Source organism: Scardinius erythrophthalmus (assembly GCF_964197995.2).
Source record: "Scardinius erythrophthalmus genome assembly, chromosome: 11".
Taxonomy (NCBI): Eukaryota; Metazoa; Chordata; class Actinopteri; order Cypriniformes; family Leuciscidae; genus Scardinius; species Scardinius erythrophthalmus.
In genome coordinates, this window is record NC_138231.1 from 34,160,410 (window position 1) to 34,232,498 (window position 72,089).

Below are 72,089 nucleotides of genomic sequence, written 5' to 3' on the forward strand. Positions count from 1 at the left end.
TTGAAAGAACAGGGTGTGGAGTATATTGTGGATTGAATTGTCATCACATTAATCACTGTGGTTATACAGAGAAACCAACCACATGAGAAATAAAACATTTGGGTCTTTGTTTTTTGTGTCCTTATTTACAATATTTGTATGATTTCTTACTGGATAAGACAAAAAGGCCCAAGGATATTGCAGAACAAATGGGTAGAAGAATATTGCAAATACAATTATTTGCATTTAAATACATCTGATTGATGACAATTAATTGATACAGAACTAGAGCTGTTCTAATAGTAAAAATCTGATGTCAATTTCATTCTAAATACTTTGGATGAGACAATAATGCTGGATATAAAAATAGTATACATTATTCAGGAACTGCAAGCCAATTTCGTGCTCTTTATGTCTGTAACCTTGACCTAACAATCATATACTGTAGGTCCCTAGTGAATTCCTCAGTGTAATTAGCAATTTGCTCCACTTCTGCTGTCTCTGAAATCATGTCAAGCCATCAATAGACATATTCTCCACCTTTCGATGATGAACCGACTAGATGATGTCATCTATATGTGAAAGCTGTGATCACAGACATCTAAAGAACATTTTCACCATATGGGCACTTTCTGTTGTGAAAAAGATGGTGACTAACAAACATCATCTCTCACAATACAGTTTTATACACTTCTTATCATTACTGACTCTTGGATTTTACACTCAAAAAATATTTTTTGTTGCTTGTTCAAATTACTTTGTTAAAATGTGCTGAAGCAACTTTTTTTTTTAAATTTGTTCTCACAAATTAATATGATTAGGTTCAATCTACTTGAATCATTTTTGTTGACAACTAAGTGGACAGTGGATCTGTAGCTCCCAGCATGCTTTGCATGGGACTGCATTAGGAGAGTACATTTTGAAATTAACAGTTATTTTGTTTTTCAGTAAAGAGAAAGACTTGTTAGTGCTTAATGTTTAGAGAGTTTATGTTATGCTTTTGAGTTTCTTGTGCAGAAGAGTGGCGTTTGTGCTTGGGCTGTGGGTGGCATGATAAACATGTCTGTTGATGAACAAAAACTGTTCTAATTGGCAGTACTGAAACCAGTATCTTCTTATTTGTTCATCCTACAAGTTTTATAATAAACTAAATTGTATTTAGAATACTAACATGCGCTGTCGCATGTTAAATTTATTAAGTTGCTTCAACAACACATTATTTGTTTAAATAAACTTGTTTTATTCTTGTTGTACCGACCTAAACTAATTACATGGAAAAGTTCTCCTTAATTTATTTAAGTTCATAAAAAAAAGGACTATTGTGAGCCTACTTTCAGCTGTCCTTCCAAGAGTCACAAAACAGTTGTGAAACTTCAGCACTGGGACCACAAATACACCACCTTTTACTAGGACTCAACCATTGAAGATAAATAATTATAAGATGTTTCAAGAGAGGATAAGCTCTGTCAGCTGGTTTTGATGAGATGTAAGCAGAGGCATACAGTCAGTAAAAAAAAAAAAAAAACCTGCACCAATCATGAAACACACAGTTTACCTCTGCGATTCTTAAGGCATCCATGTCAAATGCTGCATTCTGTTTCAACTACATTGAAACCACATGTTTAGACATTCAGTGGTCACTGATGTTTTAAGGCCATCAGATAAGCAGAAAGATTTACTTTGCAGTAGTGGAGTGTTTGTGAGGGTAGGCTAAGAGAGAGAAAAATGAAGAACTGAACAAATGAATAGCCTACATTAGATGGAAAAGAAAAAATATGTTTGGAATGGAATTGGCCTACTGCTGCCTGTAGGCTAAAGAATGAAAATAAGACAGTATGCTACATTATTCACATGACCTGACTACATCCCATGATTAATTAAGAGAGTGTGATGATGACCAGTTATCATCTATCAGTTATCATGTGAAATAAAATTTCACATTTTTAATCCATTTTTTGTGTTAAAAAAAAAGATCCTTTAATTCGGCAGATAAATAAAATAAACGAATCAAGAAAGAGAAAAATATATATAATGTATATACACATGCATAATAAAATATAAATATTTTAAAAGAAATAAAACTAATATAAACAGTTTGGTGTTACTCACAATATAAGTTAGGCTATAAGCCAATTCAAAATCTTACTTGTTAAATTAGTTTTTCTACAAATACTAGGCTACTACCTTTTAATAATTATAATAATTCCACAACAAATACCTTAATTGTCCTGTTGAGGAAGGTGGTGGTGGTGGTGGTGGGGGGGGGGGTCAAATGAATCATTCAGGGATTTGGGCAGTGCACGTTTCTGCAAAGATTTACAGAAAATTGTTCAATACTTTTGGCGGTTTAAATTCTTTAAAGACTTTTGGCGGTTTATTTAGCGAATCACGCGCTCCCTGAAGTTGGCGATATGTGAGGTAATGCCAGCACGAGCCAAGCACACACACACACCTGAATGCGCGCGTTAGGCGCGCGCCCGGTAAAGGTCGAAAGGGAGGCGTGCTGAGGGGACAGAGTCCATTGTTTAACCTTAAAATAAAAATAAATGAACGAATGACCTTATCCACCCGCAACTATAGCTGACTGGAAGTTTTCTGCACCGCGTCCGCATAGTCATCCTCTCTACAGAACATTACTACAACGCAAAGACTAAACAGCGTTCTTTATTCTGCCCTTCACAGGCTTCCGTAGACATTTCCCCTCATTCTCCCGTAGTCTGCGGCTCTGCCATCTGTGGTGAGAAGTACCCGTGGGCAGCTATATCAAAGCCATGGAGCAGATCAATAATATTCAGGTGGTTCCGTGCACCAGCTCTAACTATCTGAGACCGTTTAGGGTGCATTACAACCAGGTGAGTTGCTATAGTTTAATCGCACGTTATCATCTGTCAGTGATGCGGTCACACCTCATCATTTTGCTGTCAGCAGCCCAACCCCCATTCATTCTGTCATTGCTTTTATCGACCAACATTGCGTCTAATATTTCACAATCAGCATAACATACATAGCGGCATTCAGAATGACAAACGGCGTATTTCAAATGTTGCTGATATCGTGTATTGTGATCTTAGGCTAACTAGCAAGACGCTATTAAGCTATAGACAGGAAAGCAGCCACTTTCCCTCGAGCACATGCTTTACATTACAAGCAGCACAGCTGCCTTAGTCTTTATTAAAAGCCTGATGCACATAATATTGTACAGTTGGTACTGAGGAATAAAACGAGATCCTGCACTGAACATGATGGAAACATGCTAGAACACAAGCTGTATTATCATTAATGTTATCCATACTGTTATCTATCTCTCTGTCATAACCAATAAAAAAAAAAAAAAAAAAATATATATATATATATATATATGTATATGTATATATATATATATATATATATATATATATATAAACAATAATGTGTTTTGAATATAGTCAGGGCAAATGCTATTGTTAGGACAACCCTCAGTGGAGGCCTTCTTGATTTTATAAATATTAAATATTATAAGGACTCGAGTTATTAAAACATTTTTAAGCAAATTAATTAAGCGACATCTGACTCACTAAAATATATATAAACTCAGCAAAAAAGAAACATCCTTTTTTTCAGAATACTCTATTTTAAAGATAATTTTGTAAAATCCAAAATTAGCTTTACAGATATGTTTTGTAATGGGTTTAAACAATGTAATGGGTAATGAGTTTTTCATGCTTAACCACCATAAATACTTAATTAACAATTATTACATGTGTACCTGTGGAACAGTCCTTAAAACACTAAGGCTAAATCTACATTAACCTGGATATTTGAAAACTGCGTTCACACTAGCGTTTTCAAGCATTTTCCAAAAGTTTCTCATCCTCAATAAAACGTCTAAAAACGATAAATTCACCTTACTGTGCATGTGTAAAACCCCCATAAAAGCTCAATTAGATGATACAGATGGAACAGACATAATCAAGTTCTCATGCTATTTTTCAAGCAGGATTATTTTATTAAGCAAAATATCTCACTATTCACCTATGCTTCCGGGTCGCACTCACTCACTCGCCTTTAAATGTTTGGTCTAAAACGCAACTGCTCTCATGTTTTGGCACAGGACAGCAATTGCTAGTACATTTTTGCAGGACTGCAATATGAGGAGTTTACAAAGTAACATATCATTAGCAACAGTGTGAAAGTTATAGCGCATAATAGCGGTATAAACGCATATCTAACAGTTCAATATGCGTCACATGACTAAAAATGCTTCTTCGTTTTCAAATACCTTTTCACAGTACACACAACAATGCGAAAACAACGTTTTCAAATTTATATACTTGGGAAAGCTCAGTTTTCACAGGACAAAAACGCCGTCTCAGTGTGGACGGAACGGAGAGAAAAAGATGCGTTTTCAAACGAAAACGTATTAGTGTGGAAAAGGCCTTAAAGTTTACTGGTGGTAGACAATTGAGGTCACATTTACAATAACTTAGAGACACTAACACTAAAGAAACCTTTCTACTGACTCTGAAAAACACCAGGAGATAGACAGGGAGACAGGAAGGGCAGCTGATCAACCTCGCATGGCAAACAACATGTAACCATATGTGCCCCCAGACATGTTTGAGAGCTTGCAAGTGCCTTGGTGGAAGACTGGGTTTATATATCGCAACAAGAACTGGCAAATCTGCTGCAGTCCGTGTGGATGAGATGCACTGTAGTACTTAAAGCAGCTGGTGCCACACCAAATGCTGACTGCTACTTTTGATATTGACTCCCTCTTTGTTCAGGGACTCATTCCATTTCTGTTTGTTAAATGTCTGTGAAATTTGTTTAGTTTATGTCTCAGTTGTTGAATCTCTTTATGTTCATACACATATTTACACATGTTAAGAAATTTGTTGGGGGAAAAAGCAGTTGAAAGTGAGAGGATGCTTCTTTTTTTTTTTGCTGAGTTTAGACATTGTAGTAGATTGTAGCTCGACATATAGTAGATCGCTGCGAGCAAAACAATATCCTCTATGGGTGCGTTGAAGTGGGGTGGTGAACAGGTGTTTTGTATCATACATATAACTGTTGATTTTAATTCTTGATTTTAGCATTAATGGAATGCTACAGTATTTACCAACCAGGAGACTGCAGATATTAGTTTAATAATTCATGTGTTTTCCCCCAGTTTGTTATGCATTAGCTAGTTGATACACATACTGAGACAGCAAATGCAATATACATTATAATATTAGCTTACATGGATAAAAAAAAAAAAAAAAAAAAAAAAACAGGACTTCATTACGAGGTCATTTTACGCACACATTTAATGTTAATAATCTTTTAGCCACTCTAAGTGGCTTTTTTTGCTCAAAGCCCTAAATTTAATTTGTGACCCTGACCATGCTTTTATCTTTTTTTAATCTGTGGTTTTGGCATTGCCTTCCTTTTCTTATTTCTGTGAAACTGTAGAGTAGTAGCTAAAGGCCCATGCCAACACATCTGTAGACCTTACTATCATATTCAAATAGCCTATATATGATTTAATCTTTTAACCTGTTGGTACTGACTGATTTTTGTCATGCATCCCAATCCTTTTCTTTGGAACTGTGGTACCAAATATGTCAACACATCCAGTGTTTTCCTGTGTTGACGTAATTTTTCCTTCTGTTGTACTGGTATACATTAAATCCTTTTTTTTTTTTTTTTGCGGGGCACCTGTGGGTGTTTCCTCTTTGATTGTTCTCCTCAAGCTGTGTGTTGCATTTTTCAGAGTGTGGTAATGCTTCCTCCTACTATAGTTTGACAAGCAGACCCTGGGTCCACATACACGGTTGCACATGAGGTGTCTTAGTCATCCACATCCTCTGCTCTGTGCGGGCATGGATTGAATGCATGGTGCTTTCTTTCCAGATTAAGTCCCTTAATGTGAGGGTAAGGGATTTCAAGATGTTTCATGTTTTACTTTGGGTCACACACAAACTAAATCTTGTAGTATGGATATAAAGTGCTGCGTATTAATCCTCAGGCCTCGCTCAGTGGCTTATTTGTTTTTAAAATGGTGGTCGGTCAGACTACTATTCGGACTACACCTACAACTAAATGCTATAGGGATGCCATGCTCCCAGTCCCTCATAGACTACTGGAATTAGCACATCAAAATATCATCATCTGAAAAAAATAAATAAAAAATAAATCTGCTTTTGTATAAACGAGACTGGTGACTCAGACGGTGGCCAGATTTTGTTTTCAGTAATGCCCTTCCTAAACAAGATGTTCCTAAACGTGAAACAGCACAAATGGTTACGGCATTTTAGCATGATTTCTATAGTGGAATTACCGAATACCACAAAGATTTGGTGATGTTTGGCAGGCTCTCATTCTTTTGCCTTTGCATATTAAGGCTTTTATTCTCAGTGTAATAATTATGTGTTGATTAAACACTTAAGCATATCTACACTGTAAAAAATAATCCTTGGTTAAATTATTTGTTTAAAGTAAGTAACCTGGTTGTAAGCTCAACTGCTTGATGCATGAAAACAAACCTCATTGGTTCTTGCGGAAGCTCAAATGAAGCTCAGATTGGTTGCTTTAAAATTTTGAGTTCACTCAAAACTAAAACAAACTAACTATTAGTTTATAATAACTAAAACATTTAGTTGATACAAAAAAGTGATTGGTTTAATCAACAGAAACTCAAAATATTCTATTATCTAAACAACATTAATGATCTAAGTTGATTTGACAAAATAATATGCAGTAAAATAATAGAAAATCATGAAATCATTTTTTATAGTGTATTTGTTGTAAAAAGGCAGGATTCTGCTTTAAAATTGATGCTGTGGTACTAGGTCATAGTAATGCAGGATATTTAAATAGATTTGCTTTGTGTTAGGAATATGTTCCATTAGAGAGAAAATAAATATGTTTAGGCCAGTCAGTTCATAGATATAATTTGTGCTAATAATTACAAAGTGCTGCATATGAAGTCCTGTTCAGGCTAGTAGAAAAGAATAATAAGGCCTTAATTGTCCTGCTTTTCCATCATGAATGATCATAGGAGGTCTTAAATGCATTACAAGTGAGCGCTTTAAAGTGCAGGTCAGAAAACATCCAGACACCTTTTCAGGTGCAACAGAAGATAAGTGCAGTCTATGCACCCACACCTACAACCTTTGCCTCTCTGAAAGAAGTTGAAATTTTCAGCACCAGCCGCATCACTGAGTCACAGGCGCTTTGCCACCCACACAGCCCTGCTGCCATGTACCAGTACACGGTTGCTGCCAATCCATTCCATCACCTGTATTTTCAAATTTTGCCACCCATCTCACCTTTGCACCCAAGCCTTTTGTAGATTCACCTCCAGGGTTTGGTATTATTCAATAAGTCAATGTGTTGTCTAGTAGGGCTGAGTAAAAATAATGCCTTTTCAGTTAGTCAGTAGGGGTTGTACAGAATAGTTGACTAGTTGACTTAAATGCTCTGCCATGACGCTTTAAGCTTGATGTCGACTAGTCACTGATCATAGCCTATAGAGGGCGCAATAGAATAAGAAATCTTTGAAGTCCATTTTTATGCTCTGTTTCCAACAGTTAAAATGACAAATAAATGCATACCGAGATCGCAAACAAGATATGTTTGATGATACTCAAAAATGTATCAGGTGAATGCACGTTTTAAACAGCTTTTTGTACACGCAAGTTAATCGCCGTTCTAAATTAATGCGCTGAAGCATTGTAACATACAGACAGTAGGTCGCACATCATGTTCGGAACGCGCGCACACGAAAACATTCAGTAGCGCAATGTATTGTCAACACTGTTTTGTGATTTATCAGTAAAATAGCTTAGAAACTGAAAAGTTCTACTATATATTTCTTATTTACTAAAACCCACAGCTTCACTATTAGTAGAGACACTGCCAGGTAGAATTAATCCACACGCAATGGATATTTACTATTAATATATAATTACTATTATAGGGATCTTTACTGTGCTACTTTATCTGTATCTGATTTAGAACAAGCAGAAATCTGTGAGAAATATAATGACCCAAAGACAAAAGAACTGATAAAGATAAGCTGTTATGTGGAAACAATAGTCTTGTGGGCAGCGCTGTGTATGCCATAGCTGTGCACAAGGCAACCCGTGTTTGAGTCTCGGCTCGAGGTTCAGGCTTATTTGTTCATTAAAGGGTTAGTTCACCCAAAAATGAAAATTCTGTCAGTAATTACTCACCCTCATGTTGTTCCAACCGCGTAAGACCTTCGTTCATCTTCGGAACACAAATTAAGATATTTTTGATGAAATCTGAGCCATGTCTCACTCCTCCATAGGCTGCTATGTGACCGAAACTTGCTGGCCCAGAAAAGTTATTAAAAAGATCGTTAATATAGTCCAAGTAACTCCAGTGGCTCAATCTTAAGTTTATCAAGCGACGATAATACTTTTTGTGCGCAAAAACAAACAAAAATAACGACTTTATTCCACTTTTCATTTCCTTCTCTCTGGGCCTCGTAGTGTTTTTGCGCTGCGCGTCTGTGTTGCACGTCATCACGCATCACACACATGACCGGCGTCGGCCAATAGTGAGCCTACGTGGTGACGTGTAACACAGACGCGCTGCGCAAAAACACTACGCAAACCAACTAGAGGTCCAGAGAGAAGGAAATGAATAGTGGAATAAAGTCGTTATTTTTGTTTGTTTTTGCGCACAAAAAGTATTCTCGGTCGAGTTACCGTCCAAATGAGGCAGCGGAGTCAGAGACACAGCAGACGGCCAGAGCATCGCCAGGCGTCTAACATCGTATGGCTGCATACTTTCCTGCACAACCGGTCGGCACCTTTTTTTCCATGTAGCCTAATTTTGTGATTGGCTATGCATTAGGGCTGGGCGATAAAACGATAACGATATGTATCGCGATAGACACGTAATCAATATCAATAAAAAATGCGTTCGATAAAACGTTCGATAATTTTTTTTTTTTTTTTCGTCGGAAGAAACCAGCAAGCAGGTTTGATTGCATGAACAAAGGCACTCACTCTCTAGTAACTAGATAAAACAGGAAAAGTCAGCTCGCCTGACTTGAAGTCTGACCGTAGTCAGACCAATGTCATCTGCAGATTATGCAAGACAGTCGTCAGTTTCTCTGTTATTCGCGTGCTGATGCGCTGTTCTAGCGTGTGTTTCTCAGCGTGTACATGTGAAGCTCACATGCACTAAAAGCCTGTCTACCAGCGCCTGAATACTAAGTAATCTTTCGAGTCTTATTTTGCTCATACTGTTATATACACACAAGGTTTACATAAACTAGTCGGATATGTCTAAAGTGAAAGCAAACTTGAGAAAATTGAGAGAAAATCTGCTTGACAAATGCGTGTATAATAGACGCGTCGCGCGCAGCTCTTAAAGAGACAGTAGTAATAGTAAACACATTGCCGCTTGTCCCTAAAGGGATAGTTCACCCAAAAAATAAAAATTATCTCATTATTTACGCACTCTACTGTTGTTCCAAACCTGTATTAATTGCCTTCTAATATTTTCTAATATTAATATTTTGAAGAATGTGGGTATCCAAACAGTAGCTGGTCCCCATTGACTTCCATAGGAGAAAAATATACTATGGAAGTCACTGGGGTACATCAACTGTTGGTCATTCTTCCAAATAACTTTTATTTTCAACAGAAGAAAGAAACTTATTCGAGTTTAAAACAACGTGAGAGAGTAAATTATGAAAATTAGAATTTTTAGGAGAACTATCCCTTTAATGTTAATAAAACAACAAAATGTAAAGAGAAAATCACTCACTGCTCTTGACTAATAACTTTATTAATAGCTTTAATAAGTATCAATGTATAATTTATAGAAAATAGAAAGAAATAGATTTATAGAATTTATAGAAAGAAGTTGTAATATTATATTTTTGCCATATCGCCCACCCCTTTATAAAGCATTTATTACGTATTCTTTAATTTTGCACCTTAATGTTAAGAGATAATTGTTAAGTGTTCATTGTGATTTTAGACTTTTGAGTTTTCCATGGTCGTGTTGACATTTCTGCCTTTATAACTGATGGGATTATAATCAGAGGTAGGTTAAGTTTAAAATAAAAAATCTTTAAATGTAATATATTTGTCTCCTGAACTGGTCCTTATTTTAAATATGTTATAAAAAAATTCAATAATTATCGATATCGGCCGATATAAAACACTTATATCGTGATACAGTTTTCAGCCATATCGCCCAGCCCTACTATGCATAGTGGCACTTCATATAGATTAAGTTGATAACCTGCTGTTTCAAACATTAATTCAAACTTTTTTTTTTTCAGACAGGCTATGGCTGTCAGGCTGTTAATAAATTTGTGATTGAATCTCCGTTACGGTGTTTTGTTTTTTTCCGTAGATATTCGAATATATTCAAATACATTGCTTGATATTTGATATCCGTTCGAATTTGAATTTTCTCAAAAGTGACAGCCCTAATCCATATGAATTGAGTGGTTTTAGTCTAAATTTTGTGAAGAGACATGATCACTTTATAATATGATGAACAAATTGAATTTAGATTTTTTTTCACATATAAACATGGATCAGATAGCATAAACAGAAGCTTAGCCGTACTTGCTTGACGCACGAGAACAAACCTCATAGGTTCTTGTGGAAGTTCAAACATGCCGCGTAACGCGAATGAACCTCATTGGTTCTTGTACATCAAGCAAGCATGCTTGAGCTTCTGTTTACCATAACTGATGTGTGCATTGATTAATGTTTATATGTGAATAAAAGCTTCAATTAAATCTGCTGCACTTTTCTACATCAAAGAGCTTTTTTATAAATATGACTGTTGGCGTGGATTAGAGTTGTCAAAAAGTGGCTTCGGTACCAAGTCGTTAATGAAATTTTAAATTGTGACGCTTTGAGTGCTGTTGAGCTGAATCGTAAACACATCTGATTGGCCATTGTGTTCACACACTCATCGGATATGTCTGTGATTGGTTACAATGATCAACGCACAGGAGTGTTTAAAAACAAGCAGAAGTCTATCAGCAGACCGCACGTTTTAAAAATGAGGCCCCAGGATTCTAGAAAATGTGTTGGAGGAATGCACAATGCATGCAGGAGTGTAGCATGTGTCCTCATATAGGCAAACAACGGCTTGAGCGTCACACGTGCTTCAGCGTGTGTGTGCTTGTGTGAGGTAAATGGTTTAATATTCACACACTTGTCTATATCGCGATTTTTTTTTTTTTTTTTTTTATATATATTTTTGTCATCCCCCTAACGTGAAAGAATGACAAATATATTCCCCCCCCCCAAAAGTTTCCAACTTTGAAAATTCTCTGAATTCTCTGAAATGAGTTTTTCAAAATTCACAACTTTCAAAATTGTTTTATGGAGTTTTTGACTTCTAAAAGTCTTTTGGGAAGATGTTTTATCACCCAAACAATAAATTTGTTGTTAAACAACAGTACAGTCCATTGAACACACTCTACTTCTATTCCTTACAGCCTCGTTTTCATTCCTGTCTAAAACTAAACATGTCGCTGCCCTGACAAAGGTTTATTAATCACAAATGGATTGACTAAAAAAAAAAACATCTGAATCAAGACCCATGACAAGACAAAGCCAACTCTAGAGTCCTACAACACTGGTGCAAATTATTTTACAGTGCACTGTCCCTTACACATGAAATCTGATATGACTGGTTCTTGTATCTCAGGTACAGTAATTATCCAATGCTCTCCCACTGGACAGCTCCTTAATTAATTAGTGGAGTGGTTGGATAATGAAATTTAGCCTGCAGCCAGTTCCCAGTGTTGTTCTCATGCAGAGCCGAGAGTCACTCGGGTCCCGAGAACCAGCAGCTGAGCCAACATGGTCAACTGCTCCAGCTGCCAGGCTACTGCTTTAGCAGCAGGGGTCTTGGCTAGGAAAGGGGGTTATCAAAGGAGAGTGTATTGGGGAGAGGAGGGGTGTTGGATTAAAGCAGGGGTTGGTGGGCAGACAACAGTGTTCACTGGGTGGGGAAGAACAGATGAGGAACAATAGGGGTAGGGACGCTGGAGTGAGCAGAAGGGTGAGGAGGCCATGGGAAACGTGTGGCGGCCATCGCCCCAGCACCAGGCCACTGGGCGCGCTCAATAGACAGGAAATGGGATTTACGTGAGGCAGATGTGCGCAAGAGAGGTAATGAATGCATTAGAGCCCAATGAGCACGAAAAAGGTGAGATCGAGATGTGCGCTTCCCATGAAAGCCGTTAACCCTACCCTCTATGTAGACCACCTCTCTTTAGACAGCTTTACAGAGACACTCTAAAACAATGAGAGCAAAAGGAGATGAAAAGAGAAAGAAAGGCTCTTGAGCCTCGAGTACTCTTTGTCGCCCAAGGCTGGCCTGTCATCTTGCATTGCGTGGTAAGTGTGTCGCAGTGTAACTTACTACTTATCGACTGTTTCCAAACCCATAACACAACTGATGAAAGGACTCTGTCACTTTCCCAAGACTGTGTGGCCCTATATCACCATTGACATCCTTTTTCTTACTGAAGTTGGTTTTGTATGGTGAGAATCTGGAAGCAACTGAACCCAAGAACATTTTCCCACTGCATAGCATAGCCTTAATCTTGTGGCAGGAGGTTTTCAGCCGCCATTCAAGGCATTGTATTTATGTCCTGTATATCATTTTCCTGTGAGATTGTGGATTGTTCGTAGGAACAATGATGTGTGGTTCTTTGAAAAGTTCATAAATCACTCGCATAGTGAAGAATATAATGTACACTGATGTCTCTCTTTACATGATAGAGTTGTTTTTTGATGCTTGTTTTTCCCTAGTGAAAGCAAAGTTACAAGGGTGTATACTGTATGATACCTCTCTGAATCTCTTATTTAAAATGCAATTCATACAGACAATGACTTGAATTCACGTCTTTTTTGATAAGCATGTTTATAATTTTGAAATTAAATTAAGTAAAAAATTCTGTGGCGCTTGCTAAAGTTAATAAAAACCTGTGATACAAGTTTGTTTTACCCTCCATAAACTGGCGGCGTAATCAAGGATCTTTAGTAGGAATTTGCTGTGATGGCTGCAAGAACTTGTAGCCCTAGGCTCACAGGCAAGAGCACTTAAGCTCAGTGTGGGGCTTGAAGGGGGGCGGGGGTACACGAAGGGGGTAATTTGGGGAGGTAAGCTCACACCTGTGGGATGGAGGGGCAGAAGGAGAGAGGGGTCGATGAGGGGTGGAGGGCGCGGAGAAAGCAGATGGAGACACAGAGGTTGAGCTCCCTCTGTTCTCCCATCTCTTTCATCCCTACCCCTGTGCTCTGAAGCGCAAGAGCAGAAAAAAGAAGCGACACAAAGCTTTTTCAATTAGGTTAAAGCTTACACTTACCCTTACACTTTCAAAATGTAAGTAAAAATTATTATGGATGAAGATGATTGTCGCATCTGAGAGGCTGACAGAACTCTTGCAGAAAAGAAACCTTCCGTTTATCTCTTGTTTTGTCACTTGTGTGTTTTTTTTTTACTTGTGCTTATTTATGGTCGTCCCAGCGAGCTTTGAGGGGAATCAGCATGTGTCTGCGTCAGAGGGTTGGATTTGGTTGTTTACACAGAAAGTGTTTTGTTTAGGTGGTTGGTTGGTTCAGTGTAATGACGTCTTGTTGTTTACCTTTGAGATCTGAAGTATGGTTGAGGACTCAATTAACCTTTGTACCCTTTGCGGGGTGACAGTACATAATTGCATAAAAACAACTCTCATTGTGAGATTCATATTGGGCTGATGTTAAGGTTTTTAAACTAGAAGACAATTAATGGGTAGGTACAGTAAACAAGCATGTGATTTCAAAATAATGAATCCTTTTGCTCATTATCCCTTGTATTTCACACTAACACACCCTACCAGATCCAGATTCCAGACAGCATCTTTCTTACTATGAATATCAGCAAGGCTTGGCACATGATAGCCTGGTGGGAATAATGTGTGATAAGGGCTTTAAATCTTAGGAAGTTGAACAGCACATGGTGCGAATTAAAGGCCTTGATTGTAAATGGCAGCGTGACGGCAATTGAATTCTCAGCAGCTGTCGGGGTCACAGCATTATATACTGCAAGCTGATGATAATTAGACTTTAAGCATGCAAAAGAACAAGGCCTGTCGCTCCGTCCCTATTCACTCATACGCTTTTATTGCGAGTAGGATGGAGGGGGCACAATAATTTCAAGTCTTGTGTCTCCTTCCACTCCCTGTAATCTGTGTTGTAATCCACGTCGCTTGTGATTCCCAGGGTCCCAAAAGGCTTTTCTTGTTGACCTAGAGAGTGGCCCTGATAATGAGGGACCCCCACCATCTGTGTGCAAGGCCAGGGACCCTGAACACTCTTGGCCACACAGAATAGTCCTTTAGGGGGCAAAACAATAAAAGGAGCTAGGACCTCACCAGGGGTTTTGGAGGCAATATAACCTGGGCTTCAATTGGTTTCAGAATGATGGATCATATAAAAAATTTAGTGGACACTTGTTAAAGGGATAGTTCACTTTGAAATTAAATTTTGGTATGTTTTAGCTTACCTCAAGGGCATCCAAGATGTAGGTGTCTTTTTTTCCGCAGTAGTTTCAATTTTGATATTTTTAGGTCAAACCGTTCTTGTCTGACAGTCATATCATGCAGGTCTGTGGTCACTGTCTCATAGAGCATGCACAGAGTCCAAATTAAAACAATTCCCCATCGTCCAAATTAAACAATTCCCCATCGTAAGTACACATTGATGGCCTAAGACACGAAACGAGCGGTTTGTGTGAGAAAATGAACAGTATTTATATCGTTTTTACCTCTTGTAACACAGCCACATCCAAGTGATCTGAGGGCGCGGGCGCTTCCTGCTGTGTGACGTGTGCGCAGACTGGTGCATAGATATATACACTAGATGTCGCCTTGGCTACGGCAGTTCATTGGAACAAATGTCTTTAATGTAGGGCTGGGTATTGGCAAGGGCCTCACGATACGATACATATCACGATACATGGGTCACGATACGATATATCACGATACGATACAATACAATACATATTGCGATATATTGCAATACTTTTTTTTTTTTTTAAATCAAAAATGTAAAAATAAAATAAAACTGAGCTGAATATACAACTTGTTATGTACCACCTGGGGTATTCTGGTATGTGTATCACATTATATTGATAACTCAGCAGACAAAAACTTAAATTCCAATTTATTCGCAAAGGTATTTGCATTGTGTCGAGTGTGTCTGCGTGCGCGAGCGACAGTACGCGAGAGACGGAGTGTGCATGCGTGCGAGAGAGACTGAGAGTGCCCCAGCATTAGTAGCCTAATTGGTACATAATATTATATACTATAAGAGGCATGGAAGTTCGATTAATGGACAGCAATAATCAGTACCACAAACGTCTTGTTTTGAACTATTGTTTATAATAATTTAATTGTTGTTTTTATTTATATTGTTGTCCATTAATCGGACATCCATACCTCTTATATAATAATATTACTATGTACCAAATAAGCCTACTAATGCTCGGACACCATGACTTGCACTGACAACATCCCGATGTTGGTTGTGGTACAGTGTCAGTGATTAGTTATGGAATCTTACTACATACATTCAATCTTATTTAATCCTCCATATGGAAGTTTATGTGCTCGAATTATTTATATTTATTAAACAATAGTTCAAAACAAGACGTTTGTACTGATTATTGTTGTCCATTAATCGAACTTCCATGCCTCTTATATAGTAATTATATTACTATGTATGTACCAATACTAATGCTCGGACACCCCCGGTCTCTCTCGCACGCAGACACACTCGGTTTCTCTCGCGCGCTCACACACTCAGTCTCTCTTGCGCGCTCACACACTCGGTCTCTCTAGTAGTCAGCGACAACTACAGCAGCGGCGGAGGAGGTCGTTTGACGCACACAGAGGGATTTGATGAAAAAAAAAAAAAAATATATATATATATATATATATATATATATCAATACTAGAGGTTGAAATATCGATACACTATCGTGAAAAAAAAATATCGCGATAGTTAGCTGTATCGATATTTTTGCACAGCCCTACTTTAATGCGACATCTAGTGTATATATATCTATGCACCAGTCTGCGCACTAGGGCTGTTGGAACGAATTCCGAAATTCGAATATAATTCGAATATTAAAAAAATCAATACTATTCGAATGCTGAAGTTCCTATTCGAATATTGCTTTTTTATGTATATTTTTAAAAGAAAATGCAATCTTGCCTTTCTCGCCGCCTTGGCACACACATGTGAAAATTAAATGCTTTTGTTTCGTCTGATAAACAATAAAGTTTTTGAATCATAACACAATTGTGCACGTTATCCACGCTGTATCATCATAACAACTGTCAAAAGTCGCGGAGAGGAATGTCTCCACGGTAACGGAGATCAACAATTTGATTCTCAGTCCACACTACAACGTGAAAACGGCGTCTTCAAATAATATACACTTTGGAGTGCGTTTTCATTAATAAAAACGCCGTCTCATTGCTGACGGAAGGCCAAAACGGAGAGGAAAATATACGTTATTTTTTTTATGACAACTTACAACCTGACAAGCTAGGCGATCTGTCTGAGGAACCGCCGCTAAAACAGGCAAGAATTACTTATGTTCTGCCTCTCTCTCTCTCCTCATCACGGGGCTCAACTGCTACCAGCTGTCCGCCAAAAGGCAATAACAGACAAACTGACGGTTTATCTGTGAAGATATGAGACCGATCAACATCACGCATTGGCGATCCATAAGACTGTGTAATGTCGTAAATATTAATAATAGGATGAATTTGAGCATTTAATATTCGAATATTATTCGAATATTAAATAAAATAAGGAATGGAATTCGAATAGTATTATAGAGGAAGATTGACAGCCCTACTGCGCACACGTCACACAGCAGGAAGCGCCCGCGCCCTCAGATCACTTGGATGTGGCTGTGTTTTCTCACACAAACCGCTCGTTTCGTGTCTTAGGCCATCAATGTGTACTTACGATGTGGAATTAGTTTAATTTGGACTCTGTGCATGCTCTTTGAGACAGTGACCATAGACCTGCATGAAATGACTGTCAGACAAGAACGGTTTGACCTAAAAATATCAAAATTGAAACTACTGCGGAAAAAAAGACACCTACATCTTGGATGCCCTTGAGGTAAGCTAAAACATACCAAAATTTAATTTCAAAGTGAACTATCCCTTTAAGTAATTTTATAGGTCATTTTTAAGGGTGTCATGATTTATTCACCCTCATGTTGTTCCAAATGACTTTCCTTCTTCTGTGGAACATAAAAGAAGATATTTTGAAGAAATATATAAGTTTTTGTCCATGAAATGACAGTCAATAAGATTGAATAAGGTCAACCTCATTGGACACCATTGTCTTTTTTGTATGCCTTTTCTCAACATCATCTTTGATTTTCCACAGAAGTAAGTAAGTAAGTCTTACAGGTTTGGAACAACATAAGCGTGAGTAAATGATGACAGAATGTCCTTTTATTAGGTGAACTATCACTTCAATGGCTTATGGCTCGGCACTTAGAACCAGATGACTGTTCAAATTCTGTCCAGAACCAAGACAGATGTTGACTTAACTTTGTAAATTATAAATGTACTTAGTCATACTACAAGATGCTTTACCATGAAAACCAAGTGGTGCTGCCAAACCTGTACCACATGTCTCTTGTCAAGTGAAGCCTATAGCCCTCCATTAAACCTGAATTTCTTGTACCTTCCAGTCATGTATTCAACTACTACAGTCATTTGACCTTATGAGTTCAACAGCATACATTGTGAGCTAAGAATGCATGTTTGTACACATCCTTATCCCTTAATTTACCTGGATTTTAGTTCCATTAAATATATTGTTAATTTTAATTTTGTAATTGTTCAATAATACCTTTATTAAGGTCTCATTTGTTAATGCTTATTCATTTGTTTTTACTGTTGAAAGTTCTGTGTGATCACGTGCACAGTAATAAGAGATGAATGAGACTTGGTGAAGAATCATCTTATGTTTTAAAAAATGTAATTATCAGTATATTATCTAAAGTTTAAATACAACTGCCTTTAATGTGTTCATAAATCATAAGTTTAAAACAGTAGCACAGTTTAAGGGCTTTCTGTGGTTCTACAGGATTCAGACCTGCAGAGCAACATCTCTGTTTTCACTTTGTCTGTTTAGATAAGATGCTTTGCAGAACATCAGAAAGCAACATCAATAATTTATAGTCACTGCTTGAAATACAATAAATGAATCAGTCATTACAAAATAGTGCACTTTTTTTTAGTATGTTTACAGTAAATGCATTTTCTTGGAAACAAGGCCATTTATAGTATCACTTCTACAGTGTGCTGGCATGAATGGATTTTGTAGATTCTTAAGGCCCGTTCACACCAAGCACGATAACTATAAAGATAACGATAAAGATAACTATATATGCATCCACACCAACGACAGATAACGGTCTTTTTATTCTAAGCACGCGCGCGCCCGCGCTGTGGTTTCAAAGTAGCGAAAATGGATGACCTGCTAGAATGGATTCTGATTGGCTGTCAGTGTTTTATCGTTTGACAGCTGGAAAAAAATCGTTCTTAAAGTGATCCCAACGATATCGTTCCTCATATCTTTATCGTTATAGTTGTGGTGTGAACTCTGTTATTCTTTAATATGGAGAATGATTTTTAGAATTATATCTTTATCGTTATCTTTATAGTTATCGTGCTTGGTGTGAACGGGCCTTTAGACTTCAGTAAATTTTTTTTAAAAAGTGGACGTTTGTATTAGAATTGGTAAACTTTTTTTTTTTATCGGTTAGTCTGTATCAGATGTCATCTTAAATTTTCTAGCCTATTATACACAAATCTACACAACCTACATCAATCAGGTTGCTTTACCAGGATGCATGGCTACTAGGTTTAAGGTTAGAGCCTTTTTATGTGCTAATAGTAGTAAGAAACATCCTCTGTAAGTCACAATAATGTGAACATGATGTTATAGAATGTTCTTAGCAGCTGATACTGGGGCTGGTTTGACAATATCAATTAATGGTTTTTAATCTTCATTTTGTCAAACCGATATTGATTCTTAAATTCTAAAATCAATCTTTTAGTCTTTGGTAATGCGTGAACAAAACTAAATGTTAGTATTAGAAAAAGACTGAAATCTTTGCCCTTTTTTTTTTTTTTTTTTTTCAGGATTCCATGACAGTGATTACATAGATGCAATAGACCTGGTGTCTATGGTACGTGAATGTGCATACTTGTTGGTTGAGCAACAATTCCTCAATTCCTGTTGAACAAATCCCTCATCTTAAAGCCCTTACTGTTTGCTCCTACCACTTTTTCTATGTTGTAATAGCTTATGCTCAATTTGCAGCACTTTCACTTTGTGGGCTTGTCTTTGCAGTGCATAAACTTGCATAGCCTCTCCCTTTCAGTGCTCTCGCTTGTAGTGATGGTTGGGTTAGTACTGGTGTTCAGACTTAGACTAAGTGTTTGCGTTCATGGAATGCAAATGTTCAATCTTTTCAAAAAACTGCGGGTCTCTTTGTTTTAGATACTGTAGTTTGCATCAACCCGCTATGAACCCTACAAAATAATCGCTCTGATGATAGTAGCGTAAAGACTTTTGTTCGACAATCTAAAGCTGAACATGTTACATCCCCCTCCACACATTAACATACCCACTTTGGCCTCCACAAGTATGCACTCAAGTATACACTTGCCATGAAAAGGCACTTTTATCCCCACTTGTCTAGCACTGCAGGAAATTTTTTGTAGAATTTTGCACCTACACAAAAATGTTTGGATCACTGTGACATGATTAAGGATGTGGCACACACCTCTTTCCTGGCCCTGGTATTTTTATAACACTTCTTGTGAGGTAAACAGCATCTCTTCTGCAGTGTAAAAGGTACAAAAAGACCAAAGTTTTCAAATGTGGTTTTAATAGTGAGTAAAACATTAGTGTCCCTTTTTCCTTTGTTGAAAAGTCTTGTTTTCAATAAATAAAAATCATAAAAATATCAAAATTCAGAGAAATTTGAATTGTGAATACAGTTTGCTGGTTACAGTCTGCTCCAAACTATTTAATGGCCTAGATATCTCGCTTACAGGACATAATATCGTTGTTTCAAGATGATTATTTTCAATTAACTAATTAAACCAGTTCATAGATCTGTCTAAATGGTTAGGTTCACATTGTCAGTTATTGCGATTGACACCCATATTTATTTACGGATGTGAGTCTCAAAATATCCCATTCAAACAGCAACTTACAGTAGCATCTCAAATACTATCTGTATAGCCGTTCACAATGATCAATAAGTTATGACAACATGTTTTTACATTGCTTTAACTCATCAAAATAAGTTAAGCAATTTTCTAGTTTTTTTTTTTAAGTTATACAAGATTCAAATCATTTTTAAGTCAGTTTAATGTAATTTAAGTTGAAATGACTGAAACAGTACAAAAGTTGATTGTACTTAAAAATTTAAGGCAGCAGGTTTTTTTTTTTTTTTTTTTTTTTTTTTAACAGTGCAACAGGAGTCAAGCCTGTGTTATTTTACCATTACCAGTGACCAAAGTAATATCAGGAGTTTTTATATCTGGAGCATTTGAGTTGCCTGTAGAACACAAAACTGACGGGAATAGCTCTGGTGGAGAACCGTAACTATCTAAAATCTTCAGATGTCAAGGAACAGAAAGCAAAAAAAATTAAAAAAATAAAATAACTGAAAGCAACACATGGTAGAGACACGCATTTTTGCAACTCTTTCACTTAATGACATGACAGACAACAAGTTATCCAGTCCGGTTCCATTCACGCTGCGCGGGTTTTCAGAGAATGCGGTTGTGAGTCCTGAAAATTTACGGGTTTGAGCTTGGTTATAGAAAGTAACCGTATTCTGCTGCTGCTTTGCGAATGTGGCCAATGATTCATGAGCAAATCTGAATTACTTTTAAATTATTATTCAAAATTTTAATCTTCAACGTAATCACAAATGAAAATCCATTAGTCAAATAGATTTGATATTTTCTAAACATTGACGTTTCTTTCATGTAGCAAAGCAGCTGACGCTTGAGTAATGAAGATTACAAGAAACCCTTTCAAGCATTTAACTAGTTGCTCTTGGATTAATGGAGCAACTCTGACACCATACAGAGCTACGAGACTGAAGTTTGTTCCGCTTTCTCAGTCTTCCCTCCAAAACAGCCACATTTTGGAGCCAAAGGATACAGGTCATTAGCACGAAAAGCGGCATTGCCCAAAGCAAACATGACCCCGTCGGATCCACTGACCATGCTTGGTATGCAGGTTCACTTTCCACACTCTCGTTTTACACTGGTGCCTCAGGTTAACCGATGACTGTTTCCATTAATGGAGCTTTGCTTCTTATTAACAGATCAGACCAGCAACCATGATTAGGTATGTCACACTTAAGCTGTTCAACTGGAAAAAGGTGTTTTATTTTTTTTAAATAGTGCATTGTTCATTGACAGGTGTAATGAAGCCTTTGATTATTTCTGCCTTTGTGCTTGCAAACATACATCCAGTTTATCTGCTAACCAGGCGGATAGCATTTTAGATATTGAATAAGGAGCATATTAAAAATGGTCAACGCCCATTTAAAAGTTTTCTTTGATAGCGGCTTTGAGGGTTTAGCCTAACTAGTCCACAGATGGAATTCTGCAAGAAAGCCAGTAAATTACAAAAAAATTGTTTTATAACGTATAATAATATTTATTTATGTACATGAATCCACATGAGATGTATCATGATACTGCCTAGTATTGTGTTCCTTTAGATTTAGCCCTGCAAGATACTGCTTATGCTGAGCTATGCTTATTTTTCAAAGTTTAGAGTGATGTACTAATTCACTCTTTTGTGGTGAATGAATAGTTACTGTGGGTGTAAGCATAAAGAGCGCCCATGAAAAGAAAATTACTCCTTTCCAAACCCTTATTATTATTAAGGCTGTAGGCTACTTGTTCACAATTATGACACATGATCTTGATCTGGTATGTGTTAAGACAAATATTGGGTGCAAAGTCTTGGACATAAGCGTATTCTGAATGTAGTTGTAATTGTTCTATTTTTAAACATATGATATTTGATCTTCAGAGAACATACTTCTGTGATGCCAAGCATCTTGCATACCATTACATTGCCTTTGATATACAGCTCAGTTGCTGGAATTGAGTGTTCATACTTCATTGTATGTTGAGTTTCCATCCCAAACTACAAGTTGAACTCATGATATAAAGAAAGGACAATACGTTTTACAATACAATAAGCATGCTGAGGTGATGCTCCATCAAGTACAAGCGCGCACACTGGGCCAATCCCCTATCATCTTAACAGACACCGACAACCTTTTCAAGAAGCATGTCTGATCTTGTGAGATTCATGTCTGACAGAATCCCTGTCTTCAGGCATTGCAGTGATCAAAAGTGCTAGTGTTTTATATAAAAGGGTGAGTGACACTTAGTACTGTACATGCACTGTACACAAAACATAAGCCTGGGCTGTTACTACTAACCTTTTAAGAGCTCCACACCCTCTCCCATTATTGCTGTAGTTTTGACAACTCGAATACACAAATATTCTTGTCTTGCTTAAATCCAAAAGTTGCCATTTAATAGTTTAATTAAGATTAAATGCGAAGTTTTTAACTCGGTATATTTGATTATACATATGAAATTTAATATGAACACGCTCTTTATTATAGACATCCACCATATGCAATTATTGTTATTGAACAGCTATAACTTAATATCTTGGGATCTGTGGCTAATTGCATTTTATATAATTTTGGGATTGATAGGATGTCTGGTTGCCTAGCAACTACAGTAGGAGTTAAATTTGCAAATAAGCCTGGTTTATGCATTTTAGGTGAGAAATTAAAATTTAATTTGACAGTCCCTCTCCTCATGGAAAACAAATTTTCCTTAAGGAACTTGAAATTACGGCATGAAAAAATGTTCAGTATTTAACATTATAAATACAACTATCAAAAATATTCTTCTCATGGACCACTTTCTGTGCGTGTCATCTCTGGACATGGATTTTTATATGTTTGCAAAATATGAATTGATTTGTTGGACTGTCTCAAATCTTTGTTTTTTTTATATGATAATTATTTTAGATTTATATGATATTTTAATTGTTTTTTTCACAGAATGGAACAAAGAAGTCCTGGGACTTTATGCAAACCCATGATAGGTGAGTATGTGTCTTTCTTTCTCTCTTTTTTGATCCTTTTTTTTTTTTTAACAATAATAACACGGTGAAGTAAGCCCTCTCTGAATTATTTGATTTTGGTTTATTTGGTTTCTGTTTTTGACTGTAACTCTTTCTCTTTGGAGTTCTGACTGCCCTCTAAATTGATGCATTTTGCTTTTAGTGCTTTAGTGAGAAATGGAGATTTGGATTTCCTGTTAACCTGTTTAACAATATTCTTCAAGAGATGTCCCTTGCATTGAGTTGCGTGGAGTGTAAATCATTGAACATAATACTTCAAGGCGACTATAAACCTGGGAGGATTAGAGGCTTTTGGAGCTGGAATGTCTCACCACGGTGCAACAATAGGAAGTTCTCCCCTGCCCCAAAAGTCTTTGTGTGCACATCTTGATCTCTCTTCAATTCTGTCTTTTACATGCTCACATCTCCATTGAGCTTTGTCATGATAAATCTGTCCCTTTCTTTCCTTTTTTTATACACAGTCCTCTTTTTAGTAGTTTCAGGTAGACCTTGCAGCCCTCCACCTGTCTTCAGTGCAGTTACTGATCCTTGACCAGGCTTGAAGTATCCAAGAGAGAGGCAGAAGTAGTAAAACTTCCACTCTGTTTTCCACACAACCCCTTCTCACCGACCCAAAGCAGTCTTTGGGTCATTACACACCTAAGAGCAGCCTCTTTGTACCTCTCCAGTTGTCAACTGCTGCCCTGAGATCATGGTGACCTTTCATACAGGGTTCATTAAAGCTATCAGTGAGGATTGAGAACCTCTGTGGACCGTGTGTCAATATTGCGGGACACTTTGATTTTTCGTGGAGCTGTCTGGATATTGAATCATTCTCAGCAAATAGACCTGGTGGAACAAAGTGGTTGCAAACTCTCTGGCCAATAATATAGCAAGAGTTACAGCATGTTCTTATATTAGGTTTCTTCAGAAGGCCTCTGTTCTTCAATGAGGAGCGTCTGGACCATGTCTGTGAGTTTCTGTGCGGTTATAACACCTCATCCTAAACATTCATTCAGGCGTGTAGTTTTTCTAATCTCAATAAATTCAAAGTGCTGGAAGGTGAGAAATTTACAGCCAATCAGAACATGGAGCTATGTGATTCTGGATTTTGGACCAATCTTATTTCACTGTGGGTGGGGCAACCCAGCACAATTCAAGCGACAACGGGAAGAATAAAAACTCAAATCGACTTTAAAAAGATTGTCACTTTGTGTCAAAGCTGTTCTGGACAAGACTGGAGTGGAGCTGAAGAAGAAAAGACTCATTCACCACAGAAAATTATGAGGTTCTGTTGTAAATTCCTTGATTATGAGAAGGTGCTTCATATTGTAAAAGGTGAATAATTATTCGAAAGGGGGGTGTTTATGTGGTCTTATTTTGTACTCCATATTACTCACATACTCGATCATTCAACAGTTTGGGATCAGTAAGAACTTTTGAAGATATTGACACTTATATTTAGCAAGGATGCATTAAGTTGATCAAAAGTGACAGTAAAGACATTTATAATGTTTCTGTTTTAAATTAATGCTGTTCCTTTGAACTTTCTATTCTTGTAGGAATCTTGAAAAAAGTGCATTAAAGTGTTAGTTCACCCAAAAATGAAAATTCTGTCAGTAATTACTCACCCTCATGTTGTTCCAACCCCGTAAGACTTTCATTCATCTTCAGAACACAAATTAAGATATTTTTGATGAAATCTGAGTGCTGGATCACTCCTTATGGACACTATAACTTGCTGGCCCAGAAAATGTATTAAAGACATCGTTAATATAGTCCAAGTGACTCCAGTGGCTCAATCTTAAGTTTATAAAGCAACGAGAATGCTTTTTGTGCGCAAAAACAAACAAAAATAACGACTTTATTCCACTTTTCATTTCCTTCTCTCTGGACCTTGAGTCTTTTTACGTAGTGTAATAGCGTAGCGCGTCTGTGTTTCACGTCACGACGTATCACACATCACCAGAGTCGCCCAATAGTGAGCCTACGTGGTGACGTGAAACACAGACGCGCTACGCTATTACACTACGTAAAAAGACTCGAGGTCCAGAGAGAAGGAAATTAAAAGTGGAATTAAGTCTTCTTTTTTTTTTTTTTTTTTTCGCACAAAAAGTATTCTCGTTGCTTTATAAACTTAAGATTGAGCCACTGGAGTCACTTGGACAATATTGTCAATGTCTTTAATACATTTTCAAGTTATAGTGTCCATAAGCCTGTGGAGGAGTGAGCCAGCACTCAGATTTCATCAAAAATATCTTAATTTGTGTTCCGAAGATGAACGAAAGTCTTACGGGGTTGGAACAACATGAGGGTGAGTAATTACTGACAGAATTTTCATTTTTGGATGAACTAACCCTTTAAAGTTTTCACAAAAATAATAAGCACTACAACTGTTTTCAACATTGATGATAATAAGAAATGTTTCCTGAGCTGCAAATCAGCATATTGCAATGATTTCTCAAGGATCATGTGACACTGAAGACTGGAGTAATGATGCTGAATTTTCAGCTTTGCCCTCACAGGAATAAACTACATTTTAAATAAATATGTTATTTTAAATTGTAATACAATTTACAGTATTTCTGTATTTTTTATTAAATAAATGCAGCCTTGGTGAAGATAAGAGACTTCTTTCAAAAAAAAAGTACCTAACGTTACCCCAAACATTTGAACGGTTGTGTATGTGCACTTGTTAAAATATTTGACATCACCATTTGACTGTGACGTTGTTTTGTTGCACTGTTTAGTGGATTGATGAATGAGGTGATCTGCAGTTGAAAGGTAAAGCCATTAAGAGGAGCATCTGTTCAGGTCATTAATGCCACTGCTACAGTCTCTTGTGATCTCTGCTGGTCTTTGAGAGGTAAGGAGTTGGTAGCCGTTGTCCTTTGTGAGGATTTTCAGGGGCGTTGATGAGTGTGTATGTTGATCTTTCATCTACAGTTTTGGATTTGCATCAGTGTGTGATGTGAGTGATTAGTATAATGCTGCACCAGGCCTCTCCTTCTCTTCCTGCTGCTCCCGTTGCATTGCATCCCATATCAAGAACCAAACAGCCCTAATGGACAGCAGGCTTAATGGCGTGTGACATGTCCTGCGTGACTTCGACGGTACTTTCATGGTGGAGAGGTGAAGCAGCAAGGAGCACGTCGTTCAGACATGCCTTGGCTCGCTGGGGCACTGACCCATCAGCCGCAGTTTTCAAGGGTTGACCCAGACTGCACTCTTCATTCCTGATAGTCTGTACGCCACAGCTCATCATCAGTGAAGAAAAAAGGAGGAACCTAACTGACATCAGGTGTGTGCCTCAAAAGCTACTTCCTCCTGATGGAATAGATGAGTATAAAAGCAGAAGGCGCTCTTATAGGGCTAGTTCACCCAAAAATGTCAATTCTGTCATTATTTACTCACCCTCATGTCGTTACAAACCCGTAATACTTTGTTCATCTTCGGAACACAACTGAAGATATTTCTGATGAAATCTGAGAGCTTTCTGTCCCTCCATTGACCGCAATGTCATTGCAACTTTCAAGGCCCAGAAAGGTAGTAAAGACATTGTTAAAATAGTCCATGTGACTACAGTGGTACAACCTTAATATTATGAAGCGACAAGAATACTTTTTGTGCGCAAAAAAACCCCCTACGATAACTACTTTATTCAACAATCTCTTCTCTTCCACGTCATTCTCCTAAGCTGTTGACGTAGTGTAAACAGTACAACGCTTCTGGGTTCTACGTCAGAACGTCGTCTCACTATTAATGAGCTGATGTTCTGACGTAGAACCCAGAAGTAACAGGTTTGTTTCTTCTTTTTTTCTTCTTTTTTTTTCTATTTTGCCAGAATATTTCTAGTTTGCCAAAATTTTGGTGCATCACTAAAATGATTCATGTTTTTACATACTGTAAGCAGCAAAAAAAAAATGAGCATGAACAATTAAATATCCATAATCGATAATAAAAAAAATAATATATATATAATATCATTTGATAACCAAAACGGTACTGCTATTGTGCTCCTTTTAATTTTGCGTGTGGCCATGTTATAAAAAAAATTTGAGTAGAGAACAAATACTGGTAGGTAAGGTTCAGGAGCGTGTGTGTGTGTAGGTTTGCATTCAGGCTGTGTGGGTAATATCTGGCAAGCATTCACCATGGGAAAGGCTGGGCAGGGCTTCCTGTCTCTACGGACATATCCGCTTTCTCTACTCAAAGAGCCGTCTCGCTCTCCTTTTCCATCGAAACAATCACATTAATACAACATATTATTATAGCAGATAAGGAGCTGATCTGTAAAAATTGGCAAATCTTGCACTCTGAAAGTGTGGTCACATTTATCGTTGTTTGACGAATTTCACAGTAATTTCAGTAGGAATCCAAGTGTTTATGAATTACGCATAAATGTGAAAAAGTTGGCCACACATTTGCCACATTGACCAACAAAAAAACTTGTTTTGTTTCCCGCAAGATTTTCAGACATTTCTTTTAATGTCCCCATTTACACCTGCTATTAACATCAGTCTTTAGAAGTTAAATTAATACAGCTGTTTGACTAAATACATTTTCAGTCTAAAGCAATGGTTTGTCTGGTCCATCTCAGGGTGTGCCAGCATGGCATTTGTGAAGTTGGGCTAACAGATCTAGATAATATGATGCATGTATATGCATTAATAGTCTCAATGTTGTGTGCATGGTCCAAAAGACACACAAGTTGTGTTTAATAATTAAATATTTGATTATGCCTAAGGCAGATGAAGGCAGTCTCAACTACGTTAATAATGCTGTAGCTCAATTATAACAGCACATGTAAACACATACTTGGGTGTGTTTGGGAGCAACAGTGTGTACATATTGTTTGATGTATTTGGTAATGAAATATTTTTCGCTTGGATCTCCGGAGTCAGTTTTTTTTGTCAGGTATGTGTTGTCCTGGTTGGAGAGTTGGGGAAGGATGTTGCTTGTATAAGTGTGAAAGTGCTTTACAGAGACACTCTGTCCTCTGACCTCCTGCCACGCTGAGCTATTAGCTAGTCTACTGAGGCCTGGCTATCCCAGTATGCTTCAGTGGATAAATCCTATTATACAGAGATCCTTAAGACGCAGGGATTTATTCTCTTCTTCTTAGGGCATTATGTTCAGTCTCAAACCGAGATAAAGTGAAAAGCCAAGACCACATCCAAGGTGTTAATCCTGGGTGATTTGTTGGGGCTTGATGGAGCAAGGGTTTCCATGTGCCTCTCTCTTTCACACACATACTCATGTTCACTTTATCACTACTCTAAGCCTACCCAAGTTTTTTTTGGATCAGTCGTGTTTGTTGTTGCTCTTGCAGGACTGGATGCATTAACGAGAAGGGTATATCCATTGTTGAGTACTGCTCCATGTGGAACCGCTTCTCCAAGTGACAACTTGGCTTCTAAATTCATTCCTCTTCCTTTTCTTTCCTCTCTCCAGTGTCTCTGTGCTGATTTTCAACACCACCTCACACTGTTTTATCCTGGTCAAGCAGTTCCGCCCAGGTAACGCCCTGCAGTTTTCCATGCTTGAATCTTTGATTTTGACTGATTTTAGATCTTGTTTTCTTCACACCTATTTAACGAATGTTGGATTTTTCTACGTCCAGGAGATCTTTGGAAGGCTTTAAGGTATTTTTCAATTACTGTAGATATCAGGGTTGTGCAAAATTCTGAAATTCTGAAATAGCTCCCTTTCAGAATCCTGAAAGGGGTTCTGATCCTGATCCTGGAACAACATTCCAATTAACCAAACAAATTTGTGGGACAAGTTTACAGTTTATGTGAAGTTTAGGCTTACAAGAAGGGTTAGGTGCTTCTACATCAGTGTTATTCACTTATCATTTCCCTCTGATTTTATGGGTAAGGTTAGGTTTACCTTTATCACATTTTTATCATTAAAGTACACATTGCAGTTAGTCTTTGAATTTCAGTTCATTTTAATTCTGCTTCATTGTAATTTAAAAAACATTCTCACTTCAATTCTTAATGTTGCTCAACCCTGTTAGATATATTCTTGGAGCCTAAAACATAAAATTTGAGTAAAGCATCTATGTGAGGCTTGTCACACCTAAACTAATGTTTCTTGTTGTTTTGCATCTATCTGAGCTCTCCTACTAACCTAAGGCCCCCCTCATCCTACACAACCTAGGTGCCTGTGTGGGCCAGATACATTCAAAACTTCCCTAAAACCAATTCTTTAATAATACATTTTGATTTTGTAGCATGATTTCACAGCAGAACAACACCTCGACATACTGCATGCAAATGCTCTCACACATAGGCCTACTTAATTTAGACTGTATCTCATTACAAGTGTTGTACTACACCCAGATCCCTCTGTTATCTCTACCTGAAAGAGATGAAGAAATGTTTTGTAAAAGTTAACCTTTTAAAAAATCATCTGATATGCAACAGATATCAGGTGCCATTTTATAACTGCTGTTAGAGAGAAATGTTTGCTTGAAAATAACATGGATGATAGACTAGGAAAAATTTAGAACCTTCCCACATCCATCAGGTAATTTCTCTGAAATGTGTAGCACACAAAGGAATAAGCCACATATAAACCTATTGCAGTGTTCTCATAATGGGACATTTTTCATGTCGATGGTGGTCGTGCAAACAGAGCATTTTTCAGTGCTCTCAATGAAGCTTTGGCCCTGCGCTACACTGTTACACTATTGTTCTATACATGCTCGCCAGGGACGGCGCCCTGCTTCTCAGAATGGAAGGAAAGCCTTGCATTGAAAGAGAGACGTCTTTCTACAGTTTTTTTTTTTCTTTTCTGTAGTCTTCAAACAATGCTTCAAATGAAAAGGCAGGCCTTGTGCAGGGAAACATAAGAACAAGTCTTCTCAAGGATGGCTGTTCTTGAATTGAGCTCTCAGTCAGTCCCATATGTACAGTACATTCGTCTGAAGGGCGTAGTAGTTAAAGATCTGGGTAAAGATATCTGTAAGGTTGTAGGTTCAAACCCATGTGTTGGTGAACCATGAGTTGGGCACAGTTGTTAAGTAAAACTAAAACCATATAAAAAGTTCATTACTTGAAATAAGACAAACATTAACTGAAATAAAATAAAGTATAAACATCTTAAGCTTTCAGCTAGTTGCAAAAGCAACTTCTCATTTTGTTTAACTTGTTGAAGAACAAACTAAATAAACTAAAAACTAAAACTTAATAAAAACTATTTAGACATTTAAAAAATATATATAAAATTTACAAGCACAACAAAATTGCATTTTTTTTTTTTTTACAAAAATTAAGTTAAAGACAGAAAATATATAAAAATATCTCATTTTAAATATGATAGTAGTTTATCATTGATACTAAAATAAACTGGTTGGCCAAACATCTCTATTATTACTAGGTCAATAAGTCTGTTAAAAGATTATATAATTTCCATAGATATAATTTCCATATTTTGACAAATTAGATTGTTGTCTGAGGGCACGTTTACATGACAATTATGTACTAAAAGCAGAAACGTTTACCTTTGTGTTTTTTTGTGTACGGACAATAATGTTGTCAAAACGATCCCCGTTCACATGGATCCTCAAAAACGATTAAAACCGATGTATCATTTATGCCAGGCCAGTAGTTGGCGATGTCACTTTGTAAAGAAACATTACACGCCTATAGACTTAAAGGTATAGCGGAGGATCTTTCCAAATTTTAGATAAGACCCGCCCTCTCCACTTTTTGAAAAGTTTGATTGATTCACCAGAATGATTGACAATTAGGAGGGCCAATAGTTTAGGTTACCCACCACAAGTAAAACATCCTCCGCTATACCTTTAACGTGTAATATGCATGCGCATGATGTCACCATTTTCACAAGTTCATGTTTGAAACCAGATTTCAACATTTTGCATTTTCAGGCCCCCAAAACACCGCTGTCGTGTAAATGAATGGCCAAAACTCATAAAAAGTTTCATGTTTTTTTGACTCACCAAAAAACACAATGTTTTAAATAAATAAATAATGATTCCATGCATTTATGATTTTAGTATGTTATGTTATTATAATTAGGTGACAGTTACACCAAAAAACATTCTTAGTCATCGAATTTAAACTTGTCTTAAAGTTTTCAAAACCGTATGAAACCAATGTGAATACAGTGTTGTTTTTTTAAGATTCTTGTTCTCACACACATACTTGTGCCTACATGCTCTAAAACACTATATTTGAGATCTCATCAGTCAAAGTGGTTGTGTACTCAGATGTTTCCTCATCTATCTTTGTGTTTAAAAGCACTCTTGAACGATGAGTGACACGTCTTACTTCTCCACAGCTGTATACATGAGCGAATGGGAGCGGAGCAAACCTAAGCCCCTGCAGCCTGCGGAGGAAGAGTCAGCGGAACCCGCACCAACAGAAGCTAAAGTCCCGGAAGAGAACAAAGCAGGGGACTCAAGCGAAGAGACATCAAGCCACCAACCTCCAGCTTCAGCTGGTGTGACCTACGAGCTTTGTGCAGGCTTGGTGGACAAACCCAACCTTTCTCTAGAGGAGATTGCCAGGCAGGAAGTGCTGGAAGAGTGCGGATATGATGTGCCAGTCACTAAACTGAGAAAGATCACGTCATACAGGTGAGAACCCATCTAAAATAAGTAACATTTCAGATATTCTGGCTAATTTGTTCGCGTAATTCACACGTGAAGTTAGAGAACTATCACCCCAAAGCATTTAGGCCTAATCCCAATTCTATTTTATACCCCTTCGTCTACCCCTAAGTGGCAAGGCGTGGGGTGAAAAAATTCCCCTAAGAAATGGGACACAACTACTACACCGTTACACGTCATTATACGTCGTTGCTAGCGCCTACATCACAGGAGATGCGCCAATGTTTATCACAAACTCCCAAGATGCCGTTGTCAGCTGTAGTCTTGCGTGAGTTACAGCTATTTTTTTTGCATTTTTCTTCTTAAGTTTGCAGAAAACAACGGAGATGACGATATCTTCGACGCCTAATGCTGCGTTCACAGCAAACGCGAATAGAGCGTCTGGCGCTAGTGATTTCAATGTTAAGATGTGTTTACGCGCGTCTGGAGGTCTTGTGGCGTGAATGAGGCGTTTAGCGCAGCGCGGTGGACGCTACTTCGCCTCATTCGCGCGTCCACTTCGCTTCAAACTTTTGCTTTTTACACCTGTCATATTGTTAACGAACTTTAGCGATTTTTTTTTTTTGCAACCGTTTCTTTGAAGAAGAAATGACCGTAAATATGAACACAATATTGACATTTCTCATACCCCTTCGTTTGAAGTGTGGTCCCGAAATCTGCCCTTCCCCCTACCCCTACCCCTACCCCTACCCCTCCAACCAAAAGAGAATCGAGACAACCCTACCCCTTCACGGGAACATGCAAAACGGAGGGGTAGGGGCAAGGGGTGCATTGGGATTGAGCCTTACTTGTAGGCCCATGTGATGCAGATCAAACTCTATTAGCAGCAACAATGTGATGAGAAATGTCATCACATTAAATTTCAATAGGTTTATTGTTAAAGGTTATTTCTTGTAAATGGTGTCAGATGTAAAATATTTTTCTTATGTCAATGAGTTTAAAATACTTATTGATTGATTGATTGATTGATTGATTGTCTATTTTTGTCATGCGTGTTGGGTCTTGATTTTCTGTTGGCTGCTGTAACACCTTAATTTCCCCTCGGGGATTAATAAAGGAAGTCTTAAGTCTAAAGTATTTTGGTGATGTCAATGAAGCTGCTGCTTGTGCTAATAATGGATGTGGGAAAGTAAATCTGGAAATTTAGCAGCTTTCAAGTGTGAAAGTGGCTAATAATAACACAAGCAGCCTCATAAGTGATACACTGATAATGAAACAAGTCGTGAGGTTTATTCAGGCTTATTTACTTTCTTTATTAGATGTCTCTCTAGAATACTTCTGATTGGTCAATCACAGCATTCTGCAGTCAGCCTGATCACCCTATTGATGTTTATTTGTTTTATATATATATATATAATCGTCCCGAACCATTACAGTACGGACATCACGATTCGGTGTACAGTCAGTCACAGGAGATCCACATTACAATCCAGAAGGGTGCACGTGCTGTAATGCAACGCTGTTTGCTAACTGCCACAACAGGAAAAAGAACAGAAGAAGGAGAGGCGATCTATGCACCAACCCAAATCAAGAGTTCAGATGGCACGCAAGAGCTTTCTAGTAGCCTATACGCGGAATATCGATACATTTTCCGTATTCGCTCTACTAACTTGACGGAAACGAAACTGGGACAGAAAAAAGCGCCATCCTATTTCTTTTCTTTATTTTAAAAAAGCACAATGTTTTGTTTTTATTGTGAGTTCTACACAAATAAAAACAGACCCTTTACAGTTACTCTCATCTGTATTACTGTATTACCAATGATGGAGTATTTTAAGTTGTTTCCACTGCTATAATGAGGGGGTTAGTGGGCAGACGACATAATCTTGGTGTACCAATCACCGGATCTAGGCTACAGGAGTGCAAAAACTAATCTCTGCACAAGTTTTTTTTTTTTTTCAATTTATTTTGTACTTCTATAACACAAGAGATGCTTATGCAAGAGTGCATTCTGTTTACTGCTTAGTGCTAAATACACTAAAGGAGTCTGTACTGTATCAACTACCTCAGGGGGTACTAAATGCCACAAACTGTAATTTGCATTACTGTCTGTTCAAAATAAATAAAAAGAAACCTAGCATTGGGGATTTGTTGCTTTTTCCTGTTGTACCGAACTCATATCAAACCGTGACCCCAAAACTGAGGTATGTACCAAACTGTGACTTCTGTGTACTGATACACCCTAATTATGTATACAGTACCAGTCAAAAGTTTGGAAACATTACTATTTTTAATGTTTTTGAAAGAAGTGTCTTATGCTCATCAAGCCTGCAGTTAAAAAAACAAAAACAGTAATATTATGAAATATTATTACAATTTAAAATAATGGTTCTCTTTTTTAATATACTTTAAAATGTAATTTATTTTTGTGATGCAAAGCTGAATTTTCATCAGCAAGTACTCCAGTCTTTGGTGTCTTATGATCCTTCAGAAATCATTCTAATATGATGATTTATGATCAATGTTGGAAGCAGTTGTGCTGCTTAATATTTTTTTTATAACCTGAGATACTTTTTTCAGGATTATTTGATGAATAAAAAGTTAAAAAGAACTGTACCGGTATTTATTTAGAATAGAAATATTTTGTAACAATATACACTACCGTTCAAAAGTTTGGGAACAATAACTATTTTTTTTTTAAAGAAATTAGTACTTTAATTCAACAAGGATGCGTTAAATTGATAAATGGTAATGGTAACGATTTATATTGTTAGAAATGTTTTTATTTTGAATAAATGCTGTTTTTATGAATAAATGCTGTTAACGTTTTACTCATCAATGAATCCTGAAAAAAGTATTCCAAAAAAATATATTAAACAGCACAACTGTTTCCATCATTGATAATAACTGAGTATCAAATCATCATATTAGAATGATTTCTGAAGGATCATAAGACACCAAAGACTGGAGTACTTGCTGATGAAAATTCAGCTTTGCATCACAAAAATAAATTACATTTTAAAATATATTAAAAAAGAGAACCATTATTTTAAATTGTAATAATATTTCATAATATTACTGTTTTTTTGGGGGTTTTTTTTGTTTGTTTTTTTAACTGCAGGCTTGATGAGCATAAGAGACTTCTTTCAAAAACATTAAAAATAGTAATGTTTCCAAACTTTTGACTGGTACTGTATATACACTGTGTATATATACTGTATATTGATGTGTATAGCCTATACTACTTTAATACTATTACTATCAGTAAGATCTTTCATTCAGCAAGGACACAATAATTTGATCAAAAGTGACTATAAAGACATTTATAATTTTACAGAAGATTTCTGTTTCAAATGAATGCAGTTGTTTTGAACGTCCTATTCTCAGCATATTAGAATGATGGGATCATGAGACACTAAAGACTGAAGTAATGGCTGCTGAATATTTAGCTTTGTCATCACAGGAATAAATTACATTTTAAAATGTATTAAAAACAAAGTTATTTTAAATTGTTATAATATTTTACAATATTACTGTTTTTACTGTATTTTTTTTATCTGATAAATACAGCCAATGTGGCCCTATTGACACCTGGCAGTAAGATTGGTCGATCGTATATATACACGTTTACACCTGGTGTATTAACCCGTCTCTTTTGTCCACTTTTAACCACTTCTGTCCTGATTTCCTCGAGGGGTCTATGGGTGGGTAAATGTATGGGTTTTTTTAAATCTTTTGATCTAATGAACAAAATAAGCTCACGCAATTTACAGATGAACGTGCCCGGAGACGACAGGGAAAAAAAACACGGAGAGCAGCAGCTTTCGTTGAATCGTTTCTGCTCTGACAGCCGCAAGACCACGCCGAACGCTGTGAGTGTGTGTTTGAAATCAGGAATGGTGAGAGAACATTGAGCTTGGTATGTTTTTGTCTTCAAACCAAACTTGGGTCTTCTACAAACAAAGTTTAAATCACTTCTAGCTAGCGTGCTTCCCATAATGTTTAGGCATTAGGTAAGTAGGCAGAGAGTAGGCTCTTTTGTTGCTGTTCGAATGCATTCAACCACATGAGTGTTTACACTACGAAAGCAATACGGTCGAAATGCATTTTCGACTACCTCTGGAAGTAGTTGAAAGTGGACAAACTCAAAACGTTTTAGACCCCATTTACACCTTTATTTAGCGTTGTCCACTTGTGACCCAATCAACCAAAACGCATCTTAATACCAGGTGTAAACGGGGCCTGTTGAGCATGAGAGACTTCTTTCAGAAACCTTTAAAAATAAAAAAATAAAAACTTTCTGACCCCAAACTTTTGAATAGTTGTTTATAGAGAGTGTGTGAGAGAGGAATGTTTAAATGTCTGCTAATATGCACTTTGGCATGACTGACATACATTTTTATCTTGTTTCCCAATTTAATATTTAACCTTCATCTTGATCATTGGCTGGTAAACCCCCAGAGGAAAGAACCTCAGATAAAGTATTCAGGGGTTAATTGTGTCCCAATCTCATCTGTAAAGAAAGATGAAACAGTGCTGCATTATGCTCTTATCAGTCTTCGTTGAGGAGACTGTCGTAAACCCCTGCCGCCTCGCACCTGCCAGAGTCACACCACCTGCGTGTGTGAGCCTGCAACATCTGCATGTTGCTGTTTGTGACCTGTGCCACAGCCATCTCTGATTTGCTAAAATACCACATGGAGTCACAAAGCATCCTCCTCTCAAATGAACGCACAGACACAGTTTGGACGCACCTGCTGACTGCACCGCACCATCATAAACACCTGCTGCACCTGCTGTGTTTAGGGACATATTTAGGGACATGAAGGAATGCAGAGAGTGGATGACCTACTTCTGTTTGATTACTCAGTGAAAATTTGTTACGCAATGAATTTTTACACTTTTTTCTTTTTCCACATAATTAGAAACCAGAGGGAACAAGAAATGTGGGAAAGTGGATGAGGAAATGACGCATTGTCCATATATGCATTTACATTAACCTCTAGACCACGGAACTAACCAGAGATTGTTTTCAATAAATTTCAATTTTTGTCCTCCTCTGACATTTTGTTTATCATTATAATATAATTCTTAACCTCATTGTCACTTTCTATCCTGATATACACTCACCTAAAGGATTATTAGGAACACCTGTTCAATTTCTCATTAATGCAATTATCTAATCAACCAATCACATGGCAGTTGCTTCAATGCATTTAGGGGTGTGGTCCTGGTCAAGACAATCTTCTGAACTCCAAACTGAATGTCAGAATGGGAAAGAAAGGTGATTTAAGCAATTTTGAGCGTGGCATGGTTGTTGGTGCCAGACGGGCTGGTCTGAGTATTTCACAATCTGCTCAGTTACTGGGATTTTCACGCACAACCATTTCTAGGGTTTACAAAGAATGGTATGAAAAGGGAAAAACATCCAGTATGCGGCAGTCCTGTGGGCGAAAATGCGTTGTTGATGCTAAAGGTCAGAGGAGAATGGGGCGACTGATTCCAGCTGATAGAAGAGCAACTTTGACTGAAATAACCACTCGTTACAACCGAGGTATGCAGCAAAGCATTTGTGAAGCCACAACATGCACAACCTTGAGGTGGATGGGCTACAACAGCAGAAGACCCCACTGGGTACCACTCATCTCCACTACAAATAGGAAAAAGAGGCTACAATTTGCATGAGCTCACCAAAATTGGACAGTTGAAGACTGGAAAAATGTTGCCTGGTCTGATGAGTCTCGATTTCTGTTAAGACATTCAGATGGTAGAGTCAGAATTTGGCATAAACAGAATGAGAACATGGATCCATCATGCCTTGTTACCACTGTGCAGGCTGGTGGTGGTGGTGTAATGGTGTGGGGGATGTTTTCTTGGCACACTTTAGGCCCCTTAGTGCCAATTGGGCATCGTTTAAATGCCACGGCCTACCTGAGCATTGTTTCTGATCATGTCCATCCCTTTATGACCACCATGTATCCATCCTCTGATGGTTTCTTCCAGCAGGATAATGCACCATGTCACAAAGCTCGAATCATTTCAAATTGGTTTCTTGAACATGACAATGAGTTCACTGTACTAAAATTGCCCCCACAGTCACCAGATCTCAACCCAATAGAGCATCTTTGGGATGTGGTGGAACGGGAGCTTCGTGCCCTGGATGTGCATCCCACAAATCTCCATCAACTGCAAGATGCTATCCTATCAATATGGGCCAACATTTCTAAAGAATGCTTTCAGCACCTTGTTGAATCAATGCCACGTATAATTAAGGCAGGTCAAACACAGTATTAGTATGGTGTTCCTAATAATCCTTTAGGTGAGTGTATATACCCTGACTGGATAACATTTTGCTTCTCTTAGTACCTTTCTAGGCTCAATCTGACAGGCCTCTTAGATCATCAAACCAGTGGCTGACTTGAGACGAAATCATGTCCAAAATTGAATGGTAGTCTTAGCTCGTTGTTCTGATGTCACTGCACATCGGTCAATATTTATCCTTATTTGCATAGGCCTATATTTATTTAAATATACGCTACCATTTGGGGTCTATAATATTTTTTAAGTTTCTTATGCTAACCAAGGCTGCATTTATTTGAAAACTAATATTGTGAAATGTCATTGCAATTTAAAATAGCCATTTCTTTTGTTAATATGTTTTTTTAAATGTCATTTATTACTGTGTTGGCAAAGCTGAATTTTCAGCATCATTTCTCCAATCTTCAGTGTCACGTGATCCTTCATAAATCATTCTAATATGATGATTTCACACATTTCTTATTATTGTCATTGTTGAAAACAGTTGTGCTGCACAATGTTTTTATGGAAATTGATCAATTTTTTCAGGAATCTTTGATGAATAGAAAGTTCAAACCAAGTAATTTTTTTGCAGTACTGAAGGAACAGGAGTAATTTGCTTTGCGTTTACAATTTGCAAAATGTACATTCTTGACCATCAGCACAACAAAGTTAAAATGACGTGTATTATAGCCTAACTACCGCCTAAACTTTCTCCTAAAGAGAGGAAGGAACTGTATTCTTTCTTTTGTGTTGAAACCATTATGAAACTGGAATTGTCCAAAGATTTATTAGCAAACGATATCTTCTGGGCCCATAAATGCCCCATGCGGAGGGCTTCAGAATAATTTGTCACATCTTGTCTCCATTCTTTGAGGAGTGGATGTCAGCATTTTTCATTGGTAACAGACACAGTGTCCTGGAGATTCTCATGAAATCCGTCCTCTCAGATGTAGAGTTATGTTTTGCAACGCACTCATTGTGGTTAGTTTAAACTCATCCTAGAAAGTGATTGCTGGGGCTTGTTCCATTTTTACCTCCTCGGGCCATCATCCATCAGTTCGATGGTACGCAGGCATCACGGCCTTGTAATTTTCTTCCATATTTCATAAGTTCATTTCAAAAATTCTGTTTCTACAAAATACTAAGAAAAGAAGGGGCTTTTGGAAGCTTCACATCTCTGTAATACTCTCATGGTGTTAGGGAGATCTCCATGGTGATGTCTCCATGACGGAGTCTCAAGTGAGGTTACGCCTCAGCCACAGTGGCGCTTACCGGATTGCTGTCTATTAAGGTATGAGAGGTCTTGTTTCATGCCTTCAGGTCCTCACAGTAGACCCCCTTTGCCCATGCCTAGTCCTCATTGTACAATAGCAATTTCAACAAGAGCTGCTTGAATGGTGGATGTCTCCTCATCCATACATCCCTAATGGATTTCAGAATCGTCATTTGAATGGATGGTAATTATTTTCATGTAGCATAATTTATTTTTGCTCATTAAGTGACTTTAATGGCAGCCAGTTCACTTGCCTGCCATCTTGGTAACACCCCTGGTCAAATAGTTTTCAAGTTGGTAATAAGCATTCAGGTATCTGAATGTGGAAAGACCATTTATAAAGCTGTTTGCCAAGATTACATTTCAATATCATCTCAAATCAGGAGTTAAATGTGACGACACTGGTACAGAATGTAACCTTTATTTTAGCAAAAATTGTACTTCTTTACCTTAAATTATGTTAGAAATTTACTACGCTGTTTGTCCACACTTAAAATAAGGAATAAAATCTAACAATAAGTGCTACGAATGGAATGGCTTCTGTGGTAGGTCCTACCTAGGCCCTGTCCCAAATGGCACCCTAAGCACTCGTGGTCTTCCTACGAGTCCGCACTTTCGTGACGTAATGCCGCTATGACTGTCGGGAAGAAGTCTTGAAAAGTGCGCATCGAGGGTGCATATCGATCGCAAAGGGGGCGCTCGCGAGCACCCTTCTGAGGCCTAAAATGACAAATGGGACACCCTACGGTCTCACGTACTTAACAAACACACGGCAGCCATTGTAAGTCCACAAGACCGAAAGTGCATATGAAGTGTGCCATTTGGGACTGGGCCCTAAACTGGGATGGAACTACTTCAGACGCTGAGACATGAGCAGAGCAAATCTGCCCACGGAAAGACAGGGATACCGTGGAAGAATAAAGAATACACATATGGGATTACCAAGGAGGAATCACAAAACATGGGGCATTAGCATTTAGCATTAGCATTGATTTAGTCAACATGTGGCTTCTTTAGCTTAAAGGGATAGTTCACCCAAAATTTTTAATTCTGTCATCATTTACTCACCCTCAAGTTGTTCCAACCCTTTATGAGTTTCTTTCTTCTGCTGAACACAAAAGAAGATATTTTGAAGAATGCCAGAAACAAAACAGTTGATGCGCCCCACTGACTTCCATTTTTTTTTCTTCATATTTTTTTCAATGGGGTCCATCAACTGTTTGGTAAACCATATTCTTCAAAAGATCTTCTTTTATGTTCAGAAGAAGAAAGCAATTCATACAGGCTTGGAACAACTTGAGGGTGTGTAAACGATGACAGGATTTGAATTTTTAGTGAACTATCCCTTTAAATCAGGCATTCATAGTTTATAGCTGCAGTGCCTTGTGAAGGAAAACTGAAGTGTTCTCGGATTGCTCTTTTTGAGTCCCTTGTGCTTTCCTCCCCCACAGGTCAGGAGTCGGAGTGACCGGATCGAAGCAGACTATGTTCTACGCAGAGGTGTCCGATGAGATTTGCGTCGGAGAGGGAGGAGGAAAACCCCAAGAGGGCGAATTGATCGAGGTGGTCAAAGTGCCCCTGCACGAAGCCATGACCTTCGCCTTTGACGAGAGCATCCCGAAAACAATGGGTGTCATTTTCAGCTTCATCTGGTTCCACAGCAACATGTCACCGAAGTATAAGATCTCCACCAATGTGTAACGTAACAGTTCCAAGCCATCCTCTGAAATACAAGTCATTACATACATTTTTATACGTAGTAATCAAAATAGTCACTAACTGTTCATTTTTTTTTTTTCGGGTATTTCTTACACTTATCTGTTCGTTGTGGTTCTAGCTATTGTCTTATTTCAAACTGAAGCAACGCTTTTGTGCTATCAGCTTTCCACGGAAGCTGCCACATCCCAGTCGGTTAACCATAGAACTGAAGAGGTTCATTGAGAGTTTGTTTTGTGTAACCGAATGCTTTGTTTTTAACATGTCAGGAATTTCAGCCAGCCATTTGAAATCACACCACAGCCCTTAAAGACTTTGTAATGGTGATCTTTTCCACTCTTATTAGAGAGGGACAGATCTGAAAGACCGTGTTGATACCATCAGAGAGAGAACATCAGACCTGGATCATTCGCAATTGAAGCTGTACAATGTGGTCAGAAAGGGACAGTATATATAGCCATATTCCAATTTTGCTGTTTAGAATAACAACACTAATTTTTGAAATAAATAAGCAAGTAAATAATCACAATAATTAATGTGAATTATATGTAAACAACACAGGCAGCTACCCAAATGAGACACTTCTTGAAAACAATCATTGACAGAAAAACAATTACGCTCTTGCATATATCTCAGGTCCAAAGCTGACTTTGGGAAATTCAGGGTTAGTGACAATGCTGAAAAATACTGAGGTGTTTTTTATTGCCGCTTAACATTAAGTTGATATTCTAAGTGAGTTTTTGCACAGAATTTATGAAATATCTACTACAAAAACCTAAAGTATGAGTACAGTGCTAGTACTACAGGTTTAAAGCTGCTTTGCCATAATCATAATCTTAACTGAAACAACGTTCTGACTTCTTTCAGAACTTATGGAATAGAATATATTTGGGGTGCATGAGCTTGCCTGCTGAAAAAGTAGAAATTATTTTCAAACACCATAGTGTCAGGAGACTGGTACCTCCTAAAGTCACAGGAACAAAAAGTATTGGCTTTCTAAAGTCCATGGATTACTATACTTGAAAATCATTTGTATTACTGTTGCGGTTTACTGTATGAATATATAGGGTGATTACTATAAATGCGTGAATATAATCAATATATCCTCAATATTCTCCATGATACCTCCAAGATTTGAGAGGCTGCTTGTAACTTCACTTACAAATGTTTTAAGGTGAGCTGAAGCTTTCTGAATCAGATTCTTGCTCTTAGTTCAGTTCAAATTCTCTTAAGCACAAAGCATTCACTAGTTTAACTGATCGATCTATCAATCGATCATTTTTCCTATATCTTGTTGGCTTAATTATTTTGTGAAGGATATTGAAGTGCACAAACATTTGTTAATGCTTTCTTTGTTCTTGTCTTGACAACGATCACCTCCATGTTAAATAAATTCAATATTATCAGCTGATTGGATCTTATTGTAAAGCATTTCCTCTGTCCTATCACTGTACTTGGTCTATATTCTGTTGTGATTGAGTGTTATGACTTTATCAATACATATGGTCAATGTGCTAATTCACAAGTTACCATGTTCAAATAATCAGTCAAAAAGAGTGTTGTGGAAAGGACAAACAGGATCGATTTGGTCCACAATGACAGTGTTTTTAACTTTGAGCGCTCCTTTTAAAGTATGCAAATGAGACATTTAAGAATTATGCATTTGTTTTGGGAGCATTATTTCTTATCACGATGCCTCAGATATCATCCCCTCGTTTTCTTAATCTCTTCTTATAAAATAAGTGTTTTGTATGTTTATCTCAGGATAGGGCTTCTTTTTTTTTCTTTTTTTAATTAATAAGTTGTTGATTTATTGTCACGTGCCACTGTTACTAATGCTTGATTTTCAGACTATTTCAAGAGAGATGCTCTTATGTCTTTATATATGTCTTTTTTTTTTTTTTTTTTTTTTTCTCGCAAAATTTGTTTACTGGTTGTTTTCATGAATGGCACCTCGAACGAATATATATATATTTCAATTATGTAATATATATATATACGTAACTTTTGACATTTGAAAATATATATATATATATTTCAAAAATGAAATATTGCATGTGCACTCTGTATTACATTGATCTGCATTCAGTTTAAATGAATAAAAAGGTTCCTGCCTTAGGTCATGGAGTTTCTACTTTCATCTATCAATGCAAGTCCGTATCCGTCCAAAATCAACCTCAGTCAGATGTAAAGTGTTGTAATAACTGATAAATAATACATTTAAACAGTGGCCAAATCCACTCCACTTGCCCTCATGTTACTCTCCTTTCACGTTACCACACCTTTTGTTTACAATCTGGCTTTCATGTGTCATACGACATTGATGTTTTCATTCAAGCTGAGGGACAATTTGTCAAGAGCTTCTCATCCAGAGCTCTCTAGGGGTCAGAGCGCTCTTCGTTATGTAGAGATTTGAGAGGAGTTGAGTTGTCAAGGTAATGTTTGTTTTCGTCTCTGCTCTTTTAGGCACATTGGTAATCATTACACAGCCTTACTGACGGATGTCCGGGGCGAGGGATTGTGGAGGAGGGACAGGTGGGTGGGTGAGGGGGTCACAAATAATAGCATTAAGTAACTAAGTGCAACTACCACGACTTTGCTATAGCAACCGCACGCCTCACAACAAGACACACAATGAGTGTGATCTGTGAGGCAGGGGAGAAGAGAAGACATGGCAAGGCCACTTAAGCGTGTTTTCTATGCTTCTTGATTTACTGATGGCTTTGTTCAGATGACCCACAAAGAGCTTGTACACTGTACGCAGACTGAATATATTATCAATACAAAACAATTGCTCATTTGTCTGCTGTACTAAACCTTTTTTGGCTTTTCTTGTTGTGCATTTAATGTAATGAACCGGCCACCGATCTAGAGACGTGATGATTATTATAAAAGCACATCCTAACAGGATTAGCTTGCTGATAAATTTACATGAAGATTTTTCCTTTGTTTTGTTTCAGGTGCAGTCAGTCCTTTTTTTATCATTAACCCTGTAAAGCCTGACATAAAATAATAGTCAGATAAATATTTTATTTTTAAAGGGGTCATATAATGGTACATGCACTTTTACAAGTTGATTGTACTGAAATGTGTGTTGGCAGTGCCTGTACACAACCATCATAAAATGATAAAAATCCATCCAGTGTTTTTTTATCTTATATGTTTTCCCCTGTCTCATATCAAGCCGTTCAATTTTGTGACGTCACAAAATCGACGCCCCTCCCACGATTGTTGATTGACAGCAGCGTTTCAACACAGACCCGCCCTCGCTCTTGAGCGAGCTGTCAATCATTGTCCTCGCATCATTGTTGATACGCTGGAGCAATGTCTATGAGCAGAATGGCGTCTAAGCGATTGTGGTGTTCTGTTCTTGGGTGTAATAACGAACACAGCAGTCATTTTGATGTTCCTAAATCCGAACCGCTGAAGACGCAGTGGCTGAGTTTGTTTTCGAAGGGAATATTCCCCACGATCAACATCAATGCTTTCATGTTTGCGCGAATCATTTCACACACCAGACTGCTTTATAAACGAGGGTCAGTAACGTTATAAAACTGGTTTTGCTAAGAAGCTGCTCCTGAAAAAAGGATCGGTACCAACTATTCGTGTTCCTGCTGCACCTCCAGAAGAAGAAGTGAGTGTAACGTTTTATTAACCTTTATATCAAGATTTATATTAATCTTTGCAAATCGCTAGCAAGCTTCGTGATGAATGCGGCTAAGGTTTACACTGTGTACTACGTTCTCAATATAATTCATAATCCCACGTTTATAATGAACGACGCATTATGGTTATTGTGTTACAAACGGTGTCCGCACAGAACAGAGGGGCGGGGTGAGCAAAGCTCATTATCATTTAAAGACACATGCACTTAAACGGCGTGCTGAAAACAGAGCTGTTTTTGACCAGGTAAAATGAGTGTTTTCTTACAATACTAATGAGAATTTTTTATTAAAGTATATTACAGACTTTTAATTTAGACCCTAAAGAATCATATTAGCTTGTACAAAAATGGCATTATATGACCCCTTTAAATGGAACCATTTATTGAGCCTTTTGAAACTATAAAAAAAAAAAACAATTTTAAAGTATGTGTGAATTTTTTGTTGAGAATCATATTAAATTAGGCATTTAAGGCTCAAATAGTGTGATATAGGAGAATGTGGAACTCGTAGTGGAGGAAGATTTTATTCAAAGGCCAAAACTGAGCAAAAAAATGTTGATAGCTTGTAATGTAATTCAAATAGGATCTTTATAACAGAGTCAGACTAATTAAATACAATCCGTATTAAAATAAGGTTATCACTTATATATCTCCCAATAATATGTGTTGATATATTTGGTGATATTTAAAGTCCCCATGTAGTCCCCCACCCTAAAAATCTTTGATCACCAAAATGACATTTAAAAAAAAATCTAAGCATGCAGATTTTATTATGCATGCTTGCTAAAATCTGTTTTATTTTACATGGAGAGGGTCACATCATGGAGACAGTCATATTGAGATCATATGACCAGTTGAATGATACTATCTCAGTAAGCCTTCTAATATCACTCACAGAATAGCTTACTGTAATCATGGTTGTCTGTATTTAGTGCATTTCTATTAGTGCTGTTTCATTGGTGAAAGAATCGTTCTCATTTGTTTCCATTTCATTCACTGAAGTGATCATTAACTGAATGATTCACTGAGTCTGAACAAGACATCTTGTTCCTGAATTATCTAAAAATCATCCCCTCAATCTCCAGTGGTTTTCAGCTCAATGTGTCTCAAGGTGGTTTTAAAGGGATCGGTTTTCACAATTGCTAAGACACATTTCTCACAACATTAAACACAAAACCAAACCTTCAAACTGCATTCACAAAACCCCTGATTCTTCTGGCAAAATCAAACAATTGGCTCAAAACTATTTCCCCTGTACTCAAAATCAGACAATGATTTCAGATCATACACACATCAATCAATAAACACTACAGATCATTCATTAGACACTGAGAACACATATCCAAAGCGTGAGGTTACAGAAAAATGTATGTTGGATACAGTATACAAGAATAGTATTGTACTGAATATTGTATAGTATTGAATGTCATAGTCAGCACTTTCATACTGTAAAAATGCAGTAGTCCAACTGCAAAAGCCCAAAAGGTCAAAGAAAACTCTAAATGAAAAGCACATTACAGTACACTCAAAAAAGCTGTGCATCTGCAAAATCAAGGTCAATGAGAGATTGATTCTGCCTCATCATCACGTCTTCATGTTGGGTCTGGCCCGAGGACTTCATCCACATCACAGCCAATGATATCTCTTCCAGTCAAAGAGAAAACCCCTCTGGTGTGCCGGATCCAGCTTTGACAACACTCTCCACACCTTGCTCTTCCTCCTCCCCCTCTCAGATCGTTTCCATCCATTGTTGGTATCAACATTCAGGCTCACTGTAGAAACAAGTGAACAATTTTGAGCTGATGACAACTGTGTTGTCGTTGTGTTTAACTTTTGCCACTTGTGTTTACTGTTTTGCTGCACAAGTGCATCAAAATGTGTTTAGAGTTTTGCACACACACACAAAAAAAAATGAAATGAAATTTGCATTTTCCTGAACTTGTTTAGAATTTTTAAGAAAGATTGATTTGTTTGACAAATCGGCCTTTGAGAATTTGGTTGTGAGAATGGAGTTTAGTGTTTTAGCAATTGTGAAAAATGTTACAATTCTGTCATTTACTCACCTTCATATCATTCCAAACCTGTATGACTTTATTTCTGCTTGGTTACCACCATTCTTTAAAATGCGAATCATCACTTTAACACCAGTCTACTCTGTATATTTTAGAAATTGCTCATTGCGAAAAGCCTGGCATCTGTTTGATTTGCAGAAAATCACTTTACAATAGTGCTGCTTTGTGTTTTTTGCACCAACCTCATCATTTTCTGTGTAGTTTTAAGTAAGTTTTATCACCTTATGAAATCCAAAACATAATTGTATACGACTTTATACCTCACTTTAAGCAACTTTGTGACTTGACTGTGTATCTCACAGGCAGAGACTGGCTTTCATAAAATCCTGTGTTGTGAGCAAATTTTACTAACGGGTATCTTGAGGCAATTTCTTTATGTGTTTTATGGTTTCACACAATTTGCATATACAATTTTGACTCCACCTGTTAAATTGCTGAGCTTTCAGTAACAGTAAATAGAAATCTGCTGAAAGCTCTGTGATGCGTTGGCATGCTGTTCAAAAGACTCTCGCTTCCAGGAAGGTGTGGGTTTTGATTTCCATTGCAATCAGTTGAATTTTCGAACAAAAACCTTCAGTTCTTCCACTTTTAACATATGGGTTGACTTGTAAGGAGTGGTTCACTCTTATTGTTATTCCTCACTGTCAGTGCGTTCATAAATCATCTATGTGGAAGAAAATGTAAAAACACAATGTTCTTGATGAGGAGGTGAGGTCAACGTCTCAGCTCACGTTGAGCGGCAGCTTCTAAATTTCATGCAGGTTCCGATCTTTCCCTCCCCTCAAGGAAAGGGCACTTCCATTTCCATAGAGTCCTGATCTGTCATCACTCCCCTATCCTGCTCCACACACCAAGCGCAGCTGATAAGATTCACTGTAGATAATACGAGCTTAATGCATTAATGGCACAGTTGAATGTTTCTGTGAACTTGCCCCATCTTGATGTCAACCACTGGCTCTCTCTAATGTGCCAACCTTGCTTCTAGCAACACGGCAGGACTGATTTGCTGTGTGGTTTGACAGGGCTTAGCTTCAGTAGGGAATATTCAGACATCCTTCGGGAGCTCTGTCACGCCAGGCAGGAGGCTGAGTAATTAAGGCCTGTTGTTTTCTGTTTTGGGTTTTAAAGGTAGAATGCTAGCCCGTATTGTTCTTATATGCAAGCCGCAGATATGTCTTATTTGCAGAGCTGAAGTGATCTTTTGCTGCCTAATGTTTCAAAGTTAAACATGTATCCTCTTTAAAACCCACCATGGGAACATTTACTGTGGGAAAGTGCGTAAACTGAAACTTTTTTTTTACATTTGGTGTGAATCGAGCTATCAGATTTAGTTCTGATACATTATCACTTTTGACTTGAGATTTTCTTGCCAATGCAAGGGCTACATGTAACCACTTTTGCTCTCCTCAAATGAACCTCACCTTCAATAGCAAACTTTTTTTTTCTTAAATAAACAGCATATCTTACAATTTCATGAAAAGTTACAAGAAAAGATAAAAAAAAGAAAACAAAAGCATAATTCAAGATAATAAAAATCATAATATTCAAGAATTCGTTTTTGTTCTTTATAAAGCAAATGCATTTTAGAAGAGAGTCTAATTCATATTTTAGAGTGAAAAGATGGAAAACTTTTACCTATTAATAAAACATTTAGCATACAGAATATGAAAATTTAGAGTATATTCCAGAGGTTTATTTTTTAACATCCTATCATTATAAAAAAAAAAGCAATGTATTATGACGCTATTGCGTCAGGTAGCCCCGCCCACACTGAAATCTCATTGGACCAAAGTCAGTTTGTTAAACATACATGAGGAGAGGCTGATTAATTGTAGACCTTTTAGAATAGTATTTTTTATGAGAAAATCTTAGTTACACAAGGAAGATTATTAAAATCAATCTAAAACATCACGCAAATATCTCACGCAAATATTTAACAAAAATGAATAAAACAATGTAGCCTATGTGTTTTTGGTTTTAAAGGGATAGTTCCCTCAAAAATGAAAATTCTGTCATCATTTAATCACCCTCAAGTTGTTCCAAACCTTTATGAATTTCTTTCTTCTGCTGAACACAAAAGAAGATATTTAAAAAAATATGGGTAACATTTGACGCCCCATTGAAAAAATATCCTCTTTGGTGACCGACATTCTTCATAATATCTTCTTTTGTATTCAGCAGGAGAGAGAAATTTATACAGCTTTGGAACAACTTGAGGGTTAGTAAATGATGACAGAATGAACAATTTTGGGTGAACTATCCCTTTAATTTTTGTTCTTCAGCAGCAGCGTGTTGTGAGTGCGAAAGAGCGCGCAAACAGAGATCACTTCTGATTGGGTGTGATTTTGTGATTGTTTGCATCACTCCTGGTAAGGCAACGTTGTAATAATTGTTTAAATATATTTTCGACTTACATGTGAACTTTATGGCAGCAGTTCAGCATTCCCTTTCTTGCTTATAAACTGCGTAAAATGTCAGGACTGATAAATGAAAGGACTGGTTGAATAAGGCACTTAATGTTGGCTGACTGTGCAGATGATGTGGATAGATGAGACTGTAAAGCTAAGCTGAGCTGCCAGAACCAAATACTTGTAAACAGTACACAAAGTGAGATTGGAGGTGTCAAGGGATTGTCCCACCTTCCTGTTATTTCTTCCCTAGGCTATCCGCTCAAGCATAGCCTGCGGCATCAAATCTGCAGGTAGTCTTTTTATAGTAATAGCACCTCTTACCATCTGTCAGTATCTAAAGAATTAGTATCTCTAACCATATAATCATCAGAGTAGTTTTGCATCTGTGCATCAAAACTGGACTAATAATCATATATCTGTTTCAGTTTTCATGGCATCATCACTTCTTTGCCTGTTATGAAGTCATTTTTCCAAATTGTCCTGCTGAGACTAGGCTTGGCTTCCAGTAATTCTTGCTTTCACTTTCACTCTGCTTCCTAAGCCTCAGGGAAGGGCACTGAATCTGACTTGTAAGTGATTATTTGTTTTCTCTTTCAAGCTACACCAGCTTCTTGAGCGTTGCATGATCATCAAGTGGGTTTGTGTTACAGATGAGGGCTTCTTCTTCCACTGCCTGTGGCTATGGATCACCCACACTGACGTGCTTGTGTATTTTGTATATGTGAAGTTCCTTGGGGTGCATTGCAATGAAATGGATGCTGTGATATCCTGAATGGAGGACATGCAGACGTTATCACTGCAGACCCGAAAGCAGAGTTTCTTGGAAGGGGGTGGATTTTATGAATTGTGACTTGACATCCAGTCCACCTACAGCATTTCTCAAAAATGCAATAGTACAACCAGCGCTGCTTGAAGAACTTGTTGCCGGGGAACGAGATGGTAACAGGTCATGGAACACCCCTTAGGGTTTTGTTCAATGAGATGCAAGTCTTCCTGTCAGTATGTTTGCCTCTCAGAGCATCTGTTAACCTTCAGCTATAAAAGGAATAAACAGTAGTGGTATTCGTCATCAACATGAACATCAATTATTGCACTTTCCAAGCACATTTTTACTCAGTTTTCACATCACATCACGTCAATGGCAATGCACATTTCTTAACTTTAAAATTAAAAATGCAATGATGAGCATGCTTTTTATTTTCTGAATTCAAATGAATTTTAATATTTTTGGGGGGCATAAAGTAAAAAAAAAAAATCTGTCTTGAGACTGTACTGACGAAATAAAGCTTTATTAAAAGAATTGTATAGTCGTAGAAGTAGTTTGGCATAATCTTTTATTTAAAAAAAAAAATGTTTTAATTAAAACAAAATATTAAAAAAACACTGCGTATTAAAATCCAACAAAGTCATGTGATCCAACCAACACACAGAAAAGAAAACATAAAACAGGAAATATTATAGTGAGGATCCCTAAGTTTCTTAATATATCAGATAAAAATTATACTACTTTATGTAATTGTACTAAATTATAAATTATATGACATAACAGTTCTGTCATGAAACTCTAGATGGCGCTGCTGCTGATATTTAGAGCGTTAACTACTTAAAGGTAGGGTATGTAGGAATTTTATAAAAAACTTTTTTCCAAATTTGTTTAAACTTTCTATATATATCAATACATAATTAAAATGTAAGTACTCTGAAAAAAAGAGTATAAAAATCGAGTGAGAGTTTGTCAAAACCCTCCACCTTCCCCAGCTCCACCTGTATAGATCTGCTATGGGTAATTGATATTTGTGCAGCAACAGTATGTCTTACATGCTTACTGAAGTGTATCTGTGTATAAATAGGCAGTAGCAAGGTCCTGTATTTACTCTACAGCAGCAGCATCTATCTATCCTCATCTATCATGACAACTATATATATATAGGCTATATATATACAGACGTTTTTTAAAACCATATGAAGCCAACTAGATTACAGAAATGTATTTCTAAGAACTTTAAAAAATCATTTTTTTTATCATGAACAGTCTTATATGACATTGACCCTAATTTTTGAGAAAGCCTTAAAGAGTGCATTAGTTCGTGTAAAGTAATGTTTGCAGGTAATGTGTAACCCTACAATGCACCACACAAGCCCATCACAACATGATGTTTCCACTATGTCACTATGATGATGAAATAATAATAAGCTTCTCTTACGCGTCATAGCTCCCAAATTTGCACTTTCATATGTAACCCGACACATGGACCTCTTACAGCTCGCCCATTGTGCTTTAGCGTGAGAGGCCATCTGTGCAGCCGGCTATGGGTGCCTACTCCCTTTCTCAGAACACTCCCAGGTGTGACCGGCCCTTTGAAGAGCAGGGAACATTGTGCCCACCTCTGGAGTTATGACCGGCAAACAAAGAGCAGGACGACACACTATATGATTCCAGCACACTGTCCATCTGTATGCTAATGAGAAATGGTGTGCACACGGGGGACAGAGAAACTGGATATGACCCACTCCATGCCCACTCCATGTCCTGAGAGCCTTTTGGCTTGGAAATGGTGGTCACCAAACATGACTGGTCTTCAGGTGTCGTATTTTTGGGTTTTCAGGCTCTGAATGAGAAATTCAAGCAGATCCCTGTAGAGGAATCTCATGGATGGTGGAATGATAATACACTAGTTTCCTGCAATTATTTTTTTTTTTTAACATTTAGGTGCATCTATTTTTATGAATACTTACGAAAAATGCTTAAATGTGCACTCACATTGGCACTCACCAAAAACAAATAAACATTTATCAAATAAATGTTCATTATTCGATTTCAGAATCCTAAATAAATCCTTAAAACAAAAATTTTAAGCAGCACTGTTTTATTGATAATAATAAGAAATGCTTCTTCCAAATCAGAATATTAGAAATATTTCCGAAGGATCCTGTGACACTGAAGACTGGAGTAATGACGCTGAAAATCCAGCTTTGGAATAAATTAAATATAGCCTAGTATTATTACTGGTATAGAAATTATTTTAAATATTTTAATAATAATAATATTTGAATATTATTATAAATTCTAATAATATTTCTTAATATTTTTGATCAAACAAATGCAGCCTTGGGGAGGACAAGAGCCTTTCAAAATACAAATCTCACATATAAAAAAAAAAATCTTACATAATATGTACAAAATATATTCATAAATAAATATAAATTCATAAAATGCTCATTATTTCCATTATGATTGTTAAGGTTTAATAGGATTGTTAAAAATAAATTCAATTATTTTTAAATAAAAAAGTATTTGGTTTGTATTACATATCAAAGTTATATTATTACAGCAATTATACTGTATATTTATATAAACACACACACACACACACACACACGTAGCTATAGCCTCTAATGCAGAACATTTTCATTGTCTCATCATTTTACAGATACAGTCATGTTCACTGTAGTTCACGAAGGGGTCATTCTTCACTGTGTTTAGGGTGACTGGAATGATGTAGATTTTGATTTAAAGTGAGGCAGAGTACCAGCTGTGAGAACACAAGGTCCTCTGCTTATCTGTAGACATTGCAGATATTTATGAGGCTTCACTGACTACACTCCCCTGATGCGCTGTCTCCTGTAAAATCTGCTTCTTTTTTCCCCTCTTTCTCTCCCTGATGTTTTCTGTGGAGATAGTCAAGAGAGCAGTTTTGACTCCACAGGCTTCACTGTGTACTCTTACCCGGTGAACCCTCTTTGAACCATTGGACGGATGTGGTGCTTGGAATGGAGCAGAATAAAAAACAAGCAAACAGGGGAGTCACCATTCCGACTCTGTTGTAGGATATCCTGGATGAGTGCACGTCGCTGCTGTTTTAGGGCAGCCAAAGCATGTAGAGGTTAATATGCTCAGCTCTCATGAGATTCAGGAGCCACTCTAGGCCGATGTCATGAACAGGACGGACATCCTGGTCTTTTCTAGCCCAAATATAACCATTTCACATATGGAAAAAAATACCCTTCTCAAGTGGAGGTTGATATTACGTTTTAGTACAAGACTGAAATGACCCTGAAATGATTACGATGAGACATGACATAAGTACCAGATGTGATAATAGTAGCATAACAACCTCAGAAATGTATTGTTTGGAATGCTGTTGTAGCACAGCTGAAATATAGATAAAAATTATATGATATAGAAAAGGAAAATGAATGCAAGTGGTAAATATGGCTTGAGAATGGGATATTCAAATGGAGGATGTTGATAATAAACAGATACGTGTCCCCCTTGAATTAATTCGACAACAAAAGAATCCTCGCTCAACCCTCTGCGCAGATGTATTATGTCTTTAATGACACAAATAGCATAGGCATGTCCCTGCACTCGGCCCTCTTCAGAGACCCACATGAAACGAGGGTGAAGAGTCTCTTGATTACGCGCAACTCATCAACATTCTCAAGTGGGGTCTAATTATATATTGTTAACATAATTTATCAACAATTGCTGCTGATCCTCATGTTTTCATAGATGGATGGATGGATGGATGGATGGATGGATGGATGGATGGATGGATGGATGGATGGATGGATGGATGGATGGGTAGATAGATAGATAGATAGATAGATAGATAGATAGATAGATAGATAGATAGATAGATAGATAGATAGATAGATAGATAGATAGATAGATAGATAGATAGATAGATAGATAGATAGATAGATAGAGTAATGCAGATTATATATTTGGTTATGCATAGTATATTTTCTATCATCTATCTATCTATCTATCTATCTATCTATCTATCTATCTATCTATCTATCTATCTATCTATCTATCTATCTATCTATCTATCTATCTATCTATCTATCTATCTATCTATCTATCTATCTATCTATCTATCTATCTATCTATCTATCTATCTATCTATCTATCTATCTATCTATCTATCCAGTTAGATCTTTGAATTCTGCAGTGAATCCAGGAGCTCTCTTTCCCCGGCACAGAGTGTCAAGGTTGATTGGGCCCATTGTATAAGGTCTAATTGTAAAGATTATTGAGTAGAGCAACCTGCACCTGCTCGAAAAGAGGGAATCAGTCGGGGGTGTGTCAGGTCATTCTCAAGGGCAGACACAAGAAGCTTACTGCAACTTATCACGCTCATTCTCTGAACATTGAAGACAACCCGTTTTTCTGGATAGCCTATTTGTTCAATCATCATGAGACATTTCTAAAGCAGTCTTTTTGTTTATAACTTAATTTTAATTTGAGCACTGAGCATTCTATCAAATTCCCACCGCCTATAATTCATTTATTTTTTATTTTTTTTTTACAGTCAATATTTCACTTACTGTAGTCTACTGTTTTGTTGTTTCAGGAGTCACCAAGAAGTAGGTCTTCATATACATGGTACACAAGCAAACACCGGCAGAAAAGATGAGCTCCATCCTAAGACGTATCCCTCGCTCTTGTTGAGGTTACAGGGCAGAAGGAAGCGACGTTTCCTCAGAGATAAGAAGACTAAGCAGGGATCAGTGATCAGGGTGTTGGGAGTTGCAGCTCTGTCAGGTGTCGGATGCCCTCATGTTCTGCACAACCGCAAATATGCACACCACTTTTACCATGCAAGAGGTCACAGAGTGCTTGACAGGGATGTGACCCCTGAAAATAGATATTATTTTACAATTTACTTTTTAACACACAAGCTGGTTTCTCAGCCAACATTGTAATTCAGAAAGATGCTAAGATGAATGTTATTTACCAATAACAAATGAGAAAAACACTTTAAAACATTTAAAGATTTTGCCATTCTCATTATGTAAGGTGTCACATGTCTTCATGAATGAGGCTTTGGTGGCCAACGGCTTACTAAGAGAATCGTTTCTGGAACGTGAAGAGTGAGATTCCACTGAGAACAACCAATGCCATTTCCTCATTCTTCTGTTTGCTTCTTTAAGTTATGGAAGGATAAGTTGTTTTTTTTCAGATGTGTTAATAGCCAAATATGACTTGTCCCCCACCCCCCTACCCCTTTTTCTACCTTTCTGCTGTAACACCCTATTGAAGGCCATCTGTGCTCAATTAGGACATTATTTAGACAAAAGTGTCTGTTATTGTAGACATGGGCTAAAATAAACTCAACTGAAAACTCAAGGACCAGCCTCATGCTGGGTGTCACAACTCCATTGATGACATAGATAATGTCATGGCTAGGAAGATTTGAATGAAATTATATATGAGTCATGCTTTGTGTGGATTATGTTGGGGTGAAAATGAGTTGCCTAAGGTAATCGGCCAGGTATGAACAAAGGTAAAACAAAAAATAGAAGCATAACCTGTACTTATCTTTTCCCCCCCACAAAAATGGAAACCTGTACCATAACCTGTACATAACCTGTATTTTCTTCTTTTTTTTTTTTCTTTTTTTTTTTTGCTTAAATGTAAAGCAAACATTGGTGGTATAAACTTTATCCTTTTTATTTGAATTAAAGTATCAACGTATTTGGGTGTCTATAATATTGCTTTACAAATACAATCAAATTCAAAAGTGCAAATATATTACTCACTGGATCTCATAGCTATTGAAGAACCTTTCAACGAGCAATTATAATTCAATTGCTGAGCGGCGTTACTTTACTTTTATATGGGAAAACGGTTGTATGGATTACAAAAATTAGAAACATGTTTTTCTTTTCTTCTTCAGACCTAATGAAAATATAATCTGATAATCATGCTATTTTGATGTGACAGTGCTTGTTTTTGCATTATCTTATGACTATGTGTAGACATAAGATGTTTAACCTCAAACTAAGGCAGAAATAAACTAGTAGCCAGAGGAGGCATCCATCATATTTTATGAAGATCAATTCCGAAAAAAAGAAAAGAAAAAAAAAACAGTAAGTTGTGCAGCGTCTAGCAGCCATAAATCTGTGATTTTCCTATCAATAATTTCTCACCTTTGGGAAATCTCCTTATATCACATTTAATTTCCTGTGCTTGCTTTACAGTTAAATTGTAAGCCTATCACTATGGAAACAAGCTTCAGTAATAAGGTCATGCATCAAATATGAGAATTGAGCACAGCAATTCAAAAAGCAAAAGATCCCACAATTGATTTATAACCTGTCAGCAAACATTGCTATCTGATGCCCTGTTTTTTTTCCCCCTGCATGGCTGAATCATGCTGCCACTTTAACATATGGTTTTGTCTTGTCAGAATCGCAACAAGGGATTCATTATTTTCCGATATACCAGTCACAGCTGCTTTTTGGGAGGAAATGAGCAACTAACAATCGTGAACGCTATTAAAGTGGGTCAAGGCCATGATTTGAGATAAAAGGGAATCAATGCATTGACTATAGGTTTGTGTGCAAGGCCTCAAAGGCAAAGTCATGAAATATGGATGAGGGGAGCCACCAAAACACGCCTACCAGCACCACCATACCGCCAGCATCTCTGTCCGTCAGTCTGACACTCCCCCTTCCCCCACCATCTCCACCACAAAACAGTTATTACCCAGCCATACCTTCTTCCTCCTCCTGACAGCGTGTGAAATATCAAGTGAGGTTGTTGCTTAAGTAAACATATATTTACAGCGCACCTTGTGTCATGGCAATGTATAGAAACCTGAGCCTTTCGGCCACACTGTCTGTCTTTGTTACTCCACAAACTCACAAAAGCATCCAAGTAATAGGCTGCAGACACACAAATCAGGATCTGATATAGCATAATTTAAATGATAGAGGACCTCAGCACTGCTGATTTGTACATCTCCTTTATCTGACACACAATTCCGTTCTTGGAACCTTTATTAATGAGCTGATTATATAAATCAGGGGTGATATATAGGGGAGACACATAAAATATCCAGTACCAGCTGGTCTGGCTGGTCTACCAGCCTGGCCAAGCTGGTATTCTGCTGGTTTAGCTGGTCTCCCGGTTAGACCAGCTGAAAAATGTCTATAACTCCTCTAAAACCAGCTTAGGCTGGTTAAAAAAGGTTTTTAATCTTTCTTTCCAGCAAGGAGGACTGATAACTTCTGCCTGTAAGGTAATTAGACTTTTAGATTACCCAGTTTCTTCTATCAACTAGTTCAATATATAGATTTTATAATGTTCAGATTAAAACGTGTATCTTCTCTCTTTTTGGAGTCTCTCTTTTCAGGTTAAAGCACACATGAACAGTAGAGGGCGCTCTCATCCGTGTCAACTCACACTAGCAGGCTGAGCACGCATCAAACTGCAGCGAGGAGATACAGCTTTACTGAGGATCCGACTACCCTACTCTACGTGGTGGTTTTCGCATACTAAATTGAATTGTGAATTTAAGTTCAGTTTTAAAGCACTTTATTGGCTTGACTATTTGGTTTATAACATTGCCAAAGCACATCAATACACACAATAATAAAGCGATAATAAAATAAAGTGCAAGTAATGTTAATGACTATGATCTTGCAAATATAAAATAAAACAAGATAAGGAGTACGAATAATCAAACGTTAACTTGATACTACGTCAATTTAATTGTACAAATATAGCACAGTAGTTAAATCGAATAGCCATGGTTAAATAAATGCAGACGGATACATTTGTATCATGTGTTCACACTCTGTTACATTTGAGGTGTGGTTGTCACTAAATTTATTTAGGAAGCATTCAAGTAATTCATTACAAATTCTGCATTTTAAGAATAACAAAAATGTCCAAATTATTGATGGAAAAAAGAATGTGCGTTTTATTGCTCGTTGTGAAACAGGGGAATCGACAGCGTAAGTTTTGGCAATGCTCCGCCCTCGAGTGGCGGTTGGCCAAGCGAATCAGCAGGAGGCTTTGTGATTGGTTCAACCAGCTGTCAATCACGCGAGATCTCCTCAGGCGTGTGGTAGCTGTGAAACATATCATTTGCTGTGTGAAGTGATCAGACCGAGGGAGAAAGATCAGCCTAGACCATCACCGCGCAAACACACCACGCTTGTGTATTTTTGCATGTCAGGAACGGAGGATCCTGTCGCCGGTCAACGGCCGTTTTCCATCTTGTATTCATAACGCATAAATCAGCGGCATGTGGAATTGTATCAGGATTAGGAATTGGCTCCCAATCGCGTGCCTGCTGTTAACGATATGGACGAAGGTGAGAGCGCTGATTGTTTCTAGTCTTGCAGATCGATTTAATTGCTATAGCAGTGATCAGCAGGCAAAAGTTGATGGGTGTGGGCTGATGATTTCAATGAATTCTGCCCAATCTAATCGATATTTGAATTACGCAGCCACATGTGCTCATGCAATTGGAAATGTCATGATGTAAGAAATGTTAACTTGCACCACGATTCCCCGTCATTAACGATGAAAGAAAGGGTGGATCTGTTAGGGTATTTAAAAAATATAGATTGCTCTCTGATACGCATTAACAGGTTAGCAAAATTGTAGACTTATTCTCTGGAGACTTGAATGCACAAGCAAACGCTACACATTCCCTCAAATAATATTCCCTCAGTTTTGCAAGCACGGTCTGCATTTTGCTAATAAACAACAAAGCGTTATGGCTCCTATGTTTATTTATTTATTTTGATTCAAATGTTATTTTTAGGTGTCCCATTCCTCGGGCTATTTTGAGCTGCAGCTGATTGCTGTAGAAAATGTAAACGGTGAGTTGTGGGACGGGGAATGTTGCGACGGCACGCGGAACTCCCAAGACCAGCGGTGCGTCCGGGACGAGTGCGATACTTACTTTAAAGTGTGTCTGAAGGAGTACCAGTCTGAAGTCAGCACCACTGGCCCCTGCACCTTTGGCTCTGGATCTACTGACATTCTCGGTGGAAATATATTTTCTTTAAAGACTGCAAAGAACAACCCCAGCAAAACGAGTGAGGTGGGAAAGATCATCATCCCTTTTCACTTTGCTTGGCCGGTAAGTGCGCGTCTTTTCATGAGCTATATTAATAATAATGCGTCGCGGTGAGCTGTCACTGCTCGGAAGTTGAGTGCACCTTGTTACGGTGATGACAGGGTCTCTCTCTCTCTCTTTTTTTAAATCATGTTTGCTGTGTCCTAACGATTTTTATTGTTTAGAAAAAAAAGGTTATTTGTTACAATGATTAAGAACGCTCATCTGTAGTAGCCTAGGCTACATTCACTTTGCTGTGCCTGCTTGAAACTGGCTTCTTTAAAGTGAAACACACATTCACACTACTTTGGCTAAATAGATTGCTCACTCTTAAAAGACCGTTCTGTTATGTGCTCACCCTCATCGTATTGTTTTAAGCCTTGCATGACTTTCACCATTCGCTTACATTGAATGGAAAAAAATATTCAATGTCAGTTAATGGTAACTGAGTAGCCTATGTCATTCTGCCTAACGGAAGAAAGTCAATAAGTTTTGAAACAACATGAGAGAACATCTGGCTGTGTCTCAAAACGTTGTGAGCTGCCTAGACATAAATTCTGGTTATCATAGGCGCGTGCATCACGATCTTGGTAGGCAGCTCACTATAGAACTGACACAGCTTGTGCGTTGGTTTCAGTTGGCTTTTCATTGCGACTGATGGTAGCCTAATATTTCCCAAAGCTTCCAGTGTAGGTAGGCTACTTGTTATTCAATTGTGACGCACAAACCAGCAGCGACAGTGTCGTTACTGGTTTGCGTGATTTTGTTAAATCGCTCTTTGTTAACTACCACTACAAAAATGTACCACGGTAACAAACGTTTCCGTTAAAATACCATAGTTACTTATTTTTTGGGGTTAACAGTGAGTGTTGTAACACCATTCAACGTCCGACGCATTGGTTTTGTCTCAAACTTGGTATTTTCAGTTAATGTTAACTTAGTTGAAACGTTTATTAATAATAAATAATCACAAATTCAGTCGCGAAATTACATAATTATGTAAAAACAAACGCCATTATTTTAATAGGTTAAACGGATAATGTTACAGACGCCCCTTGCTCTGCCCCAACGCTAACGCATGAATATGGAATCTCCTTTAAACAGTGTTAGAAGCTTCTAGATTTATATAAAAAAAAAAAAAGATTTTTTTTTTTTTTTTTTTTGTCGGTGTTGGCTAATATCATACTTTTATAGTAGTTAAGCAACACTAACTGTGGGATTTTTAGTGGAAAAGTATAGTTTCCATGGAAATTAGTTGTAAGGGTAGCTGTGTACTGGTTGTCTCCCTTGTGTTAATATGTGAAAAACTTATCAAGTGTCTTTCCAGACACGCAGGTACATTACTGATGCTGATATCAGGTGGCAAATCGCTGCAGCGTTTTATGCAGTTCAGTGTCACACCCGCAAACAACAAAAAAAGAGATGTTGCATAGTATTGTCTGTCAATTTTTGGACGGCAGCCCAGTTAGGGACACACTCACCTGTGCTTGATGGCAAATCTGCTCCTCTGTAGGCATGAAAGCTACAGTTCCCCCCCCCCCCCACCCCCCACCAATACTCAAACACTCAAACACTCAAACACTCAAACACTCAACCGTTTAAGTTAATGTGTAACATGCTATCAAACTGACCCTTTTGGGGCCGGCTTTGATGCTACACCTGCTTCTCTTCTGACCCGGCTTGAAATTTCACCTAGATATGTCCCTATATAACTCTGATCACATGATCTTTGGCTCTAGACTCGCGTCTGAAAGCCTGTGATTGAGTTTGAATTTCCAATGCCATGTGTTTGCAGTTTCTTAGTGTCCCATGGAAGCTAATGAAATTTCTAGAGGAATGTGTTCCTGAATGCCTCTGCATCTGGACATCTGTTTGATGTGCTCAGTGTAACATTATCTAGGGTGCATTGTATCAAGGTATCTAGCACCTCATCCAGAGTCTTGGAGATGGAGTCCGCCACCTTTCGGTGTAATTATTAGGGGGTTTTTCTATTAGTGTTTTTTTTCTTTTCTTTTTTCTTGTTTGTTTGCTGATGTCTGAGATACTGTATCAATACAGATTTCCCGATTTGATTTGATAAAAAGTTTCTGATTTTTGAAGAAATTGCATTTCTTGTGTAAATCTTTTTTTTTACAACAATATCTAAAATTATTATAAAATCACACTTAAGTTTAAACTCTTGTGAAAAAGAATGAAAAGTCTTGTTGAATGATTCATCAGAAGGTCCCATTCAAAATAATAATTTGTTGTTTGAATCAGACTGCACTAGATGCCATTATGTTGTTGTACTTGGCTTTTTCACCATATTGCATTTAATTCTGACTTCAAACTAGGGTAAAATGCTTTCTTTTGCTGTGTGGTTGGAGATTCAGTGGCGGTGATGCAGGAAACACTTGCATATCCTTATCAAGATTAATGAAATCCTTATCAAGATTGTTCTAATGTAGATTGGGATTAATCTAGTAGGTTAGTAAGATCCTCACCTGTCAGTTCTAGTCCCTTGCAGTTGTGTAACATAGATTTGTTGTTTAGTGGCTGTGTAACTCCACAGCGCAAGAGTGTGAGAGACGGTACCTACGATAGAGACGGCAGCTGTATCCGTCCGTCAGAGTGGAGGACCACTACGCTTCAAGGCTAAACGGCAGCGTCAGCCATACCTGATTGGGAGCTTGCTGGGCAGTTGCTAGGAGACTGTTACATGGGCCTTTAGTAAACAATTATCTATTGCCCTCCGAGTTCCCTTCCCCCTTAACTGATCTTTCAGTGGAACCACTCGTTCTCATCTCACCTGGGAAAGAAGTGCTAGAGCCTCACAACTGATTACACTATTGACTGTGTAATTAGCCAGTCACAGCTGGCTGCTTGTCCGGTCAACAAAAGCAGTAATTGTCCAGTTCAACATTAGAGCAGGTGGCTGTTGATTGGGACTGATTATAGATCGCTGCTCCCCCAAGGCCTCAAAATGTCCAAGTAAGCAATGTCCATCTTTTGTTGTTGTTGTTGTCTTTTATGGGGGTTGACCAGAAGCCAGTAAAGTTGTGGGTGTCGCGTTTTCAGATGCTGCATTGTAAAAACGGTGCCAAATTAGTAATAAATAAAGAAGGGAATGACCGGTATAAATTAGATGTATGCAGTTGGATGTATTTTTTAGGGAGCATTTACATGAAATAAGTTCAAAAACAGCTAGAAAGAGTGTGACTGAAGTTACTATTGTGTTTTAAACTTGATAGCTTCTTAAACATAATGCTTGTGGTGGGACACACACACACAAAAAAAAAAAACAGTACAAAAAGCTATACAGTAGCCAAAGATATTTGTCTGATTGTGAATGGATGTTTTAGTGGTCCCCCTCAGGGCCTGTTCACATATCGCGTCTTTTGCGCACGCAAGTTCGTTATTTCAAATGTAGGCGCGCGGTATGCGCGCTCATAATGGAAGCGACGCGGTAGCGGTGCGACGCGCTCGTTTTTTCCAAGCGCGTCCACGCCGCATCGAGATAAAAACATCTCAACTTTTCAGAATGCCGCAAGCGCACCGCAGGTCACGTGACAAGAACCAAGCTTAGCAATGACAGACGCCTCCGAAGCGCAACCACCCGAGCGCTTTGGAAAAAGGAGAACGCGGCGCGCCTAGCGTTTTCTATGCGTTTTTAGGCGCGATATGTGAACGCCGCATTAAAGGGTTGAATTTAAACACCCAACTTTTATGAGAATTTTGTTAATTAGCATGCTAATTAATGCATCACAAAGATCAAAACTATGACAACACTTTACAATAAGGTTCTATACAATAACATTGGTTAATATGATGGCTATCATGGACAATAAACAAAACATTAATCTAATTTCTAAATGCTACAACAGTTACCTAAAACATATAAACCCTCACTAGAAGACTAGTCAGTTATTGGATGACTGGTTGACCGCTGTGACACATCCCTAGCTTGAATAAATGGGTCAAGGCCGAGTAGCTATTGTTTTAACGGGCTGCAGTATTCGCAGTCATCTGCAGTGGTTGTGATGTTACAGGAAGAGCCAGTATTGATTCCTCTCTCTCCATGGAGACCCGCTGTGGTGATTCACCAGGAAGTTTTAGATCATGAGGAATCTCTAGCTGGATGTGAGATGCTCTTTCTCTCTCTCTCTTCCCCTCTCTCTTCCTGACCCTGAAATAGCTTTTTGTTCTGCCACAACAATAAACATTTTCTTTCTTGTGACCTGGGGCAGAGCAGGGCTTTTTGTACCAATGTCTTCCCATTAAATGAAGGGAAAGGCTGCATTTTCCCTCCATTGAATGTAGCAGTCATGGTAGAGGTATTTTTAGCAGCAGAGTGACCGGACCAATTAAGAGGCGATGTGCCTGAGGTGACTTTATGGTACAACGTTGTTTGGAAGAGTTTGTCTTAAGATATTTTGCAGTCTGTGGACACAGACAGTTTTTCTGCCTAGTTTTGACCAGGCGTTTAATTTGTGATAAAGCATATAAAGAGAGAACATCTTTGTGAGGCATACAGGCACTTCCTACTCCATCACTCCTACACGATGGACTTCTTATAAACCATAAAAACAGTCTACTTGGAATAGAGATTGCAGAAGTGCCTCTGCCAAAATGTTGCTAAATCCATTAATGAATTAAATTGTTGAACTGGAAATACACTTCATGTTAACATGACTACAGTGGTTGGGTTCTGACGAGGGTTAAGGCCCATTCACACTGAGGTTGATATCTATACTGATACCTATGACAAAAAAGTTTCAATAATGGTGAGAAATGACATAATTGGAATTGCATTCAGAACGATTTTGTTCCAGCTGATGCATTAATAAAACAGTGACAGCAAATTAGAATCCACACAACTTTAAAAAGCTTGAGCATTTAAGGTGGGAGATGACATGGTTATCATATCGTTGGTGTGAACAAGCCTTTAGCCCTGGCATCGGGAGGGAGAGCTGAAGAAAAAGCACTCTTCTTTTCTGCAGTACTTCAGCTGAGTACCCAAGAAAGCATGTGGGTGCTGCTTTTAGTCTATGTTGAGATCTTGAGCGTCGCCCTCATGAAGAAGTGCAAGATAAACAGGTTCCCAACAGAAGAGCTTCCATTAGGTTGAATGTACCAAGCCACCAGTGGTGGACATGATTGTATTAGGCCGTGCAATTATAATGGACTTTCTGTCTCCCCTGAGAAGGGTCATAGAAAACATGGGGTCCTTTCAGCTGGAAGAGGTGGGAGTTAGCGAGCTTAACCCTGATGTCCCTTTCCAATAACACTGGAAGCTAGCTTGTGTGTGTGTTTCTATTGTTAGCTCCTGGTGCTCAACTAATTGTTTTCAACTACCCATGATGCTCTACCTCCCTTGTACTGGGTTCCTCCTTTGCTTCAGCACAGTTTCACAATTCACAGTGTGATTGACTTGCAACTACATGAAGTGTGTGTTTATTATTTCTGCCTGTATGGATTTGTTCAGGAAGAGCCTGATGGTTTTAGCCATGTTGGTGTACGTGTATGTGGTGAATGTGCGATTGTGTCTGACTAATGCATGTGCACCTTCCTGAGAGAGCCAGTGGGCTAATGAATTGCGAGCAGGTGTGCTGCAGTGATTAAAGTGCATTACCACACAGAAAGTTTAATTCCCGCTTGACCCCTGACCTTATTCAAAATGATAATGATTGTAATGGAGTGGGAGCTCATGTGTCCGTAACCTCGCTGGAGAGACCGGTGCTATACTAGCTTGCTATATAGCAACTAGGTCTTTTCACTGAGACCTGAAGCTACTTAGCAATGGCCTTGCCATGGAGTAATAGGCGGTACAGTAACTGGACAAGACAGACAGAGAGACAACTGGCTTGTCAGATGGTTTGATGAAGAGCTAGCAGTCTAGGGTGTCAAATGGCCGCCTCACTGTAGTAACTGAGGGACTGCTTGCCAAATGGGTGGATGCCCATGTGCAGTTTTATATGGTGTAGTGTTATTCCATATTGGGCTCATAACACTAGTGTAAGAGCAGCTATCAGGTGCAATAGTTTCACAGATGTGGTTGATGTTTAGATGAATTTTTTGGAAGCTTGCTTTAGATTAGTATGGCTGGGCCACTGTGTAATACACGTTTTGGAAGGACTGAGAGCTGTGAGAATTGATCCAGGCCGGCGTCTTTGGGAAATCTGTGAGCTGTGCCCACTGGGATATGGCAGCTTCCAACCTCACAGCCTGTTTCTGCTGCTGCCAAGCAGCCATGCTAGTCTCAGTTTCTACAAATGCTGCAGTTAAACCAAATCTGAAATTGAGAAGATCTGAATGGTCACTGCTGTGCATATTGGTGACTGATGTAACTTGCCTTTTTTGTATAACTATACTATGCTGTAGTGTACTGTACTGTACTACACTTCTTAAAATATATATTTTTACACTCTTTTTACAGTCAAGTACATTATAAGAGTATATTGAAATTGCTTGCTTAAATCTTTTTATCCAAAGTTTTGAGTCAAATATTATCTGGTTAGGCTAAATGATTGGCTTGCTCTTAGATAACATTAGAAAAATAGGGATGTCCTGAGTTGACCTCATGGATCGGTATCAGCCCGCATTTTTTAAAACTGTTCTGTATCTGTGATCCTAAGCCCGATCCTTTATTTTACGTCAGCTGTCACACAGGTGTCGTGCAGTAGATGGCGGAAAATGCACCTTCAAGTGTGTTTAAAAAGGAACCTTTAAAAGGAAAAGAAGAATGTGCTCGAAACGCGTCATGCGTGAGAACCAGTGAGGTCTGTTCTAGCGGGGTCACACACGCTTGTTCAAGCTTGACCATTGATAATTGTTCATAATCTGTTTATTATCTCTACTATTGTAGCAGATGTATACAATGTCTTTGCGGGCACAAAAAAAACTTGATCGGAACTGTTAGTTATATACGTATCTTTGTGGTTAAGTGAATTTAGCTCAGCCAGTGAGACTATGAAAAATAACTTCCCTGAAGAATTTAGAAAGTAGAGCTTAAATTGTATTAATTCATTAATATGAAGTATATTAACTTATAATATTTGTTTATATTGTACAGTATATAGATTAGGTTTGCTGCGATAGTCTGTGTTGACTGTGTTACCGGTGTTCACTGTTCAGCCACAACACGTCACATCCCTAATATAGATTAATTTATAATATTTTGCTTTCTATATCTTTATTATTTCTTAATTTCTTATTATAAATCTATATTTTTCTAGGATGTGCAAAACAATCTGTGAACCCCCTTAACATTTTTTTATTTAAGCTGTAATGTCAACCACTTCTTTTAATTAGTACTTTACAGGTAACATGTTTTTGAAATACTTTTGCATATGATCTTATATATTATATAAATATTTTATATACAATTTTCATAATATAATAATTTGTAGTTTAATGTTTTAGTTCTGGCTCATATATGTAGTAGCTACATCTGGTAGGAAACCTTGTTATCAGGTTGAGTGTGATAACCTATGCAAACCTTTGCTTGTGTTACTGTAAGTACTGTAACTCTGTTTGTGTGTGTGTGTGTGTGTGTTCGTGGCCTCTGCCGTCCCTTTCTGCTTAATTAGCACCCAGAGGGGAGGGGTTTGTTGTATTGTCATTGCTAATGATCTTGTTGGCATAGCAGCGGAATGCTAAATGGGTCGTGTGTGTACACACTCACCCAGAGCGTGCCCTGCGTTGGCCAAGTCCACTGCGTTGGCCAAGTCCATGCAAGCATAAATCTGCATCTCTCTTAATGCTCCTGCCTTTCAGACTCACTGTCCAACACTCTTTATTGATGACAGTGTCTCATGGGTATGCAAGGTTAACTAGACGTATTGTAGTAGATGATGGTGTTTTATTATTGTGTCTGTAGGAACTCAACCCCCGTGTGGGAGTTTGCTGAAAGAGGGGAGGTTACCGAACGCAGAATATCATTTACTGGCTCCAGGGCCCACAGTGCACGTCGGGCTGCATCTTCCTGTCCTCCCAGGGCCATAATACCACTTAAACAAAGCTGTTGTCTGCTTTTGTGCTCTGGACGCCTGGCGGAAAATGACAATTGACTGAGTCGAAACAAGTCGTGTCATATGGACGTTGTTGTGTGGAGAGGTCACTGCTGCAGTGGAAGAGGGATTTCTGGGTTGGAATTGCCAGGGATTGCTTATACAAGGTTAGGATGTTGGTGAGGATGGGTGGAAAGACCTTTCACATTGGTCTCTGGAAGAGGGACTAACAAAGCCACCTAGAAATCCCTTTTCAGCTTTTTGTCCGACGAGGGTGGATGGGAAATATTTTCCACATTGTTCTCGGAATGAGAGACCATCAAAGCCACCCAGAATCCCTCTTGAGCTACAGGTTCCTCCAGGTTCTTCCCCAGCAATTTCTGCTAGCCAGTTTCTTTGATCCCGTCCCCTCCCCACCCTGCTCTCCTGTCATTACCCAGATCCAAGGAGCTGTTTCCTTTAGTTTAATTAGACTGCAAGCTCAACGTTGTTTTCCTCAGAGAGTTGTTGTGGCTGGTCTTGTGAAAAAGCTGGATACTTGCAACAAATAAATGGGTTTGGAATTTTAAGATGGATGTGTGATCGATAAAAGGTTGACAGACAAGGAGAGGGCGAGGAAAAAGAGCACAAATGAAACGACCTGGTCACCCCCTATCGGCAGTGTGGCCGAGACCCCTGTGTATTGGTGATGGAGTAGGGGACACCTTTCTCTCGTGGGTGATTGATTACAGAGCTGGCTTTTCAACTTCCACTTCCCACCGTTGAGGGCGTGATGTGGACCCTGTGAGGTGACTGGACCTCCCTTACACCCCCTTACACTCCCAGACCAAGTCTAGACTTGGTTGACACAAACATGACCTTGTCATGCTGGGGTGGGTAACAGCCATCGCATCGCTCATCGCCTGCTCTAGAGGGCTGGTGAGAACAAAGTACCCTCGTTTGTGATCAAATCTATGCTGCAGGACCCTGGGGATGAACTCGAATCGACACTGCCTTAATAAATTGATCTATACTGTGGAATTGCACTGTACTTCCCAAAGAGGATGGGCTTTCTTGGGCTCTAATGTGCTGAATTTAGGTTTTATGTCCAACATCATGCTTCCAACACCAGCTACCTCACAATACAATACTCATTGGGGTCTGCACTGATTAACACTGGTTTCAGAGTTTATGCTTATTTAGGTGGCCTGCTTCTTCAATTGTATACTTTCCTACAATTCTAGGAAATTGATTAAAAGGACCTGAAGTTTCGTAGAAAAAGTGTTCCCTAAATAAATTACAAATAAATAAAATAAATAATTTTAAATGCTACAAGTTAATCTAGGCATCACAACATTTAACAGTGTTTATATTAACTTTTTAGTGAGCGTTAGATGATGACAAAGACAATTTTAATGTAAAAATGGGGCAATGAACATGCAAAATTTAATATACAATATCAGCTGTTACCAGTGAATTCATTTTTTATTATTGATCTATCATTGCCATATGGCCCATATTGTGATTAGAAAATGAAATGCGTTTCGGATTAAATATTTAGAATTTATGTTTAGTTAATTCAATCAGTCATTTTCCAAACTGGAATGAGAATTTCCTTATTGCGTCAAAAAAATCCTGAGGACACGTTCTGCTCTAAAACTAACAGACAGGAAACAGTCGCCTCTTGTTAGCCTGATGATACCAAAAAAAAAAAAAGAAGCCTTTTGTGGCCTTTAATTGGCTTGGTTGTGTCTTACATTTTGTGGTAATTGAAGGTTGTGGTCAGTATTAATATCCACTGCCTCTGCACCCTCAGTTTGGCCCATATCTCTGTGTCAGTCAACAGTTCAGCTAAAAAGATGGGATTGACATCCCAGATTAATGGAGATTATATGCTGCAGTCGTTTGCCGCGGAATGAATATATGACCTGCGGGTCCCCTGAGGACAATCAATCAAAGTCTGGAACTGCTGCGACTGCCGCTTAGACTTTAGGTGGAGGGTTTTGTTTGTTTGCGAACGTGTAGCTGAATACAGTGTATTAAATATATTGTTTAACTTGATGTTTTAAAAAATGACTAATTGTGGGCAACTTGTTCAGTTAAATAACCCTGTGTTATTAGTTTCGAATTAATCTGACCTTGATCTCTGCGTTTCTCGGAGGCATTTACATAATATATATTACATCATCAATGGGCTCCATCGAACTGTTTTTGAACGCAAATACGACAAGTAAACCGTTCGATGGAGCCCAAATGAACAAGATGTATGAATCTCTATATGTGCTTTAAAAGTTGGACTATTACAAAAACAAAACAGACAAAAAAACAAAAACAAAAAAAACATGGGACATGAAGCAGTGGCTAAAGATGTTCTGCTGAATGTGAATAGATGTAGCAAAAGTTGCAGTTTTGCTAATGCTAATTACAGCTAATCGCAATCTAATAAATAAATAAAAATTAAACATTTAAAAAAAAATGTTTTAATAAAACCGATATCCATAAGTTAAATATTTGGATTTTAAACTGCTGTGAACCTAGTAACGTGTCAGTCGGCACTCGGCAGAGAGGGTGGGGATTGTATCTTCCTGCCAGGTCAGACAAGGGAAGTTTGCCTCTCTTGGCAGTTCCTCTTCCAAAAGCAGATGAGGAAATGAAGAACTCGTTATCTCACTGAGGTCACAAAGGAACGGAGACCCATATTTTTCAAGGTTTCTGTGTTGATCTCTTTTGGACTCTTTCAGTATCTCCTCCACAGTCTAGACTAAGTTGTCTAATTCTTTCTTCTTTCGTTCACTCTCTTTGCAGGATATTCAGCAGCACTGATGGCTTTGGTACTTTAGATAAGGCGTGTGAAAGCTCTCAGACTGCCTCACACTTGTTTGTGACTGCCGGTGGAAAACACTTTACCCTCTAAGCTAGATCCCGATATCATCTTGTCATGTGATCATCAGATGATTAAACTTAACATTTTTCAATGTAAAAATCATATGGCTTGCACTCAGTAGGACCTTGTGTGTGTGTGAGAAGCGCTGCAGCCGATTGTGTGTGTGTGTGTGTGTGTGTGTGCTGCTACCAATTGAAACTGTGGCGTGGGAGTCTTTTGAAGCTGATGAGAAGCCTGATGAAAGGTCTCGAGGGTCATTCTTAGCCTCTCTCACTTCAGCCCCCTCTAATTTCAGCCCTGCCCCTCTTTAAACTGCCCCATCCACCGACTGTGGGAACCTGCACCTGTGGCTCCCTCCACCACCACCCCATTAGCCACCCACCTACTTTACACACACACAAACACTCAGGGTGTTTACAGGCTTAACGTCCCAACAAGACTGCAAGTATGCGATCGGCCAAAGGTTTGCTTGTGATGCGTAACGGCCCAAGTACGTCCATGCCAGGCGTTCTGCATTCGCTTGTTCACAGCCTGCTATAAATATCCTCACTATCAGTGAAAGTAGTCCACGATAAGGAGGGAAGAATTACTTGTAGTGAAACGACAACATGCATCTCCAAGGGAGCTTGTTTGGGTGCGCTTGTGCCGCCGTTGTGTGTTGGACCACTTCTAGGGGTCAGTGGGTGTGTGTGTGTGTGGCCAGAGGAATGTCACGAGACTCAGGTTGATGGTGTCTTGCAGTGATGGGTTTTAGATGGAGGTCTTTGTTCACTGGTCACCTCCCCCACTAGTCTTTATCCGCATCTAGCCCTTTGGGCAGCTGTCACATAATCCAGCTAATCAGAGACCAAGTGTGTGGGAACAGGGCCGTCCCCGTGTTACCGTGTCTCTCTCACACACACACGCACACACACACCCTGACATTCTGACCTTTCTCCTTGGGTACGCGCATATCATGCTGTAGTAAGCATGACCGCGTGTGCGCGGCCAACCAGATCAATCCAGCATATTCATTTACTGATGGAGCTTTGGAGCAAATCCACATTTACAGATAAGAGTACGCACACAAACATGCGCATTTCGTGTCCACGCAGATGCTTGCTACCACGAGACCCCACTAATACGCTCTCTCACACTGGCCGCCCCCTGTGTTGGGGGATGGGAGGAGGGGTCAGAAGCCCTGCAGCATGTCGTGGGATGATCCACGTTCATGTCAAATAATCCATCTTTTTAAGACGCATCTGTTGTACGTCTGCATGGTTATGTGGCCCACCCACTTCAGCCCATCCAGACAGACCTGGTGCTGCTGCTAATCCCTGACTGCATCCACCAGACCGGCCCACAGCCACAGCCCCCAACCTCTCCAACACACACATCCACGCCATCTGGCTCCGCCCCTCTCACTCCACCTCTGGAGACGAACGAGATGCGTGTCTAAATCTAGCAGTTTGCATCACTCTGTGTGTTTACGTGCAATTTTAAAGTCTGATTTCAGTCGGACTAAAGCAGCAGTCTGTCTTTTTAAAATGACATGGTTTTTGTGAAGTTGGACTAACAGACCTAGATATTGTGATGTAGCTTGTAAGGGGTTGCACAGACTAGTCGATTAGTCGACTTAAATGCTCTGCCATGACGCTTTAAGCTTGATGTCGACTAGTTGCTGATCATGGCCTATAGAGGGCGCAACAGGATAAGAAATCTTTGAAGTCCACTTTTACGCTCTTGTTTCCGACAGTTAAAATGACAAATAAATGCGTACTCTGAGATCGCTCCCCAAGATATGTTTTATTATACCATCTGGATGCTTAAAATGTATCAGGTGAATGCACGTTTTAAACAGCTTATTGTACATGTAAGTTAATGGCCGCTCTAAAGTTTAAACTAATGTGCTGCTGCATTGTAACACACAGTAGCTCGCACACGTTCAGAACGCACGCACAGAAACATTCAGTAGCGCAGAAATGTTATGTCCAAACTGTTCTGTGATTTATCAATAAAATAGCTTAGAAACTGAAAAGTTCTTGCAAATATTTCTTAGTAACTAAAATATAAAATTGAACGACCCAAAGACAAAAGAACTGATAAAAATAAGCTGTCTCAGCTCGTGGTTCAGGCTTATTT

General features: G+C 38.2%; 2 protein-coding genes and 1 long non-coding RNA gene across 4 annotated transcripts in view; all 3 read left to right on the forward strand.

Annotated features, from left to right (window-relative positions):
• The first annotated feature begins 2,698 nt into the window (after positions 1 to 2,698).
• On the forward strand, positions 2,699 to 42,513 carry nudt14 (nudix (nucleoside diphosphate linked moiety X)-type motif 14). Its single transcript, XM_081378453.1, has 5 exons — positions 2,699 to 2,831; positions 23,173 to 23,216; positions 28,689 to 28,753; positions 31,545 to 31,842; positions 40,840 to 42,513. The coding sequence occupies exons 1-5, from the start codon at positions 2,751 to 2,753 to the stop codon at positions 41,087 to 41,089; spliced, it is 738 nt and encodes a 245-aa protein (XP_081234579.1). The 5' UTR covers positions 2,699 to 2,750; the 3' UTR covers positions 41,090 to 42,513.
• Positions 42,514 to 49,146: 6,633 nt separating this feature from the next.
• LOC308699086 lies at positions 49,147 to 50,579 on the forward strand. Its single transcript, XR_014031139.1, has 4 exons — positions 49,147 to 49,209; positions 49,502 to 49,541; positions 49,677 to 49,820; positions 49,902 to 50,579. It is a non-coding gene; the product is annotated as an uncharacterized lncRNA (long non-coding RNA).
• Positions 50,580 to 58,114: 7,535 nt separating this feature from the next.
• The window catches only part of jag2b (jagged canonical Notch ligand 2b), a 47,197-nt gene continuing 33,222 nt past the window's right edge, over positions 58,115 to 72,089 (forward strand). Inside the window, exons 1-2 of one of the 2 annotated variants that reach the window (XM_081379528.1) lie at positions 58,115 to 58,364; positions 58,821 to 59,141. In XM_081379528.1, coding sequence (XP_081235654.1) covers positions 58,296 to 58,364; positions 58,821 to 59,141 — 390 coding nt within the window. In that variant the 5' untranslated portion in view covers positions 58,115 to 58,295. The remainder of the gene's footprint in view (positions 58,365 to 58,820; positions 59,142 to 72,089) is intronic. The other variant, XM_081379529.1, reaches the window with a different exon arrangement.

Excerpts from the sequence above, each read along its gene's own strand:
- nudt14 (XM_081378453.1), top strand. The coding sequence starts at position 2,751 with ATGGAGCAGATCAATAATATTCAGGTGGTTCCGTGCACCAGCTCTAAC. Across the intron at positions 23,217-28,688 it reads TTTATGCAAACCCATGATAG|TGTCTCTGTGCTGATTTTCA; the intron begins GTGAGTATGTGT and ends TCCTCTCTCCAG. Across the intron at positions 31,843-40,839 it reads AGAAAGATCACGTCATACAG|GTCAGGAGTCGGAGTGACCG; the intron begins GTGAGAACCCAT and ends CCTCCCCCACAG.